The sequence below is a fragment of the Mirounga leonina genome, unplaced genomic scaffold (genome assembly GCF_011800145.1).
Source record: "Mirounga leonina isolate KUSES-001 unplaced genomic scaffold, KU_Mleo_1.0 Mir_204, whole genome shotgun sequence".
Lineage (NCBI taxonomy): Eukaryota > Metazoa > Chordata > Mammalia > Carnivora > Phocidae > Mirounga > Mirounga leonina.
In genome coordinates, this window is record NW_023270513.1 from 7,807,860 (window position 1) to 7,879,468 (window position 71,609).

The 71,609-nt window shown below is 40.1% G+C and overlaps 3 protein-coding genes across 3 annotated transcripts in view; 1 reads left to right on the forward strand and 2 right to left on the reverse strand.

The window, feature by feature from the left end:
• The first annotated feature begins 14,931 nt into the window (after positions 1–14,931).
• Positions 14,932–35,353, forward strand: PGK1 (phosphoglycerate kinase 1). Its single transcript, XM_035028794.1, has 11 exons — positions 14,932–15,104; positions 21,382–21,432; positions 24,152–24,307; positions 24,419–24,563; positions 27,962–28,065; positions 28,708–28,827; positions 32,019–32,133; positions 32,384–32,563; positions 33,981–34,158; positions 34,439–34,537; positions 34,869–35,353. The coding sequence occupies exons 1-11, from the start codon at positions 15,040–15,042 to the stop codon at positions 34,907–34,909; spliced, it is 1,254 nt and encodes a 417-aa protein (XP_034884685.1). The 5' UTR covers positions 14,932–15,039; the 3' UTR covers positions 34,910–35,353.
• Positions 35,354–38,060: 2,707 nt separating this feature from the next.
• On the reverse strand, positions 38,061–46,440 carry TAF9B (TATA-box binding protein associated factor 9b). The gene is made up of 7 exons (XM_035028795.1): positions 46,341–46,440; positions 45,622–45,703; positions 45,171–45,307; positions 44,957–45,091; positions 44,062–44,137; positions 40,809–40,916; positions 38,061–39,983 (listed from the first exon to the last, which is right to left on the reverse strand). The coding sequence occupies exons 1-7, from the start codon at positions 46,389–46,391 to the stop codon at positions 39,820–39,822; spliced, it is 753 nt and encodes a 250-aa protein (XP_034884686.1). The 5' UTR covers positions 46,392–46,440; the 3' UTR covers positions 38,061–39,819.
• A 24,370-nt stretch (positions 46,441–70,810) lies between these two features.
• Positions 70,811–71,609, reverse strand: part of LOC118025903 (fibronectin type III domain containing protein 3C1-like) — a 71,338-nt gene continuing 70,539 nt past the window's right edge. The window contains exon 26 of the mRNA XM_035028622.1: positions 70,811–71,149. Within this exon, the coding sequence (XP_034884513.1) occupies positions 70,811–71,149 (339 nt within the window). The remainder of the gene's footprint in view (positions 71,150–71,609) is intronic.

The window sequence follows — 71,609 nt, forward strand, 5'->3', positions numbered from 1 at the left end:
GTGTCCTTATATAAACTTATTTGATAAAATATTGACAGGATGTGAGAGGATTGAAGGAAGTTCTACCGTGGGTAAAATGTTATCAATCAGCATTGCTTTCTACAGAGCAATTATTTGTGAAAGGAAGAGTCAATTGATGTGGAAAACGTCACTGCTATCTTATTTTAAGAAATTGCCACTGCTACCTCAACCTTCAGCAACTACCACCCTGATCAGTCAGCCACCATCAACATTGAGGCAAGACCCTCCACCAGCCAAAAGATTACAACTTCCTGAAAGCTCAGATTATGGTTAGCATTTTTTAGCAATAAAGTATTTAAAAATTTTTTTATTAACATATAATATATTATTTGTTTCAGGGGTACAGGTCTGTGATTCACCAGTCTTATGCAATTCACAGCGCTCACCATAGCACATACCCTCCCCAATGTCCATCACTCAGCCACCCCATCCCTCACACCCACTTCCACTCCAGCAACCCTCAGTTTGTTTCCTGAGATTCAGAGTCTCTTATGGTTTGTCTCCCTCTCTGGTTTCATCTTGCTCCATTTTCCCCTCCCTTCCCCTATGATCCTCTGTCTTGTTTCTCAAATTCCTCATATCAGTGAGATCATATGATACTTGTCTTTCTCTAATTGACTTATTTTGCTTAGCATAATACCCTCTACTTCCATCCACGTCGTTGCAAACGGCAAGATTTCAATTTTTTGAAGGCTGCATAATATTCCATTGTGTATATATACCACATCTTCTTTATCCATTCATCTGTTGATGGACATCTAGGCTCTTTCCATAGTTTGGCTATTGTAAACATTGCTACTATAAACATGGGGGTGCATGTGCCCCTTCGGATCACTACATTTGTATCTTTGGGGTAAATACCCAGTAGTGCAATTGCTAGGTCGTAGGGTAGCTCTACTTTCAACTTTTTGAGGAACCTCCATACTGTCTTCCAGAGTGGCTACACCAGCTTGCATTCCTACCAACAGTGTAAGGGGTTCCCCTTTCTCTGCATCCTCGCCAACATCTGTTTCCTGACTTGTTAATTTTAGCCATTCTGACTGGTGTGAGGTGGTATCTCACTGAGGTTTTGATTTGGATTTCCCTAATGCCAAGTGATGTTGAGCAATTTTTCATGTGTGTGTTGGCCATTTGGATGTCTTCTTTGCAGAAATGTCTGTTCATGTCTTCGGCCTATTTCTTGATTGGATTATTTGTTCTTTGGGTGTTGAGTTTGAAAAGTTCTTCATAGATTTTGGAAACTAGCCCTTTATCTGATATGTCATTTGCAAATATCTTCCCCCTTTCTGTCGGTTGTCTTTTGGTTTTGTTGACTGTTTCCTTTGCTGTGCAAAAGCTTTTTATCTTGATGGAGCTCCAATAGTTCATTTTTGCCCTTGCTTCCCTTGCCTTCGGTGATGTTTCTAGGAAGAAGTTGCTGTAACTGAGGTCGAAGAGGTTGCTGCCTGTGTTCTCCTCAAGGATACTGATGGATTCCTGTCTCACATTTAGGTCTTTTATCCATTTTGAGTCTATTTTTGTGTGTGGTGTAAGGAAATGGTCCAGTTTCATTCTTTTGTATGTGGCTGTCCAATTTTTCCAACACCATTTGTTGAACAGACTGTCTTTTTTCCAGCAATAAAGTATTTTTAAATTAAGGTATGTACATTGCTTTTTAAGGCATAATGCTATTGCACACTTACTAGACTACAGTATAGTGTAAACATAATTTTTATATGCACTGGGAAACAAAAAATTCATCTGACTCACTTTATTACAGTATTTGCTTTATTGCAGTGTTCTGAAACTAAACCTGTAATCTCTCCAAGGTATGCTTGTATATATTCTCATTTCCTCCCTTTCTTACACAAAAGGTAGCATATTACTATATGCAATTCTGCATCTTGCTTTCTTCACCTAAGTACATCCTGGGGTATATATCAATGCTTACAGAACTCCCTCGTTCTTTCTTACAACTTACATAGTACGGTATATAGTTATATCAATGTATCATAGTTTATCTAGGCCCCTATTGATAGACACTTGGGATTTTTTCTTTTCTCTTGTTCCACTTAGACTTTAACCTATAATATGGTGTACAGAAGAGATTGAACTTTATCTTTTTTTAATATAGCTACCAGTTGTCTTAAAATCATTCATTAAAAAATAATATTTTTAATTGGAGAAATACTCTACAGGAGAAGAAAAATTTCTACTAAATGGAGGGTATTCTCAATACTAATCTCTTTTTATTAGAAATCTATATATATTTCAGATGAAGTATATTTACAGGTTCTATCCTTATGCCTCCATTCAGAGTACCTCTCCTTGACTAATGTTTTTTTATAAGACACAATTTGTCCAGTAAGTTATTTCTATTTTTAATTCTTTTCACTATTCTGACAAAGTTACTGCAAAATCTTCAGATGTCCCAATTTCATTCCATTCTGAGGCAGAATATCAATGTACCTAATTAAAATTTAAATCCCCATCAAAAGATTTGCCCACAAGCTGAGATATCTCTAAGTGCAATTATACGATTTCAAAATCAAATGTACACCATGAAGGTTTTCTCAGTCTCCAATCTTTCTTGACTCTTTTTTTACAAGTGTATGTGTTACATCTTGGTGTCATAGGTTGGTATATTAGTTTTTTATTGCTGTGTAACAAATTTAACAGCTTCAAGCAATACACATTATTATCTCACAGTTTCTGTAAGTCAAGAGTCTGAGTACATCTTGGCTGGGTAATCTGCTCACAGTCTCACTAAGCTACAATCTAGGTGTCAGCCAGGGTGACAGTCTCATCAGAGTTTCAACTATGGAAAGATTCACTTTTCTCAAAGTGTTGGCAGACTTCATCTCCATGAAGACTTCATCTTTGTGTCCATATATATATGGGCAAATGGTATATGAGAATTCTTTGTATTATTTATATAGCTTTTCTCTAAATTTGAAAGTATTTTCAGAAAAAAGTTAAAAACATTTCAGTATGTATGATTGATTCTCTTCAAAAAAATAACTGTGATACCATTATCACACCTGAAGTTTTTTTAATCAAATACTTTGAGATTGTCAAATATCCAGTGTTCAAATTTTCTAGGTTGTCCCATAAATGTGTGTGTGTGTGTTTACAGTTGGTTTGTTTGAACTATAATTCTAATAAGAACCACACTTATTTGATATGTTTCATTTCTGTTAATCTATGGATTATTCCACCCTCTTCATTTTCTTCAAATTATTTTGCTGATTGTATCCCAGATCAAAATTCAATACATAGATATCCTGGGATGCCTGGGTGGCTCAGTCAGTTAAGCATCTGACTTCAACTCAGGTCATGATCTTGGAGTCCTGGGATCAAGTCCCGCCTCAGGCTCCCTGCTCAATGGGAAGCCTACTTCTTCCCTCTGCCTCTCCTCCCGGCTTGTGCTTTTTCTCTGACAAATAAATTTAAAAAATTAAAAAAAAACCCAATACATAGATATCCTAATAATTATATCTATCCAATAATGTAACTAAATGCCCTTTAATGTAATATCCATTATTTGAATATTCAAATAGAAGCTGGATGTTTAAAAGGCATTTTTATAGTATAGGAGGTAGGAGTTTGGACCTATGGGACCTTCAAATTGCTACCAACTGTGAAATTTTTATAATTACCTGAAAATATAAGCATAGGCAAGACATGGGTAGAAGTCTAGGCAGTGACCACAGTGGCTGAAATCTGTCTTTAATATTCCTTGGAATTGTTATGTTTATCTCTTCATGGGCTGAAGAATGTGCTGTAGGATATCATCAGGTCTAGGCCTAAGGAAAATTAGGACCCAGGCAAAGTATGTGTGGTTGTTTTAATATATGTCCACAAATTCCTTTATATTTCTCCCTTCAAGAGGTGAAACCCAATTCTCTTCTATCCCCAAGTGTGGGCTGGACTTAGTGGTTACTTCTAATGAGTAGAATATGGCTGAAATGATGATGTGTGACTTCTGAGACTAGGTCATAAAAGGCAATGATGGCTTCTTCCTCATCCTCTCTTTAATCACTCATTCTGGGGGAAGCTAGTTGCCTCGTCATAAGGATATTCAAACAGCACTATGGAGAGGCCCATGTGGTGAGAAACTGAGGTTTCCTGCCAACAACCATGTGAATGCACCATCTTGGAAGCAGATCTTCCAGTCCCAGTCAAGCCTTCAGATAACTTCAATGTCATGAGTGACCCAGAGTGAGAACCACCCAGCTAAGTTGTTCTTGAATTCATGACCCACAGAAACTGGGATATTTTTTGTTGTTGTTTTAAGGTGCTGAGTTTTGGGACAAATAACAATAGACAAGTAATATACTTTGTAATTTTAAAAAAGATTTATTTATTTTAGAGAGAGAGAGATAGAGAGAGACAGACAGAGAGAGAGAGTGAGGGGAGGGGGCAGAGGGAGAGAATCCAAGCAGACTCCCCACTGAGCATGGAGCCCAATGCAGGGCTCAATCTTATGATCCATGAGATCATGGCCTGAGCTGAAATCAAGAGTTGGATGCTTAACCGACCAAGCCACCCAAGTGCCCCTGTATTTTGTTTTTTTAAGTAGGCTCCACGCTGGGTGTGGAGCCCAATATGGGGCTTGAACTCACGATCCTGAAATTGAGACCTGAGCTGAGATCAAGAGTTGGCTGTTTAACCAACTAAGCCACCCAGGCACCCCTATACTTTGTAACTTTTACTTGTGTATGAAAGATGTAGTAATTTGAGGCTTTTGATAATGTTGTCTTCCTCCAGAAAGTGTTTATATTTGTTTCTTCCTGGTGGACTACTAAGCTAGAGGTATTAGAAATTCTAGGTTATTTTATTCAATCATGGATTGAGATAATAAGAAGCTGGGCTTCATATGAGAGCTGATCTATTTCCTATTCACTCTTATTCCTAAGGTGTTGCCCTTCAAGGTCACAACCCAAAGCCTGATGGTTTATGAAAACCCCCTTTCCTTGGTAGGCCCTGAAGTCTAATTTTTCCTCTTTAGTCCCCTGAATCTAACCAAAGTTATGCTAGGTCTCTCCTCTGCCTCTTCTGGAATTGGTAGATGTCTTTATGGGAAAAATAGCTCCAAATTTAGACTTAACTTCTCTGGGTTTCATTTTCCTCTTGAATCTTGGCTTCCTAATTCTTCATTACACTTCACTGACCTTGGCAATTCTCTAATACCTTGAATGGATGCTTTTAAAATTTGTCCAGATTTTCTATTTCTCAATGGGAGGATTAGTTCCAGTTACTGAGTCCAAGATTACCACAGTAGCAGAGGTGAAGCCCTCCCAATAATAAACTTTTAAATATGTAAACTTGATCATACCACTCTTGCTTAAATCCCTTCAATAGTGTAGAAAGATATTTTCAGCTGCAAGCAACAGTATACTCAGTGAAATGTGGCTTAAATTATAGGGTTTGTTAATTTCAATGATAGGAAATTGGGTAATAGTAATGCAGGCAGGCTGGGTCCAAGGATGCAGAGTGGGTACCACAGGACCAGCCAAGAGGGTCTTTGGCTTTGCTCAGGATAGAAATCAAATTCGAGCCAGCAGGAAGTGAGAGCAGAGTTTATTGAAGAGAGAAAGAGAGCAGATACAGACAAAGCATTTGGGAGACTTGGAAAGGAAAAGAGCATGATTCTCTTTCTTTGGGGTCGGGGGTTTTTACTGGGAATGATGGTCTGATGTACATGTCCTTTCAGGCATCCAGGAACTGGTTAAACAAGGATCGGTGCTCAGGTGTCCTCCATAACTCACTTATGACCTGGAGCAAGGGGTCTTGGTGTCAAGGTGTTTGGAGTCAGTGGTCTTGGAGAATGTGCATGAAGATCTTGCCTGGTCACTCCTTAGGTGTTATATATTGTGCTAAAAGACTCCAAAGAAATCATTAACTCCCTGAACTTTACAAGGAGGACATACATCAAGGCATGCGTAAGGCAGGGGTGCAGGTTCTAACAAGAATAAAAGCAGGAAAAGGAGCAAAGAAAATAAACAGCTTTTTTTTTTTTTTAAATGGGCTCCCTTCAGTTTCCCTGTCTCATTAGGGTAGAGCCATGATTGGTTAATTCAGTAGGTCATTGATGTCATCAAGGACCCAGGCTGAGTAACAAAATACCTCAAAAGTTAGTACCTTAAAACAAGAAATAATGGAATTTAAAAAACCCAAATATTTATTATTTCACAATTTTGGTGTGTTATGAATTTGGAAACAGCTAACCTTGTTCTGGTTCAAGGTCTCTCATGAGATTGTAGTAAGGATGTTGGCCAGAACTTCAGACATCTGAAAGCTTGAGTGGGCCTGCAGGATCCATTTCCAAGATGGCTCATTCACATGACTACTGGAAGGAAGCCTTAGTTCTTTGCTGGCTGTTGATAAGAGGCCTCAGTTTGTAACGACATGGGCCTCTCCATCAGGCTGTTTGAATGTCCTCATGATATTGCAGCTGGTTTCCCCAGAGTGAATGATCTAAGAAAGAGTAAGGAAAAATCCACAGTGTTTTTTAAGACCTATTCTTGGAAGTCACACGTAGTCATTTCTATCACATTCTGTTTGTAACTGGGGTGCAGGGGTACAAGAGCACCTGGCTCTGGGGGTTCCAAATACACCAGGTTCGGCCATTCACCACTGACAAAATCCAAAGGCAGAGAGATGAGTGATGGTGAAACAAGAAAGGAATTTATTTCAGTGAGGCCAACACTGGGAAGACAGCAGACTAACATCTCAAAGACTGTCTCCCAAGTGCTGAGAATACTTCTAGGTTTATATAAGGAAATGTGGGACAAAGGTCAGTGGGTGCATGCAGGTGGCAGTAAAGGTCAGGTCAATCACTGCCTTGGGGTCAATCACAGGGGGTCTTGCTGGCTCAGGGTAGTCCTTATTGCTTGAGGAGATAGTTTCAGTTCCCATCAGGGGATGCATTGCCCACAGGGTCTTCTGCCTGAGTTAAGAGATAAACTGGATCCTGATGCCCCCCAGTTTTGGTTTTCTTTTTCAACTTCCCCCCTGGAGATTAGGGGTCTTTTCTGGTTCCATACAAATTTTAGGACTGCTTGTTCCAGCACTGTGAAAAATGTTGATGGTATTTTAAAAAAGTTTTTTTTTAATTAACATATAATGTATTATTTATTTCAGGGGTACAGGTCTGTGATTCATCAGTCTTATGCAATTCACAGTGCTCACCATAGTACACACCCTCCCCAATGTCCATCACCCAGCCACCCCATCTCTCCCACCCCCCTCCACTCCAGCAACCCTCAGTTGTTTCCTGAGATTAAGTCTCTTATGGTTTGTCTCCCTCTCTGGTTTCATCTTGTTTCATCTTTCCCTCCCTTTCCCTATGATCTTCTGTCTTGTTTCTCAAATTCCTCATATCAGTGAGATCATACGATACTTGTCTTTCTCTAATTGACTTATTTCTCTTAGCATAATACCCTCTAGTTCCATCCACGTTGCAAATGGCAAGATTTCATTTTCTGATGGCTGCCTAATATTCCATTGTATATATATACCACATCTTTATCCATTCATCTGTTGATGGACATCTAGGCTCTTTCCATAGTTTGGCTATTGTGGACATTGCTGCTATAAACATTGGGGTGCACGTGCCCCTTCGGATGACTACATTTGTATCTTTGAGGTAAATACCCAGTAGTGCAATTGCTGGGTCATAGGGTAGCTCTATTTTCAACTTTTTGAGGAACCTTCATACTGTTTTCCAGAGTGGCTGCACCAGCTTTGATGGTATTTTGATAGGGATTGCATTGAGTGTGTAGATTGCTCTGGGCAGCATAGACATTTTTACAATGTTTATTCTTCCAATCAATGAGCATGGAATGCTTTTCCATCTCTTTGTGTCTTCCTCAATTTCTTTCCTAAGGGTTCTGTAGTTTCTAGAGTACAGATCTTTTACCTCTTTGGTTAAGTTTATTCCTAGGTATCTTATGGTTTTTGGTGCAATTGTAAATGAGATCGATTCCTTAATTTCTCTTTCTTCTGTCTCATTGTTAGTGTATAGAAATGCAACTGATTTCTTTTTTTTTTTTTTTAAAGATTTTATTTATTTATTTGACAGAGAGAGACACAGTGAGAGAAGGAACACAAGCAGGGGGAGTGGGAGTGGGAGAAGCAGGCTTCCCACTGAGTAGGGAGCCTGATGTGGGGCTCGATCCCAGGACCCTGGGATCATGACCTGAGCTGAAGGCAGACGCTTAATGACTGAGCCACCCAGGCGCCCCAGAAATGCAACTGATTTCTGATCATTGATTTTGTATCCTGCCATGTTGTTCGAATTGCTGTATGAGTTCTAGCAATTTTGGGGTGGAGTCTTTTGGGTTTTCCATATAAAGTATCATGTCATCTGCAAAGAGGGAGAATTTGACCTCTTCTCAAGCCATATTACAAAGCTGTGATCAGCAAGACAGCATGGTACTGGCACAAAAATAGACACATAGATCAATGGAACAGAATAAAGAGCCCATAAATTGACCCTCAACTCTATGGTCAGCTAATCTTCAACAAAGCAGGAAAGAATATCCATTGGAAAAAAGACAGTCTCTTCAATAACTGGCACTGGGAAAATTGGACAGCCACATGCAGAAGAGTGAAACTGGACCATTCTTTTACACCATACACAAAGATAAACTCAAAATGAATGAAGGACCTAAATGTGAGACAGGAATCCATCAAAATCCTAGAGGAGAACACAGCCAGTAACCTCTTCGACCTCAGCCTCAGCAACTTCTTGCAAGACTCATCTCTAAAGGCAAGGGAAACAAAAGGAAAAATGAACTTTTGGGAATTCATCAAGATAAAAAGCTTCTGCACAGTAGAGGATATAGTCAACAAAACCAAAAGACAACTGACAGAATGGGAGAAGATATTTGCAAATGACATATCTGATAAAGGGCTAATATCCAAAATCTATAAAGAACTTCTCAAACTCAACCCAAAAAACAAATAATCCAGTCAAGAAATGGGCAGAAGACATGAACGACACTTCTCCAAGGAAGACATACAAATGGCCAACAGACACATGAAAAAATGCTCCATATCACTTGCTGTCAGGGAAATAGAAATCAAAACCACAATGAGATACCACCTTACACCAGTTAGAATGGCTAAAATTAACAAGGGAACAACAAATGTTGACGAGGATGTGGAGAAAGGGGAGCCCTCTTACACTGTTGGTGGGAATGCAAGCTGGTGCAGCCACTCTGGAAAACAGTATGGAGGTTCCTCAAGAAGTTAAAAATAGAGTTACCCTATGACCCAGCGATTGCACTACTGGGTATTTACCCCAAAGATACAGATGTATGAAAAGAAGGGGCACATGCACCCCAGTGTTCATAGCAGCAATGTCCACAATAGCCAAACTGTGGAAGGAGCCTAGATGTCCTTCAAAAGTTGAATGGATCAAGAAGATGTGGTCCATATATACAATGGAATATTACTCAGCCATCAGAAAGGGTGAATACCTACCATTTGCATCAACATGGATGGAACTGGAGGGGATTATGCTAAGTGAAATAAGTCAATCAGAGAAAGACAATTATATGGTTTCACTCATATGTGGAATATAAAGACTAGCGCAGAGGATCATAGGGACAGGTAGGGAAAACTGAATGGGAGGAAATCAGAGAGGGAGACAAACCATGAGAGACTCTTGACTCTGGGAAACAAACTGAGGGTTGCGGAAAGGGTGGTGGGTCGTGGGTGGGGTAACTGGATGATGGGCATTAAGGAAGGCATGTGTTGTGATGAGCACTGGGTGTTATATACAACTAATGAATCATTGAACATTACATCAAAAAAAAAAGATAAGCTGGAAAGAACTCAATCAATTAGAAAGCATAGAGTGAGGTCAAAAGGCAGTTTAAGTCCTCTTTCATGTTCATCAGAAGTGAGTCAGTAAGTATAGCCCACATTCAAGGACAGGGCATTGGACTCTGCCTTTTGAAAGGATGAATATCTAATAATTTGTGGACATATTTTAAAACTACCATGAATTGCAAACATAATGTTCTCATAGGACAGCATCCCAAGCAAGAAGTTGGGAGTAGAGGCAAAAAACAACCTTGCTCCTATAAGCAGCTCTTTTATCAGAGAGCAAAGTCCTTCCCAGAAACTGCTAGCTGACTTCTTTGTTTTTTTTTAAATTGCCTCCACTGCCCAAAATGGGGCCCGAACTCACAACCCTGTGATCAAGAGTCATGTTCTCTAACCACTGGACCAACCAAACACCCTGGTTTCTTATATATCATGCCTAAATTCAGTAAATGCCCATTCCCAGACCAATTCATGACAAAGGGGAATGGGATTACCATGCTTAGTTTAGGTCAATTGTGATTCATCCCTTGAGGCTGTGAGATAAGCTTACTTTCCCTGAGTACTTGTCTTGGGCCCAAAAATCAAATCAGGTTTCTGTTAGGAAGGAAGATGGTAGCTGGGGAATATCTGTTGAATGGGCAAGAGTGTCTTCAAAAAAATGGATTCTCATTGCTCTTAAGATAAAAATTGCTTCTTTATTATGGTTTTCAGTGTGGAATTATTCCTAGTAAATATATTATAAACCCTAAGGAGTGAGTGTGGAAGCAGCTGAAATGTCAACAGCATTCCTGTTCTGGGCTGTTGAACTCAATGGCCCAGTAGGAGCGGGATCTCATGATCCCCAGGGGCAGGGCCTAAGTTAGGAGCTATGAAAGAATGTAACCCTCAGTCTCCCCTTTCTGCACCTGGCGATTGCCAGCCCAAACATCCCACTCCTCCCTTATCCCATGACTGACTCCCTGTGTGCCCACGTGTAGGGGAAAATGCAAGCCTGTTTCAAGATAATTTGACATCCCTTCTACTCCTTTCCCACGCTTGGAGGCATCTGTCCTTGCTTTTCTGATAAAAACCAAAATAAAAGCTTTGTGCAGGATTCAGCTCTCCCTTGCAGAGGCAGCCCTGCACGGCCGCTCAGATTGGTGTCTAACTTTATTTCAGTGTGTGATGACATAATAGGCCCGAAGGATCTGGTCCCTGCTTACCTTACCTTTGATTTTATTTTATTTTTTCAAATTTTTATTTTAATTCTAGCTTGTTAACATATACTGTAATATTGGATTCAGGAGTAGAATTCAGTGATTCATCACTCACATATAAAACTCAGCACTCATCACAAGTGTTCTCCTTAATACCAATCACCCATTGAGCCCATCCCTTGCCCACCTCCCCTCAATCAACCCTTGGTTTGATTTCTATAGTTAAGAGTCTCTTATGGTGACTTCCCTCTCTTTTCGCCTTCCCCTACGTTCATCTGTTTTGTTTCTTAAATTCCACATATGAGTGAAATCCTGTGGTATTTGTCTTTTTCTGACTGACTTATTTCGCTTAGAATAATACACTCTAGCTCCATCCATGTGTCTAGTAAGAAGTTGCTAAGGCTGATGCCAAAGAGGTTACTGCCTGTGTTCTCCTCTAGGATTTTGATGGTTTCCTGTCTCACATTTAGGTCTTTCATCAATTTTGAACTTATTTTTGTGTATGGTGTAAGAGAGAGGTCTAGTTTCATTCTTTTGCATATGGTTGTCCAGATTTCCCAACACCATTTGCTGAAGAGACTGTCTTTTTTTTCCATTGGATCGTCTTTCCTGCTTCATCGAAGATTAGTTGACCATATATTTGTGGGTCCATTTCTGGGTTTTCTATTCTGTTCCATTTCATCCATGTGTCTGTTTTTGTGCCAGTACCATACTGTCTTGATCACTCCAGCATTGTCATATAGCTTAAAGTCTGGAATTGTGTGATGCCTCCAGCTTTGCTTTTCTTTTTCAAGATTTCTTTGGCTCTTTGGGGTCTTTTGTGGATCCATACAAATTTTAGTATTGTTTGTTCTAGCTCTGTGAAAAACACTGGTGGTATTTTGATAGGGATTGCATTAAATGCATAGATCGCTTTGGGTAGTTTAGGTCTTGGGGTCTAGCTGGTGACACTTCATTTTATCTGGACCTTAAGTGCCGTGTGTGGAAAACATTTATGTTTCTGACTCAAATTACTTCATTCTGTTACCTGAAACCGGGTTTGCCTCTTGGTGGGTGTGAAGCCAAAAAACACAACCAAGCCAAAGAATAGGAAAAACAAGAGTTTTACTTGTCACAAGTAAAGGAGAACACCAGGATATTTCCCAAAGCAGTGTCTCCTCATACAGCAAAACTGGGGAAGTTTTAAGCTAAGGGTTCATACAAATTCATGAAGGGGCTTGTGCAACGGGGAATTCAGCATGGAATTGGGGGCAAAAGTCATCTCAAGGTGACAGAGTCCAGGTCAAAGTTAGGAGGGCCAGCAAGGGTCAGTATCATCAATTCTCTGGCTTTTCTTGGTCAGTATCCGAGTGCTCAAAAGGATTTAGATCCTGCGAAGATAATTCAAGAATGTATGTCCCACATATGAGTGAAACTATATGATAATTGTCTTCCTCTTCTTGACTTACTTCACTTAGCATAATCCCCTCCAGTTCCATCCATGTTGATGCAAATGGTGGGTATTCATCCTTTCCAATGGCTGAATAATATTCCATTGTATATATGAACCACATCTTCTTGATCCATTCATCTGTTGAAGGGCATCTCGGCTCCTTCCACAGTTTGGCTATTGTGGACATTGCTGCTATGAACACTGGGGTGCAGGTGCCCCTTCTTTTCACTACCTCTGTATCTTTGGGGTAAATACCTAGTAGTGCAATTGCTGGGTCGTAGGGTAGCTCTATTCACTCATATGTGGAACATAAGCAATAGCACGGAGGACCATAGGGGAAGGGAGGGAAATCTGAAGGGGGAGAAATCAGAGAGGGAGATGAACCGTGAGAGACCCCGGGAAGCAAACTGAGGGTTTCAGAGGGGACAGGGTAACAGGGCGATGGGTATTAAGGAGGGTACGTGTTGTGATGAGCACTGGGTGTTATACGTAACTAACGAATCATTGAACACTACATCAAAAACTATTGATGTACGGGGCACCTGGGTGGCTCAGTTGGTTAAGCGACGGCCTTCGGCTCAGGTCATGATCCCAGAGTCCCGGGATCGAGTCCCGGGATCGAGTCCCGCATTGGGCTCCCTGCTCAGCAGGGAGTCTGCTTCTCCCTCTGACCCTCCTCCCTCTCATGCTGTCTCTCATTCTCTCTCTCGCAAATAAATAAAATCTTAAAAAAAAAACTATTGATGTACTATACAGTGGCTAACTGAACATAATAAAAAAACCAAAAATAAATAAAATCTTTTCAGCCTATTAAAAAAAAGGAATGTATGTCAAAGTCAATCTTTACTATTGAATCAGCACTGGGAGTAAACATTGATTTACTGTCCTGGATATGATTAGGTTATCTCTTGGCCTGATAGTAGCTGTTTGTTCTTCTGTTCTTTCACAAGATGGCCAGGGGCCTAAAATGACTTTTCTTATGACAAGAAAGCTATTGAGAGAAGGAAACTGAAGGACTCCATAAAAATCTGCTTTTGTTCCTTCTGCTTTATTCTTGCTGGCCCTGTACCTCCACCCCACTTTACACATGCCTTGTAATGCAAATAGAGTATGTCCTCCTTGTAAGAGACAAGGAGTTAATGATTTCTCCAGAATAGATAACATCTGAAGAAGGACCAGGTGAGAGTGAAAGGAAGAAGCTATCATATGCATATTACAGACCACTGGCGCTAGACATCTTGATGCTAAGGCCCCCTGGCTCTAAGGAATAACGCCTGGTCTTTGTTCTAACCCATTCCTGGATGCCTGAGGGGACACATACACCAGGCAGTCACCCTGAATAAAAACCCACAGGCCCCAAACAAAGACATGACAGGCTTCTTTCCTTTTCAAGTCTTCCGGATGTTTCGTCTGTATCTGCTCTCTCTGTTCGATAAACTCTGCTTTCACTTCCTGCTGCCTCGAGTTTGATTTCTAACCTGAGCAAAGCCAGGGACCTTCTTGGTTGGTCTTGCGAGACTCCCTCTGGGTCCTAGGACTGGTCTGTAGGCATCCCTATATCTGGTCTTTCTTTTCCCGGGGACCCCTAACTCTGCTTACAATTCCAGCCAACTCGGCAAACGTGGGGGCATGGAGTACCCATTTCCTGGCAATGGTGTCTGTATTACAGTATAATTATATGTATCGACTCTACATCTGGCCTACCTAGGTTTGAATCCACCACTTAAAAGATATGAATCCCTACGCAACCCACTAAACCTCTTTCTGCATCATTTACTTCATCTGTAAAATGAGGAAGGCAATACCTACTTCCGAGTTTTGTGACCATTATTAGTTAATATACGAAAAATGCTATTTGCTTGCCATTAGCATTAATTGTGTCAAAACCAGAACAATCACATCGCACTTTTCATTATTAAGAAGGGGGCGCTGGGGGGACCTGGGCCTTTCCCGAATTCTGAGAGGTCTCGCTTATCAAGGCCAATTAGCAGCCTTACTTAGAATTCCATTTTGGGGAGCCAGGAAATCCGATTAGCTTTCCGAAGGGAAGTGCCATTTGCATCCATCCCGGGAGGGCTGCCAAGAATTCCCTGGGGTGGGGGGCGCCGCTCTTCCTCTGGCCGCAGGGGGGGTTGCCCCGCGCTGCAGCGGCTCGCGGCCGCCGCGCGGCACCGGGGCGGAGGCCTGGGGCCTCTCCCTCGCTGTCGTCCGCCCGGAAGCGCCACCCAGTTCCCTTCCCCTCCCCCTGCCCACTCCGCGGCCCCGCCTCCTGCCCCCACTCTCAAGTCACAAAGGTCTACGGCGGCTCGCTGCGTGCCGGACGTGACAAATGAAAACCGCACGTCCCACCAGTGGCCTCGCAGACAGACAGCGCCTCGAAGCAATGGCAGGGTGCCAGCGCCCTTCGGCCGCGGCCAATAAGCGGCTGCTGGGCGCCGCGCGCCGGGGAAGGGGCGGGGTGGTAGGCGGGGCCGTGTGGCCCGAGAGGCGGTCGGCATTCTGCACGCGACTGGAGCGCACGTCGGCTGTGTTCTTCTCAGCTCTCTGCCTCGCGGCCCTTGTATTGCCAAGATGTCGCTTTCTAACAAGCTGACTCTGGACAAGCTGGACGTGAAGGGGAAGCGGGTCATCATGAGGTAATTCTACACATCTGCTCGTGCTCCTTCTCAAGGGCTTGGCCACAGCCTCTTCGGCTGGAGCCAGCTTGCTTCCTCCCCTGCCCAGAGTTGCTTTTAGTCCGGCTCGGCCCCGTGGGTTCTAGGCCTGCAGAGTGAGGCTTCCCACCACTGTGGCCGAGGCTTTGCCCCAGTTTTACGGTTTCTGACCTCGCTGGCCTCAGCCCAGAAAGGCAGCCGTTTTTGCCCTTTGGAGGTGGATCCACCGAGGACGGGCTCAAATCCGGGACCCCCTTTGCCCTCTTCCTGTTCCTGGAATGCAGTTCCGTCGCCTCCAGCTCCCAGCAGGCGGGATGGGACCTAATGCTTAGCCTGCAAATCCCTAGGCCCCAAAGAAGGGACCTTGAAAGGTCATTTGGTTAGTTTCTCTTCCCCCACCGCCCTAGATCATCCCAGATAAATGAGAAAAGGCACAGATTTCAAAGGTCCCTGCACAAAAGGGAAATTTTCCCAGAAGATATTAATTTAGATGTCCAGGAGTAGAATCCCCTAAAACGTTGGGGATGGGAGGGTGAGGAGGGGTGGGGCACACTGAAGGAGGCCTTGCAGAGCTTATGTAACAGGCCTCTGCGCGACACCGTTGGACTACAGGCCATGGGGTTTACATCAGGATTGTGACACATGCTGGGTAATGGTGGAGCAGGGTGTGGGTGCTCATTCTTGCCGTTCTCCAGCCTCACCTCACAGATGGCAAGAGAAGCAGGATGTTGGACGTGAGGATGACTACCCATGCACTTTGGGGTCTTCTACTCTGCACATGTGGATCCCTGGTCACTTACGCACGTGGCTTTTCCCTTATATGCCAAAATTGTATGGAGCTTTTACATTTATCCTTTTGGTAACGTGTGGTATATTTGCAAGCCAGGAGCAAAGTGCAGGACAGTTAGGTATGTAACTGATGGACTGACTGTGCTATACCTTGATAGGTTCCAAGGGTGGTGCATTTTCCGGGTCACAGGGCTTGCATTGATAGCCTTGTGCAGTCCTGTCCTTTTTGGGAAGTGGTTGATTGATGGGCAGGCTTGTGAATGGTGTGATCCAGCCCCTTTCCCAGTTTGGGCTGGTTCAAGTGAGGGCATCTTTTGGATATTAACAGACATACAAGGCTGTAGGGAATCTCCCTTCATAACTACGCTTAAACATAGGAGGGCACTCCGAATTTCAGAACTCTGGGCACCGTAAAAGTTAATGCAGCTCTACCCTTTTCTCTAATTTCATTATGGGCACTATTAGTTTGCATGTGGCCTTCTCTGCCTTGTCGTGGAAATAGAACTCAGTAGCTTATGGCCATGAGAAACACTTGGTGTCCACATTTTCCCAAACGACCTAGGCATTTGCAATCTGGACAAAGTAGGAATCAAAGCCATCCTAATATTAGAAAAGGACCCTTTCTACCCCTCAGGTGATCTTAAGAGAGGGGATAGATTATATGATAAACAGGCCAGCTAGACATTGGCATGTAACTAGATTTTAGGTTTTTTAATTATTTCCTCCCATCTTTACTGGGCTCGAGGCTGACCTTTCCAGATAGGTAACACCAGCTCAAAGCCCAGGGGTGGGGCATCACGCTGGTCACCTTCCTGCAGTTGCAGTCTTGATTTATCTTCTGCTCATGGAAACTGGTTTGAGGAATTAACTGGGCTGGCTGGGAGTGGGACTTGAGGAAGTGCTTATCTTTTCTCCCTCTGGACTTAAACATGAAATAACTTGGTGTCCAAGGGCTCAAAGTTTCATTTAACACAGATTAACCTTGAGCCTTGAAATGATTGGCCAGTCCTGTTTTGCTGATGGAAAATTACCTGTCCAAGGTCACTGAACTAGCAAATTGGTGGCAGAGCTAGGACTAGATTTTGGGTCTTTGGCTGCCAACCAGATCCTCTAAATACTCAACATTGTAAACAAGGACGGGCTAAAAAAGACTTTTTGTCTGCTGAAGGTTGCAATCAATAAACACCCCCCCCCCATCTGGATAAATTCTACTTACTTCACCTGGGGACAGGGAATTACTTTGTTCCCTGATTATTAATGTATCTCTTTTGAACAGAGTCACATTTTGTAGGACTTTTTGGAAGAGCCTAGGCAGCTATGCCTTGTCAGCTCAAATTTTTTGTTCCAATGCCTTTACGTGGTGGTTGCTGGCTGGCAGTGTTTCAGAAATGGGGCCTCTGAGTATTGGTTGCTTCACTTGCCTCCTCTCTTTGTCCTGCAAAAGAGAACTCTAATGTCTATGATGTTGATAGATAGCTCCTGCTTTGAATTGCCGAGGGAGCAAACACACTGATTTGTTGAGGGAACGTTAGATAGCCAGAAACCTCTGACTGGGTAATTACCAGGTTCCACCTCCATCCCCCCCCCCCCCCCCCCCGGATTCCAGTTGACTTTACCGCCTTTTGAGTAAGCTTCCGGCTTATTTTTGCAATGTCATTTCCTTTCTTCAGACCGCACAGATTGCCAGTCTTACTCCTTTGGTAACTTGCGAAGCACTTTACTTTTTGCTTGCTCCCTCCACCCCTCTTTTATTTTAAATCTCACTGCTTTTCTCTAACCTGTTCTGACTTGTTAAGCAACAGCTCTGATGTAGTGGAAAAAGAAATGGAGAGGAAAAACTGAGCCGAGAAAAAGTCTTTAATAAGATACCCATAATACCCCAATCTTGCAGTCGGTGGGCATGGTACTTTTGAGAGCTTTTAATGGGACTGGGCCTGGATCCCTGAGATTTCAGGTGACAGAGACTTGATACTCTTACTCTAACTAAATATTTTAACATTTTATTTTGAAATAATTATAGATTCACAGGAGGTTGCAAAGTTAGTACAGAGAAGTTTGTTCACCCAGTTTCCCCCAAAGGATACATCTTACAAAATTAAGGAGATTGCAAAAATAGTACAGAGAAGTCTTTGTTCGCCCAGTTTCCCCCAATGGATACATCTTACAAAATTAGAGTACAATATCAAAAGTAGGAAGTTGACGTTGGGATAAAGCTTATAGTTCTGTGCTGTCTTATCACATGTATAGATAGAGCTGTGTAATTCCCACCACAAGTTCTGAAACTTGTTTGATCACCACCAAGACCTTCCTCCACCTCCCTCTGCAGAGTCATGCCCCCACAACTCCCTCCATTCCAACCCCTGGGAACTACTGATCTGTTTCCTGCCCCTAACATTTTGTCATTTCAAAAATGTTACATAAGTGGAATCACAGTATATAACCTTTTGCGATTGGCTTCCCCCCCGCCCCCCCACTCAGCTTAATGCCCTCGAGATTTATGCAAGTTGTTGCATGTATCAGCAGTCCATTCTTTATATTGCTGAGTAGTACTTTATGGTATGGCTGTTGCGCAGTTTGTTTAGCCATTCACCCATTGATGGACATCTGGTTTGTTTCCAGTTTGGGGCTATTACAAAGAAAGCTGCTGTGAACATTGAATATTCATGCACAAGTCTTGATATGGACATTTATGCTGTCATTTCTCTTGGGTAAACACCCAGGAGTGAAATCACTGGATCATATGCTGAATTCCCAGACTGGTTTCCAAAGCAGGCACACTATTTTACATTCCTACCAGCAGTATAAGTGATCAGTTTTTCTGCATCTTCACCAGCATTTGGTGTTGTCATTATTTTTTATTTCAGCCATTCTGATATCTGTGTAGTGAAATTTGAGTTCATGCCTGAAGCTGAGCTCACCAGTGTTTCAGGGAAGTGGAAAAGGAAGGGGTGCAGATTTTAACTTAGAATGGAAGAAGTGGAGTGTGTAGGCAAGAGCAGTTTCTTTGGCAGAGTCCTCGGAAAGGAGAAGCTAAAAGCAGAACTGTTGAGAGTGTAGGAGGTGATGAAGGGAGGTAAAGCACAGGCAAAGAGAAGAGAGAAGTCCAATTCCCATCAGGAAGCTATGTCATGGCAGCTTGGATAGATGACACAGATTCTTGAGTTTCTGCCCAAAGAATTTCCTTCCTGTAAGGGCTTGGGAGTAGGGAGCACTGAAAAAGGGTGGCTTGTGCTCAGCCTGTTGCCATTAGCCCTTTTGACCTGGGCCTTTCTGGGAGGTTGCAGGAGGGAAAAATGACACAGGTAATGGGATACTCTACGCTCTTCAGAATGTACTTGAAGGCTGGCAGGGGCCTTGTTAGGATATTTAGAGAAGATGCTTAGAATCAGAGTCAAGTAGCCTGAAACTGAGTAGATTGTATTTCCTTTTTTTTATAATTTTTTAAAAATGTTTTATTTATTTATTCATGAAAGTCAGAGAGAGAGAGAGGCAGAGGCAGAGGGAGAAGCAGGCTCCCCGCCTAGCAGGGAGCCCGATGCGGGACTCGATCCCAGAACCCTGGGATCATGACCTGAGCCGAAGGCAGACGCTTAACCATCTGAGCCACCCAGGCGCCCCTGAGTAGATTGTATTTCTTCAGAGACATACTGCTTTTATTTTTGAAGACTTAATTAAAATGTTTGAATATAGAATGATTTCCTCAACCCACCTTTGGAAAGGCTGCTCTTCAATGAACTAGGTTGGAGTATAGTCCTGGGGGATATAGGAAGTTGGTCGTCTTAATAGGTCTAAGTATTTTGTAATTGTCTGCTAGGCCTGGAGCATGGCAGCAGTCTTCTCGACTAGGTCATATCTTCCCTTAGTTCCTTAGCATGTGACGGTGCTAGCTGTTTTTGTAATGGTCGATTGTGTTTTAAAGATTTTATTTATTTATTTATTTGACAGAGAGAGACACAGCAAGAGAGGGAACACAAGCAGGGGGAGTGGGAGAGGGAGAAGCAGGCTTCCCGCAGAGCAGGGAGCCTGATGCGGGGCTCGATCCCAGGACCCTGGGATCATGACCTGAGCCGAAGGCAGACGCTTAACGACTGAGCCACCCAGGCGCCCCTCGATTGTGTTTTAAAAGGCAGGTCGATGCCTTCTAAAACACAAGTAACATTTTGGAGAAGCATTAACATGTATCATAATAGCTGCTATTTGTATGGCACTTACTGTGTACAGGTACTCTTCTAAGCCCTTGACAAATAACACTAATTCATTTAATTCTCACAGTAACTGTGAGGTAGGTACTATCATCCGCATTCTGCAGATGAGAAAGAAAGTGTTTAAACGGGATCTTGGCAGGCAGCACTTAGCCCTAACACCTACCTGTCACACGTTGTTTTCAGTCAGATTGAAGTAGGCTGAGGTTCCAGGGAGTTCAGAAGGGGGAAGGAATTACTGGTTCTTAAAAAATGGTAAAGCAGTAATCTGTTGGGTGAGAAAGGAGAGACTGCAGTAAATTATTTGCTTGTGCCATCCTGATCACTTCTCTAATTGCCTGTTTGTCAGGTAGGCAGGATCACATGTTCCGCCCTCCCCTCTCAGGTTTTATGAAAGAAGCTATCTTATTTTTATTGTCTGTTTTGCTTGAAGAGTACTGTGTGAACTTGGTCTTGGACACTGGGTTTTTTCTGGTCACGAGGCCCCAGGCTTTCTCCGAAAGAATGATAATCTGTTGATGTGTTCTTTTTTCCAGTCATTTTTTTTCTTTTGAGTGATGTTAGTTAGCTTCCTTAGGACCCAGAAATAATATCAAAGGAATCAGAATCAAGATGTGTTCCTTAATTACCCCTTATCCAGCCAGCTGCCATTATTCCTAGATACTGTCATGTTAGGTCCACATAAAAATCTTTTTAGATGGAACTGGTTTTAGCTTCCCAGGTCTTTTTTTTTTTTTTTTTTAAGATTTTATTTATTTTTTGACAGCGAAAGAGGGAACACAAGCAGGGGGAGTGGGAGAGGGAGAAGCAGGCTTCCCACTGAGCAGGGAGCCGGATGTGGGGCTCGATCCCAGGACCCTGGGATCATGACCTGAGCTGAAGGCAGACGCTCAACGACTGAGCCACCCAGGCGCCCCAGGCTTCCCAGGTCTTCAGGGCTAGTTCCTGTGATGTCACTTAGGTTTGTTTTTTATTTTAAAAAATTTCTCTTTTAAAGTATATCAAAAGCTCAAAGAATTATCACGAAACTGAACACATTTGTGTAATCACCCAGGTCAAGAAATACAGAATAACCCCAGAAACACCCTGTGGTGTCCTATCCCAGTCCCTCCTCCTTCCCTCCTCCTCCCCATGGCTAACCACTATCTTAACTTCTAATACCACTGATTGTTTTTAAGGTGAATTTGAATTCCTACCTTATTTAACTGGTTCCCTAAAAGTGCTTCTCCTAATCTTTGAGGGAATCTGAAACTTTGTTTCTTTTTTAGAGTGGACTTCAATGTTCCTATGAAGAACAACCAGATAACGAACAACCAGAGGTAAGGTCTCTGCTAAACCTTGAGTTTGGTTTAAGATGTGTGTGGGTATATAGGATGAAATGGTTTTCCTTTCTTAGTGTAGAACTGTGTGGTAACTTAAGCCATATAGTCTTGGCTTTCCACAAACCCACTATCTGGTCTGCTTTCTTACGAGAATAAAGAAAGTGAAAAAAGTCATCTTAAGAAAGTGATTTTTTTCCTCTCATTTTTTGAAACTTTGAAGGATTTGGGGTTACGCATTTTTAAAGAACATCAAAGCTGAAGGTTACTTGGCTTCTCGTGCAAAATGAAGAACTGTGCAAGAGGATTTTTTTAATACTAGTAATTTTAAGCTTACATGTATTTTTATAAGCCCCTATTCAGTATGGCCCCGATAAAATAAGTTTTTGAGAATTTTGATGTAAGGGAAAAGATGTCAGAGGTAATATTCTCAGTTTAGGCTGTTCTAAATATCTTGTCTCCAAAATCAGAAGCAGAAATTTTAAGTGGTAGAATACTCTTGCTTTTGACTAGATTGTAAAGAAGGTTTAATTTTAAATTTCAGATGAGGGGTTTGAGCTGGAAAGGTGTGCTTTCCAATGATCTAGAGCAGTGTTGTCTAATAATATAATACGAGCCACATATAATTTAAAATTTTCTGGTTGCCACATTAAAAAGATAAAAAGAACTGGGTGAACTTAATTTTAAGTAATATATTTTATTTAATCCAGTAAGTCCAAAATAATCATTTCAATATGTAATTAATAAAAAAATTAAAGGAACATTTAACTTTTTTGGTATTAAGTCTTCAAGATCCAGCATGTATTTTAACACAGCACATCACAATCTGGACTAGTCAATTTCTAGTATTTAAGAGGCACATGTAGCTGATGGCTCCCTTATTGGACAGTGCAGGTCTAGACCCAGAACATTTTCAGATATTGGCCCCAGGGTAGAGTCTGGCATTTTACCAAGTACATCCCTGCTACACCATAGTGGAAGGTCTCTGTTTTGTACAAGGCAGCTCTGACCCTCTTGATTTTCATTATTTTCTGCAGCACACAGAAGAAATTGGACATAGGCCTTCCAAGGTGTTTTATGAATTAAAAGCAGAGAAGCAGGTCTGAGTACATTCTTTCCGTTTTCAGAAATCCATGGAGTTAACAAAAGGAAGCATTAGAAATAATAGAACTTCCGATAAGGGATAGCTCTGAAGAATAATTTGGTTTCTTTGGGCAAACTTTGTACCTAATGAAGGTTTCTTCTTTATTTGGTGTTAGTGAGTTTTTATATATGTCAAATAGCATAAGATATTTTGGAAACATAACCTGGTTTTTTATTATTCCATTGTCTGCTGAAATGCCACCTTATCAGAGACTGGCCACCCTATCTAAAATCCCCTTCACCACTATTCCTCAGTCATTCTTGTCTCTCTACCTTTATTTTTTCCATAGCTCTTATTACCACCTGATTACAGACACACACGTGCACACACACACACACACACACACACCCCTATATTTATATGTATACACACGTATGTATGTTTATTGTTTGTCTCTCCCTCCATTAGAATTTCACTTCATGAGAGCAGAGACTGTTTTATTTACTGTTGTATTCTCAGAATCTGGAAAGGTACCTGGCATAAGAAGCATTCAATAAATATTTGTTGAATAAATGAATGGTTTTCTTTATTATCAATTTCAATTTCTTAAAGACTGGAAAAAATGGAAAGTTAGTATCAAGTTTATAACAAAAATTTGACATGTTTAAAGGAAGTTAATAATTTTTTGGTTAAACTACAATGAGGTTAATATGACATTATTTAAACTATATTCTATATAGTGTATTTTTTCCTGCCAGAAAATGTGCCTTAGGATCTATAATGGGTGCAAAAAAATTACTACATCTTTTTAAATTTTTCCTAAATTTCCTTTAATGGTGTCAAAGATTTGGGAATTCTGGATTTCTTCCTCAGTCACATAAGAGGGCTGTTTCAGGGGTCCCCAAGACACCTACATATACTTAGTGATTCACTAGAAGAACTCACAGGACAGGACGTAGCATATAGTTCTCACTACTAAAGTTTATTATTACAGCGAAAGGATGCATGACAAGATCAGCAAGGGGGAAAAGACACCTAAAATCTGGGGAAATCCATGCAGGGGCTTCCAGTGCTCTCCCTCCAAACTGCAGTAGTTGAATGCATTGTTTCTGCCCAGAGAAGCCCATTAGAGATTTGGCTCCCAAGATTTTTACTGGGAGCTGGTCATATGGGTACCCTCTGCCTAGCAACCAACAAAATTCCAGACTATTAGAGGAAGGCAGGTGTTGAGCATAGATCACTTAGTTTGTACAGTCTAGGAGCAGTGTCAATTAGAATGTCCCTTGTCTGTCAGAGAATTGAGGGACCACTTTGGAAGCCAGGTTCCCAGGCACTGGCCAAGGGCCAACCTTGCAAGCAAGTCCTTTTAAAGATAGCAGCTTCATTCCTGCTATGGTAGCTCTTTTCTGCATAAGGGGCAAAACGTGATCAGATTGAATAATCCTCGGTGGATTGTTTGGCATCATAATTGACTTCTTCCCCTGAACCTGAGGACCATCACTGAATTGCCAACAGTAAATCTGAAGAAATTTAGAGAAGAAAAGGGGCTTTATAGTTCACAAGGCCATAAATAAAGTCGTTCCCACTAATCCTAGGAGTAACCTTGATCTACCTGCTATCTCTTTCTGGTTATAGAATCAAGGCTGCCATCCCAAGCATCAAATTCTGCTTGGACAATGGAGCTAAGTCAGTTGTTCTTATGAGCCACCTGGGCCGACCTGATGGTGTCCCCATGCCTGAAAAGTACTCTTTGGAGCCAGTTGCTGTAGAACTTAAATCTCTGCTGGGCAAGTAAGTGCCAGACTCTGGAGCTGGGGGACTCCATGACAGGAGATGTTGTGAAGCGTGTTGTTACTGGTTCTTTCAGATTTCTCAAGTATCTCCATCTCCTGCTCTCCCCAGGGATGTTTTGTTCTTAAAGGACTGTGTGGGCCAAGAAGTGGAGAAAGCTTGTGCTAACCCAGCTGCTGGGTCTGTCATCCTGTTGGAGAACCTTCGCTTTCATGTGGAGGAGGAAGGGAAGGGAAAAGATGCTTCTGGGAATAAGGTAGGACCTGTGACCTCGACATTATTAGGGGTGAGGAGGACTGAGTCCATAAGAGACTGAAGAAAGAGGTAGTTGATGTTTATTTTTTCGTTAGATGCCTTTTTGTTGAAGTACAGAATAAATATATATAAAAGTTTATTCATATATAAAGGTTATTTTATTCATATATATGAATAAATATTCATATATGAATAGATACATATTCATGTATATGAATAAAAATAAATCTTTAATATATATAAGGTTATTTTAATATATATGATAACCTTTAATATATATATGAATATATATGAATATACATGGATATATATGAATATATTCAAGCTATGCATTTATATAAAAGCTATGCATTTATATAAGTGTGTGTGTATATATATAGATAGATAGATAGATAGATGCATGGCTTGATAAATTATCACAGAGTACACACACATCTGTGTAACCACCACCTAGGTCAAGGAATAGAATATTGGCTAGCATCCCAGAAGCCCTTCTCATGCTCAAGTGTTTTGTAATACCTTTGAAAAATAAGTGGATACCATTTGGGTATAAGAGTATTCAGTGGACATGCTTTGCAGTTGTTCCTTTGTTACCCACTTGGCCCATGATACATGAGGATTTTTTTTTTTCTGACAGCATGTGTGATAATCCTAGTGAAGGGTAGGCTATGATTCCCAAGTGCTGAGAGCAGACGTTCACAGGCATTGGTGGGGGCGGGTGTCCATGCTATACCAGGTGTTCCTCGAACAGAACAGACCCTTGTGTGTTACGGAAGGACAGTAATATTCTTATTTCGAAGGGGAATTAACTTAATGGTTGAGCTTGGTACTCTTAAAACCATAAATTTCAATTAAGTGTGATATAATTGGGATTTTCTTATAAAATAATTATGTGAGCAGAAAAAGTACTTTTCGTAAGTCAAGTAGAAAGGGTCTATGTGGGAAAATTGATGATAGTTGGGTAAATGATGGTCATGATGATATTGCCTAGGATTTGAGACTTTTTTTTAATGAAGTGTAAAGCATTTTTTGGAATTCTCTTTAAGATAAGGAAGTGCAGGTATTATCATCTTATAAAGAAATTTGAGTCTCCGAAAGGCAGTCATTTTACTGAAGTTCGAGGTGGTAGTGCTGTTGCTGGGCTTTATATATATATATATAGCTCAGTCCATTAGATCAGCAAACTTTTTCTATAAAGGGTCAGATGATAAATATTTTAGGTTTTGTAGGCCAGATAGTCACAACTGTATGTGGTCTCTGTTGGAACTACTCAGCTCTGCTATTGTCATGCCAAAGTGACCATAGAAGAAACCACCCAAAACAAAAATTAAAAAGAGCAACCATAGATAATCCACAAAATAGATTACTGTCACCTGACAACCGGAATTCAAATATTAAATGATAAAGCTGGCTCTTTGAGGATGATTTAGAATTTGCCTATTGGTAGAAGAGAAGCTGAAGTCATCCTTTAGAACATTCTACCCTTATGTGTTTAGTGTCTTGGGGAACAAGACTCTCTGAGGCTAGTATCTCAATCTCCTGTTGTGCTTCTGGTGTTTCTTAAGGTCATCAGAGTACCTGCTTTTAAGCAGTTTCTTTTCTTAGCACCTCAGGCCCTGGTCTTGCCTTATCCTGCCTTTGGGCATAGTCTTGGTACAGTAGTAAGAGTCAAGTCCTTATCTCAAATTTGGTGCCCTTTTAGAGTTGAAACTCAACTTGCACAGAACTAGAACTTAGAAGTGGTAGCAAATTGAGGCAAAATTTGGGAAGTGATAAACTAACAGTTCTAGTCTATGACTTCTTTTTAATTAACTTTACATTTAGTGTCCAGTGGCTTTCGATGCTTGAAATTTCAAGAGCCAGTAATAAGTTCAAAATAGATTTAAAAAAAAAAAACAACAAAGCAAGGACATAAAATTTTTCCTTTTTCCAGTGTGCCTACATTGGTCTTTTAGGAACGTTTTCTTCTAGTTATTGGCAGATCAAAACTTGAGAAGTGGGTTAGTTTCTATAGTGCTTTTTTCAAGAAGAGCTTCAGTTTGCCCCATTTTTCCTTAGACAGTTCTTGGAGGGGTTATCATGCCTTTTTAATAGATGAGAAGGCTGCAGGGTCAGAGATCAACTTGCCGAAGGTTACACAGTGAATTAGTGTCAGAGTTGGGCCTAGAACCCAGGTGTCTTGCCATTTGGGCAGTATTTTCATTACTACATGATTATCTTCCAGTCACCGGTGGCAGATGATACTCCATTCTAGAAAGATTATGTGGGTTCTACAGTGTTTAGTTTTAGCATTAGTTCCCCTGCATTGTTTGGGTCATTAGAGGAAAGCCCCTGTTCTTTGTGGCAGCCTCCTTCACCTTGAAACAGGAGGATGGGAGTGGGCAGCAACTAAAATGAACATCTGTCTTGTATATTCTTCTGTGCTGTGTCCCCCTGTGCATCTTTGCTTGGTTTCTTTCTGGAGATTTCTTTGTTCATCCTGCCATCCTGCAAATGTCCCCTTTTGCGGGGGTCTGGGGGTAGGGATCCTGGATGGTGAGCTGACATTTCAAGGCCATAATGTTTTACTTGTACTTTTTGTTTCTCTTTCTTTTTTGTAGAAGTGTATTTCTTGTTTTCTTAGATGCCTAACTTCTAGGGAAGGTTATATAGAATACCTTCTTATAATATACATAAAATGTTTCTGAGGGCCTTTGCTGTTGTCATGTTTCCACCTGCCTTCTCTGTTCCAGCTTCATGAAGAATGTGTGTGAAAGCCTCTTTCCCTTTGCAGAAAGGCCTTGGTAGCTAGAAGCTTGAGTCAAGTATAATCCTAACTTTTGTAAGGAAAATATGTTAAAATGAGGATATGAGTCAAGCTAAGGAAAGGAAAAGATAATTTTTTTTTAAAGATTTTTATTTATTTGTCAGAGAGAGAGTACAAGCAGGGGGTAGTGGCAGGCAGAGGGAGAAGCACGCTTCCCGCTGAGCAGGGAGCCCGATGTGGGGCTCAGTCCCAGGACCCTGAGATCATGACCAGAGCTGAAGGCAGATGCTTAACTCACTGAGCCACCCAGGTGTTCCAGGAAAAGATAATCTTATCTTAGGAGTTGGGGGAGAGGTCAGTGGGGTGTGATTAGCTTCGGGAGATTAGAGGTTAAGCCATGGTTCAGGAATCTTAAGTTTGCAATTTGAGGCAAGGTGTGGAGAGCAGAATGTAGAAGTGACCAAAAGACCTGGAATATTTGGAAGAAGAAATAGATCCTGTTGCTAGTTGTGAAAATTGCTGTCCTACCAACTCTGGGTCTTTAGAGATAATGCAAGAGGACTCTTGGTATGAAATGCTTTTACAGTTGTCTTTGGAGCCATCAGCATTTTCTGTGTTGGTTTTTCCTTTTTTTTTTTTTCTTTTTCCTGCAGGTTAAAGCTGAGCCAGCCAAAATAGAAGCCTTCCGAGCTTCACTTTCCAAACTAGGAGATGTCTATGTCAATGATGCTTTTGGCACTGCTCACCGAGCCCACAGGTACTAAGAGTCTTTTTTGATGTTGCGCTAGGAGCAATATTCCTCTGTACTCAGGCAGCCCAAGTTCTGGGTTGTTGTTGATTTCTGTATTAGACAGAACATCATCCTTTCAGCTTCTGTCTAATTGGAGCTGCCAGTTAGACTGTGGTTCTTGTTGAATATCCTTGGTCCTTATTTTTTTGAGGAAATAAAAGTACAACATGTTGAGAATTGTGGAGCTTTTATTCGTGCTTCAGGAAGAGGTTGCTTTTAGGATATTTCAGGTAGAGCCCTCCCTTTGTTAACATTGTAGGGTCAGAATCTTATGCTGTCATTAGGAAGCAAATTGAGGAACCTTCTCCTTTTGTCATCAGCTAACTGGCTGCTTGTTTATTAGGGTTAAACCCTTGACTTGAAGACTGTTAATTGGGTATCTTAAATCCTACTTAAGGTTGTTGCTTTTTACTTGTCCTCTTGGCCCTGTTCTATTAGTCAAAAAGCTCGTCTTGCACCTAAGTGTTTTTGTTGCAGTTTAGGGATGAAAACTGTGGTCTCCTGGAATCTCAGAAGTGAAAGTATTTCAGTGATAAGGAGATGGCCTCTAGAATTGGGGGGAATTGGTAAGGATTGACCAAAATTTAAATTGTCTCTGGTCTTCTCTAGCTCCATGGTGGGAATCAATCTGCCACAGAAGGCCGGAGGTTTCTTGATGAAGAAGGAGCTGAACTACTTCGCCAAGGCCTTGGAATGCCCAGAGCGACCCTTCCTGGCCATCCTGGGCGGGTATGAAGAACTCTTCAAGATTTTGCTTTAAATAGTGTGTGTGCCTGGTAGTAGGCCATGACTTGGATGGTTTATTATGGTCAGAAAGCATAATCAAACTGGGTAAATGAGCGTTTAATAAAGGGACTATCTACAAGTGTGTCGGTAGGGTTCAGGGACACCCAGAAAGTACAGCATAGTAATCTGGGGCTAGCAACAGCAAACACCTTCCCTAGGCCTGTAGGGACAAAGGGAAGGAATGGTTACCAGAATCCAGAGAGGGTAGTTGTATGGAGAGGGCCCTCTGATAGAAACTGTAGCATTGTTCAAGGAACATGGGCATAGGCGTCTGGCAGGGAAGGAAATAAACTCTGATCTCCCTTCAATCTTTACTGATGTTCCCCCTTCCCCTGCCCCCTCCCAACTGCCTGCAACCCAACTGGAGGCCAGAGGGCAGGGGAGTCCCTTGATGCGCTCCATGCAGGTCAGCCTCCTGGGACAAAACAGGGCCAAGAAGGATAGCAAGTGGAGCAAGTGGAGCTTGCTTGGAGGGAAGAATGGGAAAGATTCACCATAGGTGCTCATCTAACAATTTTTGAAGCACTTGAGCCTTTCACGTACAGTCTGACAAGAATAACTGTGAACATCTCCTCATGTATTTAATTTATCATTTAGAGCTCATTTCTCCAGAATATATACCTTTTTATAGTTTTTCCTGTGGGGAAAGGTACCATGTGGATAATGATATTCTAATGGCTTAGTTAGAGGTAGAAATTTCAGAATTGCAGGTTAAGAGGCTAGGAAGATAAATTTTAGAGTGGGGAGAGACGTACTGCTTGGATAAGAGAACTTCCTGTCACTTGGCATGGCTATCTAGGTAGCACCCTCTTTATGGCTGAAGGCCACTGACCCTTCTATAAGCATGTCCTGCCCTCTCCCCGCCAAGGGATTGAACACACTCAGCATTTTCCTGTGAAAGCTGACTCTGGAGTTGGGTGTCAATTTCAGGTAGCATAGTTCTTCAGGCTTCATGAGCCCAGTTTCAGGGTCCTAAAAATAATTCAAGTGGGTACAGATTGTTATCTGCATTCTAGAAGCATTGCCCCTCTTGTGCACTGTGTTATAAAGGTCAGACTCTCATCTTCTCTGGAGATTAGGATTTGAGCTGCTTTTGTTTTCTGTCCTTCTGTGGATCTGGAATATGGGAGTGAGTACCATCTAGTGATTATGATTAGGTTTAGGTTCAGCTGGAAATAACTGTTTGGGGGGAAGTTGATGTGGAGGGTTTTTTTTGTTGTTGTTGTTCTTTTTTTGCCACTTTTCTTCCAGTGTAGTCTTGTTAGGCCATTAACAGTTTTGGGGGAAATTTTACATTTGTTTAAAAAGATTTTATTCATCTATTTGACACAGAGAGAGATCACAAGCAGGCAGACAGGCAGAGGGAGAGGGAGAAGCAGGCTCTCCGCTGAGCAGGGAGCCCGATGCGGGGCTCGATCCCAGGAGTCGGGGATCATGACCTGAGCCGAAGGCAGACACTTAACGACTGAGCCACCCAGGCGCCCTGAAATTTTACATTTTACTAAAAAACACTGTGGAAACACTGAAGCATGTATAGAAGTTGAGAAAACAGTATACCTAATACCCTGCTTCAACAATTACATTATCAGGAGTACTTTTAAGCAAGTTTTAGACATATAATTTCACTTAGTAGTTCTGTATGTATCTCATAACTGATAAAGAGATTTCTTTTTAAATAGCCACCATGTTACACCTAACACAGTTTAACAATTTTCTTCCTGTCATCTAATATGTAGTCTGTATTCAGAAGTTCTTTGTCATCTCAGAAATGTCTTTTTACAATTGGCTTTGTTGCATAAGGATCCAAGTGAAGTTCATGCGTTGTATTTGGTTGTTAGGCATTTACTATTCTGTAATAGTCTCCCTTTTCTTACTATTTTCATTCCATTGATTTGTTGAAGAAGCAGGGCATGTGAGCTGTAGAGTATCCACCCCACATTTTTTTTTAAGATTTATTTATTAGAGCGCATGAGTGTGTGCACAAGCAGGAGGGGCAGAGGAAGAGGGAGAGAGACACTGGGCTCGATCTCGTGACCCTGAGATCACGACTGGAGCCAAAACCAAGAGTTGGATGCTTGAATGACTATGCCACCCAGGCGGCCTGGCTTGGGACAGTTTTGAGTGGGTGCAGGGATTCCCATAATTAGCAGTCTTGCTCAGGTAAAATTAGCTGTCTTGACTCTGGTTTTTGTGGGGAGAAGGGGCAAAATAGACGTATTTGGGTCTCATAGTTTCTTTAGACAGTAGTAGGTCTTCTAAGTCCTTTTTGGTCTAGAACCACACCTTTAAGAGGTTTTCTTAGAAACAGATTGGCCTTTTGGGTTGAAGAAACATAGGGGAGAGTTAGCCAGTACTTTTTTTTCCTTCCAAATTTTTATTTAAATTCCACTTAGTTAACATACAGTATAATATTAATTTCAGGTGTAGGATTTAGTGATTGATCACTTACATACAGCACCCAGTGCTCATCATAACAAGTGCCCTCCTTCATACCCATCACCCATTTAGCCCATCCCCTTACCCCTCCCATCCAGCAAGCCTCAGTTTGTTCTCTATAGTTAAGAGTCTGTTTTATGGTTTGACTCTTTTTTCCTCCTATGTTCATCTGTTTTGTTTCTTGAATTCCACATATGAGTGAAATCATGTGGTATTTGTCTTTCTCTGACTGACTGACTTTCATTTAGCATAATACTTTCTAGCTCCATCCATATTGTTGCAAATGGCAAGATTTCATTCTTTTTATAGCTGAGTAATATTCCATTGTGTGTGTGTGTGTGCACCACACTTCTTTATCCATTCATCAGTTGATGGACACATGTGGGCTCTTTCCATAATTTGGCTATTGTTGATAATGCTGCTATAAACCTCGGGGTGCATGTACCCCTTCGAATCAGTATTTTTGTGTATTTCGGTTAAATACCTAGTGAGTACAGTTGCTGGATCATAGGGTAGTTATGTTTTAACTTTCTGAGGAACTTCCATACTGTTTTCCAGAGTAGTTAGCCAATACTTTTGTCACTTGTGGGACATTTCTCTGTTCCTGTGCCTTGATACAGAAACTCAGGCAGTATGTAATATTACTTCCTTAGTCCACCGTTTGTTCTTTTGGTGATGATTCTTGCTTTCCCTTCTAGAGCTAAAGTTGCAGACAAGATCCAGCTGATCAATAATATGCTGGACAAAGTCAATGAGATGATTATTGGTGGTGGAATGGCTTTTACCTTCCTGAAGGTGCTCAACAACATGGAGGTAGGAAACCAGTGTCAAGTGGATGTGAAGTGGTTCTCCATGAGAAATAGCAGGTTATGTAAATTTAAAAAGAAAACCAGCTTCTGACATGAGCCCTCAAAACTCCCATTTTTACTTACTTTGGAAAGTTGGCTTTCTTTTGTCTTGGAATTGTTCCTTTATACTGTATTGTATCTTATTCCTGTCTGCTTTGTGAGGTAATCATGTTCTTAGTATAGAGGCTGATCTTTATCTTGGCTGCTGTGTATAGATTGGCACTTCTCTATTTGATGAAGAGGGAGCCAAGATTGTCAAAGACCTGATGTCCAAAGCTGAGAAGAATGGTGTGAAAATTACCTTGCCTGTTGACTTTGTCACTGCTGAAAAGTTTGATGAGAATGCCAAGACTGGCCAAGCCACTGTGGCCTCTGGCATCCCTGCTGGCTGGATGGTGAGTCACTTGGGTGGGTGGTAGTAGGAGGGAACAAAAAAAACATTTTGATTTCATTCATTCATTCAGCCAACCAGCAAGCATTTTTAAAAGAATCTCTATAGGAGGTCTCTGTCAGAGAGGGCTTCAAAAGTAGCAGTGAGGCCCTCCTCAGAGAATCCGTGGGGGGAAAAGCATGATTGCTGTCTTCATCAGTAATGTGAGGGCAAAACCATTTTTTGTTTCTTCATTTATTTAATGTTAAGTAGTTAACTACGTACTGGGGTTGGTGCTAGGTACTTTCTTGATTTGGGCTGTTCTAGATTATGTTGTTACCTAGAAACTTGTAAAAGAACTCTTACATGAAAACATTAAGATAGTAGAACTGTACTGCTTATAAACAGGGAAAATATATGTGTATATTAAAGATGAAATATTTGGTTGTAGTGTTCTCTACATAATATCAGTTTTTAAAATAATTTTTTGAAGATTTTATTTATTTGACAGAGACACAGCGAGAGAGGGAACACAAGCAGGGGGAGTGGGAGAGGGAGAAGCAGGCCTCCCGCGGAGCAGGGAGCCCAACGCGGGGCTCGATCCCAGGACCCTGGGATCACGACCTGAGCCGAAGGCAGATGCTTAACGATTGAGCCACCCAGGCGCCCCAATACTATCATTTTAATAGCTGTATAAGACTGTATCATGTTGACATACTAGTGGCTTAGTTATTTTCCTCTTGTTAAGCATGTGGGCATTTAGTTCAGTGTTCCTCAAAGTGTGGTTCCAAGGACAACAGCATTAGCAACATTTTGGAACTTACTAAAAAATGCAAGTTTTTGGGCCCTATCCCAGACTTACTGAATCAGAAACTTGGGGGTTGGGCCAGCAATTTTTTTTTTTTTGCTAGAATAAGCCCTCCTGGTGATTCCAATGCATGCCAAAGTTTGAGAACCACTGAATCTAGATCACTGTTTCTCAACCTGGCACTGTTGACATCTCAGGTAGTTTTTGTCGTGGGGAGCTGTCTTGCACATGGCAGGATGTCGAGCAGCATCCCTGACTTCTACCTGCTAGATGTCAGTAGAATCCGACCCCCTTCCCCAAGTTGTGATAACCAAAATATTCCCAGACATTGCTACAGGACCCCTGGGGAGGGACAGAATTGACCCTCGTTGAAAACTACTGATTCAGTTCTTCACAGTCAAAAATAGTGTGATTACGAATGTTTTTATCAAATAACCTGAAGTTTTCCCTTCCATTTGATCTTCCATAAAGGGCATGAGCAGGTTTATAATTTTCAAGACGGAAGGGTATCTTTTGGTTCTACAAGAAACTCTAGTGTTCAACCTTGAGTTCAGGTCTTGGTGGAGATGGTGTTTGCTCCTTTCTAAGTAGCTTTTCTTGGTAGCTCATCTTCTTTTTTAACTCTGACCCTTAGGGCTTGGACTGTGGTCCTGAGAGCAGCAAGAAGTACGCTGAGGCAGTTGCTCGGGCTAAGCAGATCGTGTGGAATGGACCTGTGGGCGTATTTGAATGGGAAGCTTTTGCCCAAGGAACCAAAGCCCTCATGGATGAGGTGGTGAAAGCCACTGCCAGGGGCTGCATCACCATCATAGGTAAAGGGTCCTTTACAAAGTTAATGCCAGTGTAGTCTGGCAGAATTCTGATCAGAGGAAAGTTGAAGGGAAATGATTAACTTCTCCTAGGTTTCTTGGTGCCAGTTGAATCTTGAGAGCTGAACGGGTATACAGTTTATGGAGGACCCTCTTAATGAGATGGAATTGGGGGGTTCATCATCTACCTTTTGGGCTTAAGAGCATGGTGCCTTATAAGTTTGGTGCCAATCCTTTTTATTTATTTTTTTTCTTTCCTTCTAACTTGGCTTTCATTCGACAGGTGGTGGAGACACTGCCACTTGCTGTGCCAAATGGAACACAGAGGATAAAGTCAGCCATGTGAGCACTGGGGGTGGTGCCAGTTTAGAGCTCCTGGAAGGTGAGATTCTTCCCTTTTACTCGACTTCTTGGGGGCAAGGTTGGGGGTTATGCAGTGACAGGTGGGTAGAATGGAGTAGAGATAGTATGTGGTGTTGTCATTATTGTTACTACCTGAGCAGTACAAATGGAGGAACTTCAAATAACGCTCCTGGCATCCATTTTGGGTGGGGAGGGGCAAACCTGGGACCCAAAATGTAAAAGTTACCCAACTCTTGGTCCTTCTTTGTCCTAAGGAAGAGCAGACATGTTACTGGGAAGATAGGAGGCATAGCTGGCTTAGTGGGTCTTATAGTAATGCTGTCTGTGTATGTGTGCTCTCTCAAAAACAGGTAAAGTCCTTCCTGGGGTGGATGCTCTCAGCAGTGTTTAGTACTTTCCTGCCTTTTGGTTCCTGTGCACAGCCCCTAAGTCAACTTAGCACTTGCCGCATCTCTACTTGGCATTAGCTGAAATCTTCCCCCATGTCAAGATTCAGCTAGTGGCCAGGAGATGCAGCACCAGGAACCCTTAAACAGTTGCACAGCATCTCCGCTCCTCTTTACTGCACCCTGGATTTGCCTACATTCTTCGAGATCCCATTTGAATTTCTTAGTGACTAAACCATTGTGCATTCTAGAGTGCATATATTTATACTTTGCCTGTTAAAAGAAAATGAGCTGTGTTAAGCTTCTCTTTTTGATGTAGCTTATTCTGATTAGCTTTGTCATTGTTTCACTACTCAGCATGGAAATAAGATGAAATTCCAATTATAGGTAGGTAGGGAGGCTAAGTTGGTGATCTATTAAATAAATAAAAGTATCCATTGAAACTGGGATTTTCTTTTCCTGTCATACTTTGTTAGGGTGAGAACAGACTCTTGAGGAAGGGGTCAAATCAGCTACATTCTGAATGCAAGAAATGGGCAGCACTGGTCAGGGAGATTAGGTAAATTAAATTTTATTTCTATCTATTACACATGACCATATTTTAAAAAGTAAAGGGTTAGAACAAAATAGAGGCTTCAGCCTAGTCCTCCCATTTGTGATACCCATTGCCCAGAGATGACTGATTTTTACCTCTTAGCTTTTGTGGGTATTTACCTCCATGTTTCTAAGTAACATGCTTATACTTTTAATTTCTTGATTTTTATAAAAAGCTATATATTAATTTCATACATGGGAAGATTGAGCTCTCTTACAGCCTCTGTTCCACATACACTTCCCCTTCATTCATCCAGTATAGTTTGAGATTAGACCAGTAGTCTACATTGTGATTATAAATACTAGTCACAGCTAAGCTGTGTTGTACGCTATGATTCTATTACGTACTTTTTTATTTTCTTTGGAGTTAGTAAGTTTTGAAAGTTTTTTTTTTTTTTCCTATGTACTTGTCACTGATTCATTCCCAGTGTGTTCATTTTTAGAGATAATCCCTCCTGGAGTCCTCTGTGCTACCATTCCAGTTTGCCCTGGCTGCTTTCTAGGTTTGCTGTATAGCTGTTGCTCTGGGATTTCCTCTTTCCAAAGAAATCCCTTTGGGGTAACCCTGTTGGGGATTCCTTTTACCTCCTGTGAAGTGATTATAATGTCATTCTGATTCATTTATTGTCCTTGTACCTTTCCCTTCCTTTCTCTTTCCTGCCATTTTAATGGAGTTTTGGGAGTGAGCAAAGGTAAACATGTGATTTCAAAAGGCCATGTTTAATCAGCATTTCTCTGCTGGGCATTTTACATACTTAGATGTATATTTCACCTGTATGAAGAGAAATAAACTCTTGGAGGATCACAGAGCTACTAGGCCATGCAGGGATTCAAGTCCAGGTTTGTCTGATTCCAAAGGCTGCTTTTTCATTGTGCCTCACTCCCACAAATGTTGCTTCTAGCCTAGGATTATTTGATTCTTCTGCTGTTCTTTCCAGAGTTAATGGTTGCTTTAAACAAAACTATTTTGAAGGCTTGAATTTTTAAAAATCCATTGGCATTTTAATTAATACTGTCCCCATAGTTGTAGTTAATTTTAAAATGTACCATGTTTCTGCATACCTCTAACGGTACACTGTACCTTGGTATGAGAAGCAGGAATTCTAGTCTGTTCTTTTTGTAGAGGAGGCCCAGAGGTGCTACCCAGACATCCAGCAAATTAATGTCACAGCCTGGCTAGAACTCTAGCATACTGATGACTTTTTTTCCCCTACCGATTACCTTTCCCCCAATTATTTTATTATGTACAGAGGGATTAAAAGAATTGTATAAACACCCATAAACCTAGCACTTAGACTCTACAACTGCCAATTCATCCATCCATCAATTTCTGATGGTACCTTTTAAGTGCTTTCTACTAGACTCTGCTTCTAGGATCATTCCCCATTTATTTGGGTCATTAATCCAGAAAATGAATGGGGAAACACATGTTTAGAACATAATGGAGGAAATCTTAAGAGCATTATGTCCTGAAGGAATTTACAACCTAGTTGAGGAAAACATACAACAACTTGTGAGCACAGAAACTAGAATAGTACAAGGATGTGCTTCCTGATTTAATACAGAATTATGAATTACTGATAAAATATTGCAAAGAGTTAGGCATAAGTGTAGCAAATTCAGTTTTAACCTCCAGATGATAGATGTGTATGCCTGTACAGAGAAATTACAATCTTCGTGTCATAAACTAATTCAGTCTCTTAAGCTCAGTGTTTCTTGCTTCCCTTGTTTTCCTTTTTATATCCAAAGCTTCCCTCTAGCCCATGATACAAATGTCAAAAAGGGGTCTAAAATGAGAAGACACCTTTCTACCTCAGGCCCCTAGCTACCAGTTTGCCTCTTTAGAAACAGCCACCCTAAGACTGGTTTCCTTTGGTCTAGAGCTACTTAATGCATATAAAAAGCATATTTCCATGTGTGTGTATACATACGAATTAAAATATATATGGTAGTATATTATACACTGCTTTGTACCTGCTGTTCTGATTAGTGTTGTCTTTCCTAACTCTTGAGTACTTCCCTTCACTCTGGACTCCTTAGGATCAGTGTGCATTGTTTTCTCTTTTCCCCACATACTGGCTGTATTCCTGTATTCATACTCAGATCAAAAACACTTGTTTCCTACTTATAAAAGGAAGAACTTGGGACCACAGTGTCCTCACCACATTTACCATCAGTACCTCTTTTAAAAAATTCCACCTGGAAGCTGGAGGACAAGAGCTGCCTTAAGTCATTCTAGAAGCTATATTAGGTAGACATAATTAGGGAAGGGAGTTCTGCAAGATAAAGCAGTCTTCATGTGAAAACTGGCTGACCTTGCAAGTGCCTCAGTTATATGTACAAATTCCTACCAAAGACAGCATGTTTTTAACAGATTTAAACCCATATTCATTTTTATTTTTGCTTTACTATGAGTCACGTGCTGATTCCAAATAAAAGCAAGCAATTCCCTGATTTATAATTAAGTCACCCATTAAATCTTAATTGCTTTTTGGGCCTCAGAATTACTGGGTCTTGTTCATCTTCCTTGAATCCCTTAAATCAAAAATGAAAGATAAATGGTAAGTTCAACTTTTTATTAATAATCTTGGAACAAATACATTAACAATTTCTTAGAGTTATAAACCATTTTACAATTGCAAAGGAATTTTCACATATGCTAATTAAACCCTCACAACATCCCTGTGAGGTAGGCAGGGTCGGTGTGTTACTTTCCTATTACTGAGAACTAGGCTCAGAGGTGAAGTAAGGTCACATAGTTGGTAAATGATGGAGCCAGGACTAGAACCTAGGCTTTTTGACATGCTGCTTCCCTGAGAACATTCAAGTAATGATATCCTATGCTATATATTGAACATTTTTCTCCTATGATGATCAGATCTGTTTTTTAAGTTTGATACTACCTTTTTCCTAATATTCAAAAACACTCAAATGGTGATGAGACATGTCTTCTCTGTCACTGGACTCTTTCTCTTCAATGTATCAAGCACCATCCTAACATGAAACTTTCTTGTGTTATGTTTTGAGGATCCTTGACTATAGGTTCTAAATTATGTGAAAATTTATTTTAGAAAATTCTCCAAAATTCCTATATTGAATATGTCAAACTTACTTAAAAAACAAGCCTATTTATATTTTTGAAAGCTTTGCAATCTTTCCCACCAAGATGTTTAAACGTGTATAAATGGAAAATAGGGAAAGGTGTTTAGCAACATTACTGGGAAACCTATGCACAGTACACATAAGTGCAGGTCACATTACACCGACTTGTTTTTGTTGTTGGCCTTCTAGAGGAAGGAAAACAATTAGATAATTTTTAGGTCTGATCCCATCTCATATATGATATCCAGCAGGGTTCAAGCAGTAGTGATCATAGCATATATGTATGTGGTAGAAAGGAAAAAAAAAAAACACTTGCTCTTCAGTGGTTTTTGCCTAGGTCCAGTGTAAATATACTTATCAAGGCAGATCTTAAGCTATAGCATCTCTGTTAAATTTAGAAATGTGAAATAATGGTGGCATTATCGACTTGGAATATAAGATAAACTGTAACTGACCCCAAACTGTGTTAAAAGCAGAGTAAAAGCTCAGCATGAAAGGCAATGGATAAAACTCAAGTGCTCTGGTATGGAGAGAAAAACAGCAAAGCAAACTTTCAGGCATGTAAAGCAGGTTTTAAAAACAGGAAAATGACACTGAACTGTATTGTCAGGAATTACATGTTTTTTAAACTCGAGTTTTGGCCTTCTAAGAGTATTGGGAGAAACTTAAGCGTATGGGGAAGAGGTGGTACAGAAAATGAATGGGATCTAGAAATGGGGTTGAGGACATGGGAGGTTAGGGAACACCAAGAAACAAATACACTCCAAATTTAGAATCTCTTTAAATCCATCCTTTCCAAAAAATACTTCCTAAAGTTAGAGATTTGGTCAAAAAAGTTGGTGAAAACAAAAATTGTGACTATTTTACCTTATAAAAGAAAGTAGTATTTAAATGTAGATGAGAAATTATGCTATTAAAGATTAGTCCACTGATCAGGCTGTAGAAACTTGAAACTTAAGTGCTGCTGTCAGTGATACATGGCAGAAAATTGCTTCCAAATATAAAATTGTCATGGTAGAATTCAACATTAATCAAAATACCAAGAAACAAATACTTTACTTGAACTAAGAAAAAAATTAACAATTTAAGCTAATGTGAAAAATACTGCAGCTACATTTAAGTTTTCTAAGATAAAACTTGAGAAGATAGAGAACATTCTAGTTCAGTATAATGGGCTCCAAACCAACTACACGTTTGAAATACATCTTGATTGTATTCCTTACATAGTATCATTATCATCATCATCTTCGTGTTTTCTTTTCAATGGGTTTGATTCATTGGCCATGTTCTGTGATGAAACCATGTTGGTGGTAATAAGAATATTTTTGGGCCCAATTATTGAAGGATTAATCAGAACATTTTGAACTGCAGTTGTTGCAGGAACTGTAAAGAGGAGAAAACACCCTCAAACTGAATTACCCAATATTCAACAAGGCTAATTCTAATAATTTAATAGCATGAATTGCAACTACATCATAGAAGAAACTTGGGTATTCATGCTACATTAAGAGTTCAACAAAATATTTTAGTACTTAAGCTAGTATCTAGTACAACATTAAAATTTTTTTTTTTTTTTTTTAACCACCTAAAATTTTAGGTAGTATCTAGCCATGGGAAGCAGTGCACTGGACTCATGGAACACACTAAAGGCACATGTTCAGGGTCAGGAATCCCATTTCCCTTACAAGTAGTTTACTGTGTACAGTTAGATGTCAGAAGATGTAAAATTGAAATACATGCAGTAATAAACTATGCTGTAGCAGAATTCTACTTACGTATTATCCCAACTTTATATGTACCCTTCAATGAAGTGAGTGAAGGTATAATTATTTGATGTACATTAAGTTATATTATTTCCTTGAGCTTTACCCCTAAGTGCTTTTCCCTGAAGATGCCTTAGATTTGTGGACCCCAGCTTCTTTTAATTCAGTGTTGAGACTCTGATGGTCATACTGAATACTCTCCTCTCCCAAAACATTACATATATGTAAAATCACACATAGTTTTAGTGGGCTCATAGACCCTTCTGAAGAACTGATTTGCAGCATTACTGCCACCTTCCTGGTATGATATTAAAACAATTCTTGCTATAGGAATACAAACTGTTCTATAATCACAAATTATGCACAAATTTTAAAAATTCAAAAAAAACTTCTAAAAAGAACCACTTGAAACCCCCCACCGCCCCACCCCCGCCCATCATGTTACCTGATTTGACAGGTGTGGACTGAGAAGGTGGAATCTGCACCGTAAATCTTTGGCTTGTCACTGACACTGGAGGTGCAACTTTATTTGGGACAGACGTTTGCTGGGTTGCTGTGGTTGTAATTAACAGACCATGTTAGTTACAGGACTTCATTATATGGGTTCATATTCTGCACTCCTTAGCTTATCAGAAACTACCTTCAAAACACAGAGAACTAATGAAAGGTGAGGAAAAAACTCATCAGAAATAAGCGAAGTACAAGCTCAATAGTTCAGATGCTAAAAATTCAGTATAGTATAGTGGTAAAGAAGTAGGCTCTGGAGCCTACCTACTTGAGTTTGAATCCGGGCTTTATCACGTACTAGCTGAAAGTCCTTGGGCAAGTTTAAAATTTAATCTTTTAGTACTTCAGTTTTCTCACCTGTCAAATGGGACAGCAGTACCTATTACATAGGATTCTTGTGAAAATTAAAATAATCTCTGTAAAGCTCTTCAAATAGCATCTGACTCTGAATTTTAGCTACATGAAGTTGTGAAATTGAGTGTCTAAATGAGCTAGCAGAATAAAGACCCAAGTTTGCTATTCCTTACGTTAGGTGGCATTTTTAATCTCCGTCACTTAATGAGAATTAGAAAATGTCTACTAGGCTCATGAAGCTAAATCAACATGCATCTAACAAAAGCCTATCAAATAGACCCTCTTAGGGTGCCCAGGTGGGTGCAAAAGTCGTATTCCTATTCTATACCCAGGTACTTTTTTTTTTTTTTTTAAGATTTTTATTTATTTGAGACAGAATGAGAGAGAGAGAGAGCACATGAGAAGGGGGAGGGTCAGAGGCAGAAGCAGGCTCCCTGCCGAGCAGGGAGCCCAATGCGGGACTCGATCCAGGGACTCCAGGATCATGACCTGAGCCGAAGGCAGTTGCCTAACCAACTGAGCCACCCAGGCACCCCCCAGGTACTTTTTTAAGCAGAAAGGGATGTTGGAGATAATTTAGTCTAAATCCCGCCCCCATCTTAATTCTGCCCATTATTCCAGGTACAACTCAAATACCACCCCATTTTATAAAATTTGATTTGCTCAGAAGTCATTGCCTGCCTCTGAAATTCCCTTGACATAGTATGAGAGCCTTTATTAGTGTCTTATCTCGTTCACTAAATTACAAGCCTTGGCTGAGACTTTATCCTTAATGAGCATATGGTTTTTGTGCCCTACTCCTAATGGGTACTGCACAAATTTTTGCTTAATGAATGAATTTTGCAAGACTCAGAAAGACATACTGACATCATAACTATAGCTCTCTTAAAAAATTTATGGAAACACGTCTGTTCCTAGTTTTTCCTTTGGGGGTGCAGGCTTTCCATACATCCCTTCCCCCAGAACCAGCAGTGTGCCCAGGGAAGAGTTGCTGAAAAAACTACAGCTATCCTCCCTAGGGACAAAGAGGAAGAAAGTCTGAATGGGGGAAGAAAGCTCAAAGGTACCCAAGAATTTGGTTTTAGTGCTTTCTCTCCCCAACTTAGGAGGTGAGGCCTTACTCTAACATATCTTCATTCCCAGGCAAGTTTTCTGATGTATTAAGGGTCAGTTCAAAGAATTTGGTGAAGCTTAATGAAACAGTATTAGGTATTTTATTTTGTCAAGGAAATTCACAATAGGTAGATGTTTTGGCCATTACCATAAGGATTTGCTATCATTTAAGTAAGTATGGAGTTTCAGCTTTAAAACTGAACACGGTAGATACTAAGATCTTGAATGCTTTATAAAATTCATTTTTTTAAAGTTTAAAACTTGTATCTTTAATACTAGAGTTTAGCAGCTCCCTCATTCTAGATTAAAAATCTCTAAAACATATAATAAGTGTCTAACAGGGATAAAAATCAAAACTGATAACTAAAATTGGTTAACTTGACAACATGTGTAACAGATTACCACAGCCTAGAGTTTTTTAAAAAACTGGTATTCACTGGGGCGCCTGGGTGGCTCAGTTGGTTAAGTGACTGCCTTCGGCTCAGGTCATGATCCTGGAGTCCCTGGATCGAGTCCCGCATCGAGTCCCGCATCGGGCTCCCTGCTCGGCGGGGAGTCTGCTTCTCCCTCTGACCCTCCCCCCTCTCATGTGCTCTCTGTCTCTCTCATTCTCTCTCAAATAAATAAATAAAAATCTTTAAAAAAAAAAAAAAACTGGTATTCACTGAAGTAATATGAATCCACAGATAAACAGTATATGACCGAAAAGTTACACAAATTACATAGGCAAATTTCTGTCCACAAAGGTCACGTGCGGGTAAATTAGAAGTGTACAATTAATATTATACCAGGTTGGTCTTAAAATGTTGAAATGAGAATATGAAGAGATTATCTACACACTGCAAAAATCAAATGCTGCTTACATTAGAGCTATATGACATCTGTAGGACTCAAGTTATAAACCTAAGAGCCAAAAAAAAATCAATACAGGTCAAAGAGAAGGGTTATGTCTGAAAATACTTCATGAGAAATCCAGCAGGAATATAGGACCAAAAAATCAGGAAATCTAAATCCATTTGTGTTTTATTAGCTAAATAACATTAAAAAAAAATCATGGTTTCTAAATACCATTCTCCATGCAAAGGAACCACAGCTCTTTGGAGAAGTGGCTGTTTGTAGCACTGGGGTAAGGAAAATTAAGGTGAGCTTAGAACATCTTGTGCCAGAAAGCAAGAAATGCTCAAAGAATGACGGAGCCCTGTCACAAAGGGCACAGGAGACAGCCTGAAGGGGCAATATAGTTGATAATCAATACTACTATTCTTGAAAAGATTAGTATTAAAAACAGTGATTTTTTTCTTTGATAAACTTATTTTTTTTGCAACTTCTTGTACATTTTAAACTTCTTTTGGTTGCATTCTCTTGCCAGTTTACTCAAATTTATTTCTGATAATAAGCAGGCTACTGCCATGAATGTTTGGCAACTTGATTTGTATAGAAGGCAGAACACAGCTTAAACTTTTGGTGCCTAGTTTATACCAACAACAATGCTGGGTAATGTCCAATTCTATACTCATTTGGGATAAGATACTCCTTGTGGCTTTCTCATTTTGAAATCTGATAAAATATATGTTTATAGTTTTACTAGAGGACAAGCAAATGTTATCAGTGGCAACACACATTTGGGAATTTCTGACTCAGCTTTTGACTTGGATTATAGTTCAAAATCAAGCGCCGAGGAACTTCTTTACCAGACAGAAAAGTCATTTCATTCTCTCACTTACCTACAGTAGGAGTGGAAGGTCTGCTACTAACAGCACCAACACTTAACCGTGGTACTAATCTTCCTTGGTTAGGTCCCTAGGGGATTTAAAAAACTTATTAATTTTAATATTGTTCCGATCTGACCCCTAAACTTACCAGGAATGAATTATTAATGGTAACCCATGGCAAGAATGTCCTGTTTCTGTTCCATTCTAAATCCAACATTTAAACTAGGGTCTTCACAAGCATATATAATAGTATAAACAAAACATAAATCTATATAAAGGATATGAGTACACATAATATAAAATTGTATATAGTATTTAAGTTTAGGGTAGAGTCTTATTTGGGGATAATAGCTAACATCTTCATGATTTTTAATCTTAACTAGTCAATATCTTAACCTAAAAAGAAAGGTGCTCTTATAGCAGAATTTCGGACAACAAAGGCAGCTAGCTGAATGTGGGGAGAACTTTTTCAGTGGTGGGAGAGCCTTAGGTCATATTTCAGAAAGTGAGTCCAATTCCTGATGGTATACCATTTACTCTGTTATAAGGTGCCACAAAAAACTGATAAAATGTAAATACTGGGAGTTATGAGACCTGGGAATCAGTCCCAGCTTTGCTACTAATTCCATAGATGAATTGAGGATCAGTTCCCTGATGTGAAAATGAATTGTTGAGTTAGATAAACGCTAAAGTTCCTTTTTGTTCTAAAAATCTTGGATCTTGTGTTTTGTATTTTAACATAGTAGCTAATTGCAGAGATGGTATTTTCAAGGCTATAAATTTAAAAAGTCCTAGTAAATTATCTTAGTCTTTAACCTACTAATCTATCTACAGGAATCTGCTTTTTACAAATTTCCCCTAACACATCTCACCTTTTTAAAAAACTAAGCTGACCACAGATTCTTACCTTTTTAATTAAGGACTTCAGCCTATAGTTTGGAGCTGTTAAGCAGTATCTGTCAGGTGGCAGTCTGGGTCCTGCATATGGCTTAATCAGTGGTAAAGGGGTTTGATTTTTCTGCCTTGCAATATCCAGTAAAAACTAAAAAAAAGAAAAATCCTTATTAGAACTACAATCTAAGAAATTTTATGTAAGATGAACTTCAGATAAGTTTGCTCACATCTCTTGGAGGAGGAGAAGTAAAAGATTGATCAGCGCGACACTGGATTGCCAGTCTCACATCATCTGCATCAACATTAGGTTTCTTAGCATGGCTTGAATAAATTTTTGCATCATCCAGAATTGTAGTCACATATCCTTTAAGAACAAAACATTATTAAACATGAAAACAGCTTAATATTTATGGTCACTTTTCTTAATGGGAGGTTCTACTAACTTCTAGAAAGTTCATGAATTTTGGTTCTATAATTGTCCTATTTGCATGGCCAATTTTAAAGAGATACTACGGTATAAATACTACTGTCCCCTTAGCTTGAGCTCTTTTTTTTACTGCTTTAGGCTGAATTCTATGATAGTAACTGTTCAAGCAGTTTAGTTGAAAATGTTCTTACAAGAAAACAATGTTTTCAAATTCACAAGTTAGGCAAGTTTTTGGTGTTTTGTTAACTTACGGAAAGCAAATTCCAACATTTGATTTATAACCCTTGGTTCATACTCCGTAATTCCCATATCCTTCAGGATTTGTGCCATCACCTGTGGATTCGAATAAAAACGCCAGATGCATAATCTAGGTACTGGAAATCAAGACTGGACCAAAGGTAGTATTTATATTTGTGATAAAAGTTCCCCCTTCTTCTGGGCTCCAGACTTGTACTCATATACTTTTCCTTTCAAGTGAGTGTCAGGATCACACCAAAAGCCGTCGTAATCTCTCTTGAAAACTTTTTATTTTGGGGCGGGGGCGGGGGCAAAGAGAGAAGAAAAAGGCCCGGGTTGGCTTTCTCATCGGGAAAGCTAGGGGAGGCTACAGCTGGCTGTCATTTTCGGATGCGGCGATGGGGGAAGCTAGCATCAGTACACTGGACGCGAGAGTCAGGGCTCACAGACCTGGCGAGACGACAAAGCGTCTGGGGCCCAAGGTCCAGGAGACAAAGCCGGGTGGCTGGACTGCGCACTCTGGCGGGCCGCAAGCCTCCCCCTAGCGGGGCGGCCAGGGCTGCGGGAGAAACGCCCCGGGGTCCAGGGCACCCCCGTATCCCACTCCTTCTGGCCGCCCCGATTGGGCCGAAGCGGGCACGCGAGCCCGTCCGGACGCCCTCCGCCAGGGCCTGCCTCCCAAGACGCCAGCCGCGCCGAGCTTCCTGCCCCGCCTCTCAGCCTTCGCACTTACCAAGGCATCTCTCGGAGCGTTCTTGGGAGGCGCCATCTTGCCGGACTCCATATTATCCTGCCGCTCGTCATCCGGGGAGAGAGGGCTGCTCGCAGGCTCCTCGCTCAGGCTCCACCCCTGCGGGGTGCGGAAGGCGGGGTTAGAGCGCGGCCCCGCGGGCTGCTGCTTTTCAGCTGCTGCTCCGCGCCGTGGAGTCGGAGGGCAGCAGGGCTAGCAGTGGAGCCAGCCGCGGGCTCGGGAGGTTTGGAAGAGACGGGCAAGTCTTCCCTGAGGAACCCTCGGCCAACACTTGGAAGAGCCAAGAAGCTCGTCTTCATAGAGCTGTTCTCCGGTAAAATGTACCAAATGGGTCACCCTTGTCTTTTCTGGGACCCCTCTTCACACTTTGCTGCTGCTGCTCTGGCCCCTTCCATTTCCCTGCAATGCCCGCAGGGGCTCCCTCCACCTGCCCCTGTGATAGGGTTGCCTGAGTAAATAACAGGTAAATGTGTCAGATCAACGAGGAATACAGTTTTAGCTAAAGTATAGCCCCAATACTACATGGACTGTACTTGTCTACGAAATTACTTGTGGTTGATCTCACATTTAAATGTAACTGGGCATTCTGTATTTTTATTTGCTAAATCTGGCAACTCTACCTTATAGCCTGCTCTCCACACAGCAGGCCTTTGGTCAACTCTCATCATGCTCAAAGCCCTGCCATTGTCGCCCATTTCTTACTGATGAAAAGCTTAAAGCCTTTGCGGGCCTGCAAGATTCTCTGCTGGAGCCCCTCCAGCCTTTTCCCTGAGTAGTTTCCTCTCTGTCCCTGCTGAGGCCCACCCAGGGCTGTCACTTTGCCTCACAGATGCCCTCCCCTCCCCAGTTTCCACGCAATAACCTGAGTGACTTTCAAAAAAACATGCATCTCTGGCTTCAAGTGTCCCAAAGAGAACTCTTTCTTATTCCTCCACAGTCCACCAATGCCCTAGTGTTCTCCATCCCAGAAAGAGGCGCTCTGAGCTACCCAGCCCAGAAACAGCAGTAATCCATGTTATGCACCCCCCTCCCCGCAATCCACAATCTATAGCAGGTCTCATCAGGGCCACTTCCCAAAGTCGCACCATGTCTAAATGTGTCTCCACATCCTCATTCAGTGCTACCACGCGAACAGTTTAAACCCAAACAGCCATACTCACCAAGACTACAGAAATAGGTCCTCGCAACAGGGCTACCCCACATTCTTCACACAACCAAAAGGATCTCTTAGTCATAAATCACATAATTATATTCCTTTCTTTAAAACCCTCTAATGGCTTCCTTCACAAAACAAATTCATACTGATTCGTGGGGGTTAGCAGACCCTTCAGTTTTGGGCACCAGCTTACCTCATCAGGCTCATCTGAATCAGTCATCCACCAGGCAGCCATCTTGAATTTGGGGCATGTTCCCCAAGAACCACGTGTTCTTAACACATTGTTTCCAGTGGGAACCCTGAGCCCTATGCGCCTGCAAGCACCTTTCTCAGCTCACTCTGAGCAATCACTGTGTAAGACTAATAATGTTTTTCTCCCTTTGGACTAGGTAGTACATGCACAAGGTACAAAGTTCTAAAAATAAGAAAAAGAAACCCTCTCTGGCTTATTCCACCCACTAATTTATCTTTCACAGAAGGCACCACAGTTTACCAGTTTCTTGTCTATGTAATTTACAAATATTACCTGTTTTTATATTTTGTTCCCCCATCCAAATGGTACTATACCGTTGGGATGACCAACCTTTAGAGCGCCAACACAGGACACAGCTATACTAGATGAAAAGACTTTTAATACATAATAAATAATTGTGCAAAAGTGTTATTACTTTAATATACAAATATGAAAGTAGATGTTTATTTAAAATTATGTTTTCCTGTATTACTTTTCTGTTACATGCTATTATTTAAACAAAACAATAGGACTAGTTAACAGTTAAACAATTAGTATTAATAGTAGGACTAAGTAAATACTTTGAGAAAATATGACAGTATTTTTCATATTTCTGTCACCTGTTACAGCAATTTATTTTAATTCTTTTTTTTTTTTAAGATTTTATTTATTTGACAGAAAGAGACACAGCGAGAGAGGGAACACAAGCAGGGGGAGTGGGAGAGGGAGAAGCAGGCTTCCCGCGGAGCAGGGAGCCCGATGGAGGGCTCAATCCCAGGACTCTGGGATCATGACCTGAGCCTAAGGCAGACGCTTAATGACTGAGCCACCCAGGTGCCCCTATTTTAATTCTTGAATGTTTAAATTTTATAGGTTGTAGTATATATTATTAATATACATAAATGTAAGACTTTTAAAAAGGAGAATGTAAATACAATATGTATGACAAGTTAGACATATCTGTTGCCCATATTTAGTAAAAAATAACAGTGAAATGTTTCTTTTGGCTCTATGGTACAGTAGGATATTTTTACTCTCTTTCTTTTCCAATAATATTTCTCTGAACTGCCTGCAGCCTTTAGGACATCCTTGTTTTCTTTTATGTAGTGGTAAAACTGAATATAATCTAACATAATATTCACTTTGATATGCATCTCTGGTCTTATCAAGCCCACATTAGACTGATTCTTGGTGTCAGTCCAGTGTGGTGACATCAACCTAAATGTCCTTTCAAAAAAAGTGTTTGAGGATGTAATCCTAAGTATTACTTACTAGGAATAGCAGGTTTGTAGGAGTTAGTTTTCAGTTCTCCAGAAATGTCTATTCACTTAGTACTAGAGGCTTGTCTTAGTAGACCAGCTATTTGTCAGTCAGGCCCTTTGCATCTATACATTCATCCTATAGGCTGTCCATGACTAAAACGTTCATCATTTTTTAACATTCCAAAGCATGTTAGATGTCATCATAAATTAAACCCTTTTTTTTCCTTGAGGGAAAAAGGCTTTAAAGTGCAGAGGTAGTTTCAACTTGTGAAAGTGAAGTTGGATTCCAAATAAGTTAAAATTTTAGTAAAGAAACAAGAGTCCTGTTTAACTTGGGTGCCTTTCTGGTGAGTTTTTGTTGTTGTTCTGAAGCAGTCTTATTTCCAAAAACTGTATGAGTTTCTGTATGAGTTTTTGTTGTAGCCTACACATAACATCAGGCAACTTGGGCACGGTCAGTTAATTCTTTTCTAGTCTCCATATGGCCTGTTCAAAGATCATCAAGCGGTTTTAGAGAGACAGCATATACATATCTGTTTAACTGTAATCCTTTCACCATTCTCATCCTCAGTATATTTACAAATTAAAGGACATTTTCCTTGTTCCGCATTTTGAAAGCAAGTTTGCAGCAGGCCATCATTTTAACACCTTTTCTATGGGCAGTAACAATGATAGCCATCCTGTAAGGCACATGTTTTATGGAGAGTATTCCTTCCATTTCAGTACAGTAAAAAAATCTCACTAGGTGCTTTTATACATTTTGAGAAAACTTAAAAGTGAACAAAACTTCATTCTGAAAGCTTCAATAGCCCAGGTAATCAATCACATTCCTTTTTTTTTTTTTTTTAGCAGTATTGTATATAAGATGTATGTACACTTAGCAGATAAGATCTTTTCATTTTCTTTGGTACAAAGTTTATAGACTGAATAGAATATGTCAAACTTTATATTTACATCTCTGCTTGAATGTGAACATAGATGAGCAAAATATAGTTTGTATTTGAACAAGATATCAATATTCTTTTGTTTGGGGGCACCTAGGTGGCTCAGTCAGTTGAGTGTCTGACTTTTGATTTCAGCTTCGGCCCTGATCTCAGGGTTGTGAGATCAAGCCCACTGGGTGTGGAGCCTGCATAAGATTCTCTTTCTCCCTCTTCCTCTGCCCCTCCCCGCCAAAAATATTCTTTGATTTTTTTTATAGTATTCTTAAAATTAAGGTATAGTTGATATACAATATTATATTAGTTTCAGGTATCCCAACGTAGTGATTAGATATTTATATACATTATGAAATGATCAACATGACAAATCTAGTTACCATCTGTTATCATACATAGTTATTATAATATTATATTATTGGCTATATTCCCTATGCTGTACTTTACATCCCAGTTATTTATTTGTGCTGGAAGTTTGTACCTCTTAATCCTCTTCACTTATTTTGCTCATCCCCCCCCAAACCCTCCCCTCTGGCAACCACCAATTTGTACTCTGTATTTATGAGTCTATTTCTATTTTGTTTTGTTTTGTTTTATATTCCACATGTAAGTGAAATTATATGGTAATTGTCTTTCTCTGACTTATTTTACTTAGTATAATACTCCCTAGGTCCATCCATGTTGTCACAAATGGCAAGATTTCACTCTTGTTTATGGCTGAATAATAGTCTATTGTATATATATATATATATATACTATATCTTCTTTATCCATTTATCTATTGATGAACATTAGATTGCTTCCTTATCATGGCTACCGTAAATAATGCAGTAAACAGGGACGCATACATCTTTTTGAATTAGTGTTTTTGTTTTCTTTGGATAAATACCCAGAAATGGAATTGTTGGCTCATATGGTGTTTCTATCTTTAATTTTTTTTAAAGATTTTATTTATTTATTTGACAGAGACACAGCGAGAGAGGGAACACAAGCAGGGGGAGTGGCAGAGGGAGAAGAAGGCCCCCCACAGAGCAGGGAGCCTGATGCACAGCTCAATCTCAGGACCCTGGGATCATGACCTGAACCAAAGGCAGATGCTTAACAACTGAGCCACCCAGGTGCCCCTCTATCTTTAATTTTTTGAGGAAACTGTTTTCCCCATGGTATATATTTTTTAATCTGATTGTTTTTTGACATTTAGTTATATGAATTCTTACCTTTTAAAGATTTATTTATTTCAGAGAAAGAAAATATCTCAAGCAGACTCCCCACTGAGTGCAGAGCCTGACGCGGGGCTCAATCTTATGGCCCTGAGATCATGAGCTGAGCTGAAACCAAGAGTTGGATGCTTAACAGACTGCACCACCCAGGTGCCTTGGGTTGTATGAATTCTTTATATATTTTGTATATTAACCAATTATCAGATATATCATTGGCAAATATCTTTTCCCATTTAGCAGATTGCCTTTGTTTTGTTTTGTTGATGGCTTCTTTTGCCGTGCCAAAACTTTTTAGTTTGATCTAGTACCAATTGTTTATTTTTGCTTTTGTTTAACGTTGCCTGAGGAGACAGATCCAGAAAAATATTGCCAAGACTGATATCCAAGAGTTTACTGCCTATATTTTCTTTTAGGAGTTTTATGGTTTCAGGTCTTTAATCTATTTGGTTTATATTTGTATATGGCGTAAAAAGTGGTCTACTTTCATTCTTTTGCATGTTGTTGTCTGGTTTTCTCAACACCATTTATTGAAAAGAGATGGTCTTTTCCCCATTGTACATTCTTGCCTCCTTTGTCATTGAATATTGACCATATAAGTGGGTTTATTTCTGGGTTCCCTATTCTAGTTCATTGATCCATGTGTCTGTTTTTGTGCCAGTGTCATGCTGTTTGAATACCATAGCTTTGTAGTATAGTTTGAAATCTGGGAGCTTGATACATCCAGCTTTGTTTTTTTTTTTCCCCCTTCTCAAGATTGCTTTGGCTATTTGGGGTCTTTTGTGAAAGTTCCATACAGATATTAGGATTATTTGCTCTAGTTCTGTGAAAAATTCTCTTGCTATTTTGATAGGGATTGCATTAGATCTGTAGATTGCTTTGGGTAGTATGGACATTTTAACATTATTGCTTCTTCCAGTCCATGAGCACGAATGCCTTTCCATTTCTTTGTGTTGTCATCAGTTTCTTTTATCAATATTTTGCCTCTTTCACCTCTTTGGTTAGGTTTATTCCTAGGTATCTTGTTATTTTGGGTGCAATTGTACATGGGATTGTTTTCTTAATTTCTTTTTCTGCAGCTTCATTATTGGTGTATAGAAATGCAACAGATTTCTGTACATTGATTTTGTATCCTGCAAATTTACTAAATTTGTATATCACTTCTAGCAGGTTTTTGGTAGAGTCTTCCAGGTTCTCTATGTATAGTATCATGTCATCTGCAAATAGTGCAAGTTTACTTCTTTCTTACTGATTTGGATGCCTTCTATTTCTTATTGTTGTCTGATTGCTGTGACTAGGACTTCCAGTACTATGTTAAATAAAAGTGCTGAGAGTGGACATCCTTGTCTGGTTCCTGACCTTAGTGAAAGGCTCACAGTTTTTCCCCATTGAGGATGATATTAGCTGTGGGTTTTTCGTATATGGCCTTTATTATACTGAAGTAAGTTCCCTCTAAACCTACTTTGTGAAGGTTTTTATCGTGGATGGATGTTGTACTTTGTCAAATGCTTTTTCTCTGTCTATTGAATGGTTCATATGGTTCTTATCCTTTCTTTTAGTGATGGGTTGTATCATGTTGATTGATTTGCAAATACTGAACCTCCCTACAATCCATGAATAAGTCTCATTTGATTGTGGTGAGTGATTTTTTTAATATACTGTTGAATTCATCTTGCTAGGATTTTGTTGAGAATTTTTGCATCCAAGTTCATCAGGAATGTTGGCCTGTACATTTTTTTAGTTGTGTCTTTATTTGGTTTTGGTATCAGGGTAATGCTGGTGTCATAGAATGAATTTGGTAGTTTTCATTCCTTTTTCATTTTTTGGAATAGTTTGAGAAGAATAGGTATTAACTCTTCTTTAAATGCGTAGTAGAATTTGCCTGTGAAGCCATCTTTTGTTTGTTGGTTTTTTTTGGATTACTGACTCAGTTTCTTTGCTGGTTTACTGGTCTTATCAAATTTTCTGTTTCTTCCTGTTTCAGTTTTGGTAGTTTAAGTTTCTCGGAATTTATCCATTTCTTACAGGTTGTCCAATTTGTTGGCATATAGTTTTTCATAATAATCTCTTATGATTGTGTTTCTGTGGTATTATTTCTCCTCTCTCATTTGTTATTTTATTTACTCGAATCCTTTCTTTTTTTCTTGATACATCTGGCTAGAGGTTTATAAATTTTATTGATTTTTTTTCAGAGAAGCAGCTCCTGGTTTCACTGATCAACAGATCATTTATTTTTTTTTTAGTTTCTATATCATTTATTTCTGCTCCAATCTTTTTTTTTTTTTTTAGATTTTATTTATTTATTTGACAGAGAGAGACACAGTGAGAGAGGGAACACAAGTAGGGGGAGTGGGAGAGGGAGAAGCAGGTTCCCCGCAGAGCAGGGGGCCCAATGCGGGGCTCGATCCCAGGACCCTGGGATCATGACCTGAGCCGAAGGCAGATGCTTAACGACTGAGCCACCCAGGTGCCCCTGCTCCAATCTTTATTATTTCCTTCTTTCTGCTGGTTTTAGGATACCTTTGTTGCTCTTTTTCTAGCTTCTTTAGGTTGTGTATTTGAGATTTTTCTTGCTTCTTGAGGTAGGCTTGTAATGCTATATACTTCCCTCTTATGACTGCTTTTGCTGCATCCCAAAAGTTTTGGACCATTGTGTTGGAACCATTTTCTTTTATTTTTGCATTTATTTCCATGTATTTTTTTATTTCTTCTTTTATTTCCTGGTTTACCCATTCATTCTTCAGTAGCATGTTGTTTAACCTCCATGTATTTGTGGTCTTTGCAGACTTTTTCTTGTGATTGACTTCTAGTTTCATAGTATTGTAGTAGGAAAAGTTCCTGGTATGACTTCAGTATTCTTGAATTTGTTGAGGCTTTTTTGTGTGGCTGATATGTGATCTATTCTGGAGAATGTTCCATGTGTACTTGAAAAGAATGTGTATTCTGCTGTTTTAGGATGGAATGTTCTGAATATATCTGTTAAATCCATTTGGTCCAGTGTGTCATTCAAAGCCATTGTTTCCTTGTTGATTTTCTGCTTAGATGATCTGTCCATTCATGTACGTGGGGTGTTAGAGTCCCCTACTATTATCGTATTAATATCAATAAGTTTCTTTATGTTTATTATTAATTGATGTATATATTTAGGTGCTTCCTAGTTCAGGGCATAAATATTTACAATTGTTAGTTCTTCCTGATGGATAGACCCCTTAATTATGATAGTAAAGCAATAGACTTCTGTATATTGATTTTGTTACCTGTGACATTGCTGAATTCTTATATCAGTTCTCGCAATTTTTTGGTGGAGTCATTCAGGTTTTTTATATAGAGTATTATGTCTTAAACAAATAGTGAAAGTGACTTCTTCCTTGCTGATTTGGATGCCTTTTATTTCTTTGTGTTGTCTGATTGCTGTGGCTAGGACTACCAGTACTATGTTAAATAACAGTGGTGAGAGTGGACATCTCTGTCTTGTTCCTGACTGTAGAGGAAAAGCTCTCAGTTTTTCTGCATGGAGGATGACATTAGCTGTGGGTCTTTCATATATGGCCTTTATTATGTTGAGGCCTGTTCTCTCTAAATCTACTTTGTTGAGGGTTTTTTTTTTTTTGTAGTTTTAAATTTTATTATGTTATGTTAGTCACCATACAATACATCATTAGTTTTTGATGTAGTGATCCACAGTCCATTGTTTTCGTATAACACCCAGTGCTCCATGCAGTACGTGCCCTCCTTAATACCCATCACCGGGCTAACCAATCCCCCCTCCACCCTCCCCTCTAAAACCCTGTTTATTTCTCAGGTCCATAGTCTCTCATAGTTCATCTCTCCCTCCAATTCCCCCTGCCCATTTTTCCCTTCCTTCTCCTAATGTCCTCCATGTTATTCCTTATGTTCCACAAATAAGTGAAGCCATATGATAATTGACTTTCTCTGCTTGACTTATTTCACTTAGCATAATCTCCTGTCCCATCCATGTTGATGTAAAAGTTGGGTATTCATCTTTTCTGATGGCTGAGTCATATTCCATTGTATATATGGACCACATCTTCTTTATCCATTCATCTGTTGAAGGGCATCTCGGCTCTTTCCACAGTTTGGCTATTGCGGACATTGCTGCTATGAACATTGGGGTGCATATGGCCCTTCTTTACACTACATCTGTGTCTTTGGGGTAAATACCCAGGAGTGCAATTGCTGGGTCATAGGGTAGCTCTATTTTTAAATTTTTGAGGAACCTCCACACTGTTTTCCAAAGTGGCTGTACCAACTTGCATTCCCAGCAACAGTGTAAGAGGGTTCCCCTTTCTCCACAACCTCTCCAGCATTTGTTGTTTCTTTCCCTGTCCATTTTTGCCATTCTAACTGGTGTAAGGTGGTATCTCAGTGTGGTTTTGATTTTGATTTCCCTGATGGCTAATGATGATGAACATTTTTTCATATGTCTGTTAGCCATTTGTATGTCTTCTTCGGAAAAGTGTCTGTTCATCTCTTCTGTCCACTTTTTGACTTGATTATTTGTTTTTTGGGTGTTGAGTTTGAGAAGTTCTTTATAGATTTTGGATACCAGCCCTTTATCTGTAGTGTCATTTGCAAATATCTTCTCCCATTCTGTGGGTGGCCTCTTTGTTTTGTTGACTGTTTTCCTTTGCTGTGCAGAAGCTTTTTATCTTGATGAAGTCCCAAAAGTTCATTTTTGCTTTTGTTTCACTAGCTTTTGGAGATGTATCTTGAAAGAAGTTGCTGTGGCCGATGTCAAAGAGGTTACTGCCTATGTTCTCCTCTAGGATTTTGATGGATTACTGTCTCACTTTGAGGTCTTTCATCCACTTTGAGTTTATCTTTGTGAATGGTGTTTCATTCTTCTGCATGTGGCTGTCCAATTTTCCCAGCACCATTTATTGAAGAGACTGTCTTTTTTCCATTGCCTGTTTTTTCCTGCTTTGTCAAAGATTATTTGACCATAGAGTTGAGGGTCCATATCTGCGTTCTCTGTTCTGTTCCATTGGTCTGTAGGTCTGTTTTTGTGCCAGTACCATGCTGTCTAGGTGATCACTGCTTTGTAGTATAGCTTGAAATCGGGCAACGTGATGCCCCCAGCTTTGTTTTTCTTTTTCAACATCTCCTTGGCGATTCGGGGTCTTTTCTGATTCCATACAAATTTTAGGATTGTTTGTTCCAGCACTTTGAAAAATGTCATTGGAATTTTGATCGGGATGGCATTGAAGGTATAGATTGCTCTGGGTAGCATAGACATTTGAACAATGTTTATTCTTCTAATCCATGAGCATGGAATATTTTTCCATCTTTTTGTGTCTTCTTCAATTTCTTTCAGGAGTTCTGTAGTTCCTAGAGTATAGATCCTTTACCTCTTTGGTTAGGTTTATTCTGAGGTATCTTATGGTTTTTGGTGCTATTGTAAATGGAGTCGTTTCTTTAATTTCTCTTTCTACAGTTGCGTTGCTAGTGTATAAGAAAGCAACTGATTTCTGTGCATTGATTTTGTATCCTGCCACATTACTGAATTGCTGGATGAGTTCTAGTAATTTGGGGGTGGAGTCTTTTGGGTTTTCCACATAAAGTATCGTGTCGTCTGTGAAAAGAGAGAGTTTGACTTCTTCTTTGCCAATTTGAATACCTTTTATTTCTTTTTGTTGTCTGACTGCTGTTGCTAGGATTTCTAGTACTATGTTGAACAACAGTGGTGAGAGTGGGCACCCTTGACGTGTTCCTGATCTTAAGGGAAAGGCTCTCAGCTTTTCCCCATTGAGGATGATATTCACTGTGGGTTTTTCATAGATGGATTTTATGAGCTTGAGGAATGTTCCCTCTATCCCTATACTCTGGAGAGTTTTAATCAGGAAAGGATGTTGTATTTTGTCAAATGCTTTTTCTGCATCAATTGAGAGGACCATATGGTTCTTCTCCCTCCTCTTATTAATGTGTTCTATCACATTGATTGATTTGCGAATGTTGAACCACCCTTGCATCCCGGGAATAAATCCCACTTGGTCGTGGTGGATGATACTTTTAATGTATTGTTGGATCCTATTAGCTAGGATTTTGTTGAGGATTTTGGAATCCATAGTCATCAGGGATATCAGTCTGAAATTCTCCTTTTTGATGGGGTCTTTGCCTGGTTTGGGGATTAAGGTAATGCTGGCCTCATAGAATGAGTTTTGAAATTTTCCTTCTGTTTCTATTATTTGAAACAGCTTCAGTAGAATAGGTTATTATTTCTTCTTTGAATGTTTGTTAGCATTCCCCAGGGAAACCATCAGGCCCTGGACTCTTGTTTTTTGGGAGGTTTTTGATCACTGCTTCAATCTTGTTACTGGGTTATTGGCCTATTCAGGTTGTCAATTTCTTCCTATTTCAGTCTTGGCAGCTTATAAGTTTCCAGGAAGGCCTCCATTTCATCCAGATTGCTCAGTTTATTGGCATATAGTTGTTGATAATAATTTCTAATAATTGTTTCTATTTCCTTGGTGTTAGTCATGATCTCTCCCCTTTCATTCATAATTTTATTAATTTGGGTCCTTTCTCTCTTCTTTTGGATAAGTCCTGCCAGTGGTTTTTCAATCTTATTAATTCTTTCAAAGAACCAACTTCTAGTTTCGTTGATCTGATCTACTGTGTTTCTGGTTTCTGATTCATTGATTTCTGCTCTAATTTTAATCATTTCTCTTCTAATGTGTGGCTTAGGCATCGTTTGTTGCCTTTTCTCTAGTTCTTTAAGGTGTAGAGTTAATTGGTGAATTCAGGATTTTTCTATTTTTTTGAGTGAGGCTTGGATGGCTATGTATTTCCCCCTTAGGACCGCCTTTGCAGTATCCCATAGGTTTTAGACTGATGTGTTTTCGTTCTCATTGATTTCCATGAATTGTTTAAGTTCTTCTTTGATTTCTTCATTGACCCAAACCTTCTTGAGCAGAGTGGTCTTTAGCTTCCAAGTGTTTGAATTTCTGCCAAATTTTTTCTTGTGATTGAGTTCCAGTTTTAGAGCATTGTGGTCTGAGAATATGCAGGGAATAATCTCAATCTTTTGGTATCGGTGGAGACCTGATTTGTGACCCAGTATATGGTCTATTCTGGAGAAAGTTCCATGTGCGCTCGAGAAGAATGACTATTCTGTTGTTTTAGGGTGGAATGTTCTGTAAATATCTATGAGGTCCATCTGGTCCAATGTATCATTCAAAGCTCTTGTTTCCTTGTTGATTTTCTGCTTAGATGATCTGTCCATTGCTGAGAGTGGAGTATTGAGGTCTCCTACAATTAACGTATTGTTATCAATATGACTCTTTATTTTGGTTAACAGTTGGCTTATGTAGATGGCTGCTCCCAAATTGGGGGTGTAGATATTTACAATTGTTAGATCTTCTTGTTGGATAGACCCTTTAAGAATGATATAGTGTCCTTCTGTGTCTCTTATTACAGTCTTTAGTTTAAAATCTAATTTGTGTGATATAAGAATTGCTACCCCAGCTTTCTTTGGAGGTCCGCTGGCATGGAAGATGGATCTCCATCCCTTCACTTTCAGTCTGGATGTATCTTTAGGTTCAAAATGAGTCTCTTGTAGACAGTATATGGACGTTTCCTGTTTTTTTATCCAATCTGCAACCCTGTGCTGTTTTATGGGAGTGTTTAGGCCATTCACATTGAGAGTGATTATTGAAAAATATGAATTAATTGTCATCATGTTGCCTGTGAAGACGTTGTTTTTATAGATTGTCCCTGTAAATTTCTGTTGTAGATCACTCTTGGGGTCTTTCTCCTTTTAGAACCCCCCTTAATATTTCTTGCAGGGCCGGCTTAGTGGTCACATATTCTTTCAACTTCTGCCGGTCGTGGAAGCTCTGCATCTCTCCATCCATTCTAAATGAAAGCCTTGCCGGATAAAGTATTCTTGGCTGCATGTTCTTCTCATTTAGTACCCTGAATATGTCTTGCCAGGCCTTTCTGGCTTGCCAGGTCTCTGTGGATAGGTCTGACATTATTCTGATGATCCTCCCTCTGTATGTAAGGAATCTCTTCCCCCTGACTGCCCTTAAGATGGTTTCCTTGGTTGTAAGATTTGCAAGTTTTACTATTACATGCTGGGGTGTTGGCCTGTTTTCCTTGATCTTAGGGGGGTCCCTCTGCCTCTAGGACTCGAATGTTTGTTTCATTCCCCAGATTAGGGAAGTTCTCAGCTACAATTTGCTCAAATACATCTTCTAGCCCTCTCTCTCTCTCCACCCCCTCCGGGATTCCAATTATTCTGACATTGGAACGCCTCATGGTGTCACTTATTTCTCTGATTCTATTTTCATGGATTCTGAGTTGTTTTTCCCTGGCCTCCTCTTTTCCCTTTTTATCTATTATACTGTCTTCCAGATCGCTTATTCTCTCATCTGTCTCACTTACCCTAGCTGTTAGATTATCTAGATTGGATTGGAACTCATTGATAGCATTTTTAAGTTTTGCCAATTCACCTTCTTCTTTTTTTTTTAAAAATATTTTATTGATTTATTTGAGAGAGAGAGAATGAGAGAGAGCAGATGAGAGGGGGGAGGGTCAGAGGGAGAAGCAGACTCCCCGCTGAGCAGGGAGCCCAATGTGGGACTCGATCCCGGGACTCCAGGATCATGACCTGAGCTGAAGGCAGTCGCTTAACCAACTGAGCCACCCAGGCGCCCCCAATTCACCTTCTCTTTCTGCCCTTAGAGACTCTGTGTTGCCATTAATTGATTTCTCCATTCTAGCCATTGTCTTCACAATTGCTAGCCTGAATTCCATCTCTGACATCTTGGTTATATCTGCATCCATTTGTAAATCTGCAGCATAAGTCATAATGTCTGAGTCTTTTCTGTTTTGGGGGTGCCTCCTCTTAGTCATTCTGTTGATGGGTGTTTGAGGGAATGTATAGAGTCGAAATTATTGACCAGAACCCAAGCAAGATGCACCTGTTTTCTTGGGACCTTAGGGTTGCTGGCCTTTTGTTTTCCCAGCCTGTCTTCTGCGGGAGGGGCCTGCCGCGCTGTTACTCAGGCAATCCTGTTTGGGCGGAGTTGCCCTGCGGCCCTGTGGCAGGGGATGGGCTCAGTGGGAATCAGTCTTTGGGGCTTTTGTTCTCTGGCGCCTTTCCCTGGTGGCTTTCCACGACTCTTCCACGAGTCAGAGCAGAAGAGACCGTTTCCAACCCTCTGCCTCAGAGCAGAGAGACCTCAGTCTGTTCTTCAGTGAGCTCTCCAGGCCACACTGTCTCCGTTTCTGTCCGTGCTGCTATAAACTGCAATGTCCTGTGTTGTGTGCCCCTCCGCAGCGCCCCCAGTCCTGCCTTCATGTTGGGGCACGTCTCTGCCCTTTGTGCTTCTAAAACCGCCTGCTGCTCCCAGTTTGCACGGGGGCGCGCGCGCGCGCTCGCGCGACTCCAACGCTTGGGGTTTCTGTCCGGGTGGCTGCGGTTCACATGCGCGCGACCCCGCCAGTCTGGTTTTCCACCCCGGGGGCTGCCCTAAAGTCCTTTCCCAACGCTACCAGTCTGCGAGTCTGTGCCCCGTCCGCAGCGTGTGAGGCTGTCACTCACCGGCGGTGTAGGATCCCCATGGCCCGGCCCCCTCCCGCCACCGTTTATCCTCCGAAATCTGCCCGCAGAATCACGGCTCTCCGCTTCGTACCTCAAAACCAACCGCCTGCGATACTCTGCTTGTAGAGATCCAGATCTTCTTACATCTCAGGCTGGTTTCGTGGGTGCTCAGAGTGGTCTGGTAGATATCCAGCTCAATTCTGGGGACCAGTTGAAATAGGGTCCCCTACTCCTCCGCCATCTTTCCCCCCTCCATCTCTCAGCAAATCATTTTTATCACCAAGAGTCTGGCGTAGGTGTCGGGATGCCGCTCCGACCAAATCTTACCGCATTTTTCAGTGTTTCGTTGATTAGCATATCCCCACTCTGTCTGCTAGGTAGGAATCAGCACTCAGAGAGGGTTTTCAACTCCGTACCCTTGTTGAGGGTTTTTATCATGAATGGATGTTGTACTTCGTGAAATGTTCTTTCTGCATCTATTGAGGGGATCATATGGTTCTTATCCTTTCTTTCATTGATGTGGTGTATCACATTGATTGATTTGTGAATATTAAACTATGCATGTAGCCCAGAAATAAATCCCATTTGATAGTGGTGAATGATTCTTTTAATGTATTGTTGGATTTGATTGACTAGTATTTTGTTGAGAATTTTTGCATCTATGCTCATTAGGGATATTGTCCCGTAGTTCTCTATCTGGATTTGGTATCACGGTAATGTTCCCCTCATAGAATGGATTTGGTAGTTTCCCTTTCATTTCCATTTTTTTTGGAATAGTTTGAGAAGAATAAATATTCTTTAAGAGTTTGGTAGAATTCACCTGTGAAGCCATCTGGCCCTGGACTTTGTTTGTTGGGGGATTTTTGATTACTGATTGAATTTGGTTGCTGGTTATCAGTCTGTTCAGGTTTTGTATTTCATCCTGTTTCAGTTTTGGTAGTTTATATGTTTCTAAGAATTTATTTCTTCCAGGTTGTCCAATTTGTTGGCATATAATTTTTCATAATATTCTCTTATAATTGTTTCTATTTTTGTGGTGGTGTTTGTTATTTCCTCAGTCTCCTTTGTGATTTTATTTATTTTGTCCTTTCCCTTTTCTTTTTGGTGAGTCTGGCTAGGGTTTATCAGTTTTTTTATTTTTTATTTTTTATTTTTTTGCGAGAGAGAGAATGAGAGAGAGCACGAGAGGGAGGAGGGTCAGAGGGAGAAGCAGACTCCCTGCTGAGCAGGGAGCCTGATGTGGGACTCGATCCCAGGACTTCAGGATCATGACCTGAGCCGAAGGCAGTTGCTTAACCAACTGAGCCACCCAGGCGCCCCTATCAGTTTTTTTAAAGCACCAACTCTTGGCTTCATTGATAAGTTCTATTGTGTGTGTGTATGTGTTTTTTTAGTTTGTGTATCATTTATTTCTGTTGTAATCTTTATTATTTCCCTTCTTCTGTTAGCTTTAGTCTTCCTTTGTTATTCTTTTTCTAGTTCCTTTAGGTGTAAAGTTAGGTTGTGTATTTGAGATTTTTCTTGCTGTTTGAGGTGGGGCTGTATTACTATATACTTCTCCCTTAGGACCACTTTTGCAGCATCCCAAAGGTTTTGGACCACTGTGTTTTCATTTTAACTTTTTTCCATGTATTTTTATTTCTTTGATTTCCTGCTTTTCCTATTCATTGTTTAGTTGCATGTTGGTTAACTTCCATGTATTTGTGACCTTTCCAGATTTTTTCTCATGGTTGACTTCAAGTTACACAGTGTTGTGGTCAGAAAATATGAATGCTTTGATCTCAGTCTTTTTGTACTTGTTGAGGCCTGATTTATGACCTAGCAGCACCTTTAGGGTTTTACCTCAGCCAACCCAATGACCTTTTAAAACTCCAGGCTTTAAGCCATGCTGGTTGCAAGAACTCACGAAAATCAGCCCCTCTCGTTTTCCCAGCCAATGACTTTGGGGAAGTGTTCTTCTTATGTGTTCCCATTTGTTCCTCTCTCTTGCCTTTCTCCATGACCGTGGTTCTCTCCCCTCCAGATCATCTGTGTTCCATTTCTTCCCCAAACCACATCTCTACACTTCCTACCTTCTTCAATGTGGCTCCCTGCCCCCCCCCCCCCCCCCCCCGCTTTAGTTGTGGAATTAGTTCTCTCAGTCTTCAGGTTGATTTCTGGGGTATTTAGAATGATTGGATAGGTATTGAGTCATATTTGAGGGATGAGATGAGCCTAGGGTCCTCCTACTATGCCACCATCTTAACTCCTTCCCTTAATGCAGCTATTAAATCAAATTAGTTATACAATTACTTTTATAATTATTCATATTATTCAACAAAAGGAGACTAGAAGGCCATCAACAAATTGCTGTTTATAATTATTTTTTATTTTAATTTATTTTATTTTTAAAGATTTTTATTTATTTATCTGAGACAGAGAGCACAGGCAGGGGCGGGAGGGGCAGAGCGAGAGGGAGAAGCAGACTCTCCACTGAAAAGGGAGCCTGATGCGGAGCTCGATCCCAGGATCTTGAGATCATGATCTGAGCTAAAGGCAGACACTTAACCAACTGAGCCACCCAGGAGCCCCTAATTAAAATTATTTTTATATGATAGTTCTACAAGTGATTTTTATGTTTTTGTATGTGGATTTAAATTTTTCATATAAACACACATTCCTTTTGTAACAATAAAACACAATGCTATTATTTAAAAAATCATAAAATATAAAAATAAAAAGGCATAGAATAATTTTTTTATGACTTATTGTATCTATAGTATTATTTTGGATTCTTTTTGTTTCCAGCCTTCACTCAAGTCTGCTGACACTCCTAATTTATCTCCAGACTATGCCCAATAAACATTCTTGTTTTCAAAGTTTGAAGTTATTTAGAAGTTTGAATTTTACACACTTACCTAAGTACGTGTATTTTATAACCATAAGTGGTTATGTAATCCTTAACCTTTGTGAATGTTTTTCACAGTAAAATAACTCAATGTGACTTAGCCAATTTTTAACAAACTCACTCGTAGAGTGTGATCAAACAAACTAAAGTATCTAAGCAAGTTTGTAAAACAGAAGTGAGCAAAGGTTTATCCTTCTTTTTTTTAATTATTTTATTTATTTGACAGAGAGAGATAGTGAGAGCAGGAACACAAGCAGGAGGAATGGGAGAGGGAGAAGCAGGCTTCCCGCTGAGTAGGGAGCCTGATGTGGGGCTCAATGCCAGGGCCCTGGGATCATGACCTGAGCCGAAGGCAGACACTTAATGACTGAGCCACCCAGGCGCCCCTATCCTTCTTTTTTAAAAAAAGGCATTTTGTTTTTTCCAGGCATATTGTGTTGGTCAAATGACTTTTGATCAAATATAAAATTATATTGCCTAGATTATTGTATACTCACTTTGAACATATCGATAGTGAGCATTTTGGTAATTTTGTTCATTCGAGTTATGCATTGAAAACTTACTCTGTGCCAAACACTGAATGAGGCAGTGAAGATACGAAGATAAATCCACAGTTCTTTCCCTGAACTTCACAGTGTAATGAAGAAAAACAGACAAGAATACTAACAAAACACAATGTGGTAAGTGCTATAATGGATAATGTAATGAGTTCTTTGGCATGTCATGATGTAAGATGTCCCTCACTGCCTTATAATAGCTTTTGGTTAGAAGAGTACATGATTGGAGGTAGAATGTAGAGAAACAGACAGAGCAACAAAAATGGGATAGGGTAGGTAAAGAACATTAATGAGAAGAGTTGTTCCCAGATTGATGAGTAAGTAACCCTAAAATCCTCCCTTACCAGAACAGGTCCACAGAATGAAATAGCCAAGGAACTATTGGCCTAATGAGTAGATACTGTTTGGGGAGTCAGGCCACCCAGGGTTGATTTTAGCTGCTGTCCAGCCAAACAGTGATGCAGCCACCAAACACAATAAGTGGGTACACACTAAACATTGAGAAGATTGACAGAGAAGGCAGAGAGGGAGAGAGAGTAAGTGAGCAGTCCAGAGAGACGAGTGTGATAGGGTTCCAGTGGTAAAATAAATCAATGTTGATTTCAGACTCTCAAAAATAAATACATTACACTTATCTCATCAGCCAGCAGCACTTACAAGTGGTGTGCTAAAACTTTCTATTCATTTTTCCAGGAAAGTAGGAGGGTCATCTCTGGTCCTTTCATGGGATTGCTAGCTTAGTGGATAAATAATATGTGGAAGAACTGGTGCCCAGATTACCCTCTTGGGCCTACAGTCATGATTATTAAGGAAACAGGAATTTATTTTCTGTAACGTCTAGCTATTTAATAATTTTTACCTGTTTTTTGCACATAGTATTCACTAGAGTGTCGCTTCTCTCACAGTATTTGAGAGTAGAATCATATAATTGTAACTTTCATAGAATTTTAGATATCACAACAATGGAAGAATCCTTTCTATTGCATTCCTGACAGATGTAGCTCTCAAACTTGTAATGATGAGAAGTTAAAATCAAGAATCCTTGGAGCAGCCAACTCCATTGTTGGACCTTTACTTGTTAGGAAAACTTTTCTATTGTGAACTGAAACTGGCTCCTGTTACGTTTACGTTGTTGATCCACTCCAGGCAGCTAGAATCATTGCTTTCACTCTGCAGTAGACAACCTTGCTTGCTTATTTTTCTTCCTTGCCAAAGGATAGTTTTAGACCAGGTACTACCGTTGACCACACAAAGATCAGTTTACCAATCTGTACAATAGGAATAATCATAAGGATGGAGTAAAGATGAATGAGATAGTATCTAATGATCCCTAAAAGAAATTATGAATCCATTAGAAGAAAGGAACTTCACCAAAGCAATTTAATATCATGTATGATTATTCAACATTTAGGTTGAATCTTGGCATTGAAGAATATTACTAACAAACAAGCATCCAACGAGATTACACAAACTTCTTATTATTTTTCCTGCAATTGCTTCTCAACTCATCACTCAACTGTTAGAATCATATTCTTTTACTCAGAATTCCTCTGATTTTGCTCTCTAGGGCATAATTCAACTTGCTTATAATACAGTTAGACCCCATTGTCACTTCAAAGTAGATGACTGTAACATCAAATGAAGTCAAGATTTGCCAGAAACTGTTAACTCACCTGTAGGTAATAATATATTTTTTAACTTTTGGAAGCATGATGAAGACTTTTGCAGATAAGCTCATAAAAACCAAATTTTGATTCAAATTAAAACACCTGATTGCCTCCTCTATGTGTGGAAATTGTATTGGTTAGATTGTCCTCAGCTTCAAGTAACATAAACTCTGAATCAAATTGTCTTTTTTTTGACCCGTCATTATCTTTTTAATTTTCATGACAGCTTTCCCTTTTTTAAAATACTAAATATTTAATATGTAAATACTAAAAACAGAGTCCTGCACAAGCAGTGGGCCAAATAAGAAATCAAATGGCAAATCAAAATATGTCTCAAAACAAAAGAAAAAGAAAACATAATATTCCAAAACCTATGGGGTGCAGCAAAAGTAGATGCTAGAGTGAAATTTATGCTACAAATGCTAGTATTAAGAAAAAAACAGGGTGCCTGGGTGGCTCAGTTGGTTAAGTGATTGCCTTCGGCTCAGGTCATGATCCTGGAGTCCCAGGATCGAGGCCCGCATCGGGCTCCCTGCTCGGCAGGGAGTCTGCTTCTCCCTCTGACCCTCCCCTGTCTCATGCTCTCTCTCTCTATCTCATTCTCTCTCTCAAATAAATAAAATCTTTAAAAAAAAAAATTCTTAAAAAAAAACCCACACATTACACCACAAGGAACTAGAAAAAGAAGAAAGGTAGCTGAAATTTAGTAGAGGAAGGAAATAACAAGGAAAAATCAGAAATAAAAAAAATAGAGACCAGAGTAAACAATAACATAACATTGAAAGTAAGGACCAGTTTTTCAAAAAAATAAACAAATTTGGCAATGCTTTAGCTACATTAACTGAGGAAAAAAGAGAGAAGGCTCAAAAACCAAAATGAGAAATGGAAGAGAAAACATTACAACAGATATCACAGAAATACATAGTGAGATAAGAGATTACTATAAACATTTAACAAATCAGATAACATAGAAAAAAACCAGATAATTCCTAAAAATGCACAAATTACCAAGATTGAATCATGAATCTTGAATCTAAGAAGTGGGGAATCATCTTCGACCAATAACAAGAATGAAAGTTGACTTAGGACTGAAAAATCTCCTAGCACAAAAAAGCCCAAGACTACATGGTTTCATTGGAGAATTCTGTCAAACATTTCAAAAAATAATTAATTACAATCTTTATCCAAATCTTATAAATAGTAGAATAGAGGGAACACACTCAAAATCATTCTGTGAGGCCAGTACTACTCTGACACCAAAGCAGGATAAAAACAACACAAGTACAAAAAAGTCTAGTTTGTCCGACATAACCTTTGCTACTCCAGCTTTCTTTTGACATCCATTTGCATGATAAATGTTTCTAAATCTAAAGGTGTCTTTACATCTAAAATGAGTCTCTTGTAGGCAGCATATAGATGGGCCTTGTTTTTTTGTTTTTTTTTTTTAAGATTTTATTTATTTGAGACAGAATGAGAGAGAGAGAGCACATGAGAGGGGGGAGGGTCAGAGGGAGAAGCAGACTCCCCGCTGAGCAGGGAGCCCGATGCGGGACTCGATCATGGGACTCCAGGATCATGACCTGAGCCGAAGGCAGTCGCTTAACCAACTGAGCCACCCAGGCGCCTGGGCCTTGTTTTTTTAATCCATTCTGACACCCTCTGTCTTTTGATTGGAGTGTTTAGTCCATTTACATTCAAAGTAATTATTAATAGGTGAGTATGTATTGCCATTTTATTACTTGTTTTTCTGGAGATTTTCTCTGATCCTTTCTTGTCTTTTATAGTTTGCTGATTTTCTTTGGTGATATATTTGGATTTCTTTCTCTGGATTTATTTGCATATTTATTTGTGGTTTTTGATATATGGTTACCATTAGGTTTGTATATAACCTCTTGTGCATATAGCAGTCTATGTTAAGTTGATGGTCATTTAAGTTTGAACCCATTCTTTACTCCTCCTCACGTTTTAGGTATATGTTGTTATATTTTATATCCTTTTATTTTGTGAGTTCCTTGACTGATTTTTTATAGAAATATTCATTTTCACTACCTTTGTGTTTTCTACTTTTATACTGTTAGCTTTGTTCTCTCCTTTCCACTCAAAGAATCACCTTTAATATTTCCTGCAGGGCTGTATTAGTAGTCATGAACTTTTTACGTTTTTGTTTGTCTGAGAAACTCTTTGTCTCTCTTTCTATTCTGAATGATAGCCTTGCTGGAAGAATATTCTTGGCTACAGATTTTTCCCACTCAGCACTTTGACTATATCATGCCACTCTCTTCTGATTTGGAAATTTTCTGCTGAGAAATCCCTTGCTAGCCTTATGGGTTTTCTTTTGTAACTCACTGTCTTCTTTTATCTTCCTCTTTTAAATTTTTTTCTTTATCACTATATTTTGCTAATTCATTACGGTATGTCTTGGTGTGCATTTGCTTTTGTTGATTGTGATGGGAGTTCTTTGTGCCTCCTGGATCTGGATATGTTACCCTCCCCAGATGAGGGAAGTTTTCAGCTATTGTTTCTTCAAGTAAATTTTCTGTGCCCCTTTCTCTTTCTTCTTCTGGGACTCCTAAAATATGAGTGTTGTTATGTTTCATGGACTCACTGAGTTCCCTGTCTATTTTCATGTTGTATAATTGCTTTTTTTCTCTTGTTCAGCTTGATTACTTTCCATTACTCTGTCTCCTAGGTTACTCATTTCTTCCTCTGTTTCTTGCATCCTGCTGTTCATTCCATCAAGTGTGTTTCTCATCTTTTTAAAAATTTTTTAAATTTAAATTCAGTTAATTAATATAGAATATTAGTTTCAGAGGTAGAGTTCAGTGATTCATCAGTCTTATGTGACACCCAGTGTTCATTACATCACATGCCCTCTTTAATGTTCATCATCCAGTTACCTCATCCTCTCACTCCCTCCCCTGCAGTAACCCTCAGTTTGTTTCCTATGATTAAGAGTCTCTTACAGTTTGTCTAGTGTGTGTTTCTCATCTTGTTTATTGAACCCTTTATCTCTGCCATGTTACTTCTTTTTTTTAAAGATTTTATTTAATTTAGAGTAAGAGTGAGAGTGTGAGACAGTTGAACCAGGCAGGGAGGGGCAGAGGGAGAGGGAGAAGCAGACTCCCCACTGAGCAGGGAGCCCGATATGGGGCTCGATCCCAGGAGCCCAGGATCATGACCTGAGCTGAAGGCAGATGCCCAACTGACTGAGCCACCTAAGCACCCCTTCCCTGTTATTTCTTATCTCTGTGTAAAGGGTCTCACTCATGTCTTCCACTCTTCTCAAGTCCAGTGAGTATCCTTAAGATCATTACTTTAAATTCTCTATCGGGTATGTTACTTATATCTGCTTCATTTAGATCACTGGCCATGGCCTTGTCCTGTTCTTTCAGTTGGGATAAATTTCTCTGTCTTCTCATTTTGTTTAAGTTTTTGTGCCTTTTTCCTCTGTGTTAGGCAAGTCAGCTTTATCTCCTGTTCTTGGAGGGTAATAGCCTTATGAAGAAGAGGTCCTGTAGTGCTCTGCTGTGTAGTGTCCCCTGTCCCCCAGGGCCTGGCACTTTTGAGAGTGTCTCCAATGGGTGCTGTGTTTGCTGTGCTGTTTTGTCTTGGCTGCTTTATCCTTCAGGCCAGTCATTTGCAGAGTCTCTCTTTGCCTGTTGGGGGCAGTGTTTGGTCCCTGGCCTGAATGTGGCACGTTTAAACTAGGTATACTCTGGTCTGTTTGTGAAGTGAGATGTCGCCTGGCTCTGAAAAACTCCTATGTTGGGAGATGTGGCATGAGCAGAGGTTTGGCTGGTCTTCTGGGGGATGGGGCCTACTGTGCTGGGACGGAGGCAAGCATGACTGGGAGGGGGCATTCTGTGGGAGCGTGCGGGGGGCAGGACTCTGTGTAAGCAAGTTAGGTAGCAAGTATCAGTGCTGTGCTGGTTTCCACAGGTAGCCCTGTGCTTATGTATAGGAAAATGATGCCTGACAGTCCCTTTTTTGCTGGAGGGGTCTCTGTGAACACTCTCTTGGATGGCCTCTGAGATGAGTGAATAACCTCCCCACTGTGTGCCCTAGGCACTCTTCAGATCGCTTTTTCACACTGTGTATCCACAGGTTGTTTACCTGCCTTTTTTTCCAGAGCAGTATACTGCCCTCTGGGCTCTATTCCAGCCAAGCCCACTGACCTTTAACACTCTAGGCTTCAAGTCCTGCTGGTTGCACCAAACCACAGAATTTGGCTCCTCTCACTATCCAAGCCAACTGCTATGGGGATTCATTTTCCTCACCAGCTCCCCTGTGTGCTGGTCTGTCTCTCACCAGAAGAAATCATTTTAATATACGATGTACAAATATGAGTCATTTTAATCATTGTGATTACAGGGTAACCATCACTGAGTGTATTTTAAAGAGTTTAGAATAGTATAAAATGGCTCCCCACTCTCCAGCTTCTACACACAAAATGCCAATAAGTTACTATTTACCCACTATCAAAGTAATTATCATGGTACAAGCTAAACAGCTGGATACGTTACTTTGAAAAAATTACAGTACAGACAGTTGGTAGATATGTTTTTATTATTTCATATGAATGTAAGTTGGCATATAGAATTGATTTTTCCCACTTTCTTCTGAATAAAATTCCTAAATGCTGTTATCCTCTCATAATTCTCAAAAAATTGCAAAATATTACTTAGAAACATTAAGGCAGAGAATAGCTTTCATGAGAGGTTTTAGATAGTTTTACATAATAGTGGAAGTGTTTTTGTTGCTAACATTCTCAAATTTAAAATAGACCTGTTTCCTTATAAAATCTCTTCTATTGTCACAATGAATTTCTTGAGTATAAGGCAGATAAATGTTTGCAAGGGTTTCTACCAAATGAGATTTAAAGTAAGAATTGAGATGTATCTAGCAATTTCTATATTTGATGTAATTTGTTTTAGAAATTCCTAAAAAGGTAAAATGCGTAAAAATACATTAGTTGATTAAAAAATGTTGAATTATAACAGCACACAGAATAGCAACTAGTGCAAATCCTATCACAAGGATTAGAACAAATGTATCATCACTCATTTCTATCCTGGGCTTTTCATCTTTCTCTTCACCAGTGCTGCTTCCCCTCTTTCTTCCACCACCTTTTCCAGGCCCTGGATGTTGCTTATGCATTGAGAAGAGAACGCTGGGGCTATATCGTCCCCAGAACTCTTGTATCTCAGCAGAAATCTGATATTGGCGTCCAGCACAGACCTTGAAGTGATAATGTGCATTTGTCACAAAGTTGGAAAAGGAGAATGAAATGTTTGGTCCTTTATATATCTAAAGAAAAATGAGACAAAATGAAAATTTTATTGTCTTACCAAATAAAAAAATATGGTATAGTTTTTGACAAGAAAATTATGAATTAACCCACTCACCTCATAAATATATTCAAAGCAAAACTAAAAGTTTATGCTTACAGTCTCTAATATCATGAGGACCCAGTACTGTTAGGTAATTTTGTTCAGTGTAAGAAATAACAAAGACTTATAATTGTTAAACTTTAATTGCATTTGGTTTGGAGTTGTGCATGTGATCAATGAAACCTAGAAATATCAAATCATTCAATAGTAATATGTTAATTGAATGAATAATCAAATTGTCCCCAAATAATATGTACATAAAGCATTAGGGAGAAGGTAGGACTTTTGGATAAGATTTCATCACTTTAAACATTCTAAAAGGGTATCTTACTCCTCAACAAGACCTTAATTACCAGTAGAATATAAAATTATAAAAT

Bases quoted from the DNA above. Each gene is read 5' to 3' on its own strand.
- PGK1 (XM_035028794.1), top strand. From the start codon at position 15,040: ATGTCGCTTTCTAACAAGCTGACTCTGGACAAGCTGGACGTGAAGGGG. The intron at 15,105-21,381 runs GTAATTCTACAC...TTTCTTTTTTAG, and splicing joins GGGAAGCGGGTCATCATGAG to AGTGGACTTCAATGTTCCTA. The intron at 21,433-24,151 runs GTAAGGTCTCTG...TTCTGGTTATAG, and splicing joins CAGATAACGAACAACCAGAG to AATCAAGGCTGCCATCCCAA.
- TAF9B (XM_035028795.1), bottom strand. From the start codon at position 46,391: ATGGAGTCCGGCAAGATGGCGCCTCCCAAGAACGCTCCGAGAGATGCC. The intron at 45,704-46,340 runs GTAAGTGCGAAG...TCGAATCCACAG, and splicing joins ACGCTCCGAGAGATGCCTTG to GTGATGGCACAAATCCTGAA. The intron at 45,308-45,621 runs GTAAGTTAACAA...TTGTTCTTAAAG, and splicing joins AATGTTGGAATTTGCTTTCC to GATATGTGACTACAATTCTG.